This window comes from Olea europaea, chromosome 18, assembly GCF_002742605.1.
Source record: "Olea europaea var. sylvestris chromosome 18, O_europaea_v1, whole genome shotgun sequence".
Classification (NCBI taxonomy): domain Eukaryota; kingdom Viridiplantae; phylum Streptophyta; class Magnoliopsida; order Lamiales; family Oleaceae; genus Olea; species Olea europaea.
In genome coordinates this window covers 2,124,738-2,196,826 of record NC_036254.1, presented here as the reverse complement: position 1 = coordinate 2,196,826, position 72,089 = coordinate 2,124,738, and the positions used below count along the sequence as shown (strand labels likewise).

At 32.8% G+C, this 72,089-nt stretch overlaps 2 protein-coding genes, 1 long non-coding RNA gene and 1 pseudogene across 12 annotated transcripts; 2 read left to right on the top strand and 2 right to left on the bottom strand.

The window, feature by feature from the left end:
* Window positions 1-14,978: 14,978 nt before the first annotated feature.
* Window positions 14,979-32,922, bottom strand: LOC111367136. 6 transcript variants are annotated; one of them, XR_002697724.1, is made up of 6 exons: window positions 32,624-32,920; window positions 32,437-32,551; window positions 31,077-31,217; window positions 30,055-30,217; window positions 29,422-29,536; window positions 14,983-14,997 (listed from the first exon to the last, which is right to left on the bottom strand). It is a non-coding gene; the product is annotated as an uncharacterized LOC111367136 (long non-coding RNA). The 6 variants fall into 6 exon arrangements; XR_002697725.1 differs by lacking the exon at window positions 29,422-29,536 and having other exon boundaries at window positions 14,979-14,997; window positions 32,624-32,917; XR_002697723.1 differs by lacking the exon at window positions 14,983-14,997 and having other exon boundaries at window positions 29,253-29,536; window positions 32,624-32,916.
* Window positions 32,923-59,146: 26,224 nt separating this feature from the next.
* On the bottom strand, window positions 59,147-62,425 carry LOC111367135. 5 transcript variants are annotated; one of them, XM_022987863.1, is made up of 4 exons: window positions 62,360-62,425; window positions 60,025-60,404; window positions 59,710-59,941; window positions 59,147-59,616 (listed from the first exon to the last, which is right to left on the bottom strand). In XM_022987863.1, the coding sequence occupies exons 2-4, from the start codon at window positions 60,358-60,360 to the stop codon at window positions 59,375-59,377; spliced, it is 810 nt and encodes a 269-aa protein (XP_022843631.1). In that variant the 5' UTR covers window positions 60,361-60,404; window positions 62,360-62,425; the 3' UTR covers window positions 59,147-59,374. The 5 variants fall into 5 exon arrangements, with proteins under 5 accessions (XP_022843631.1, XP_022843630.1, XP_022843633.1 ...); XM_022987862.1 differs by lacking the exon at window positions 62,360-62,425 and adding an exon at window positions 60,519-62,254; XM_022987865.1 differs by lacking the exon at window positions 62,360-62,425 and having other exon boundaries at window positions 60,157-62,256.
* Window positions 62,426-66,471: 4,046 nt separating this feature from the next.
* Window positions 66,472-67,078, top strand: LOC111366440 (S-(hydroxymethyl)mycothiol dehydrogenase-like). The gene is made up of 2 exons (XM_022987198.1): window positions 66,472-66,726; window positions 66,868-67,078. The coding sequence occupies exons 1-2, from the start codon at window positions 66,487-66,489 to the stop codon at window positions 67,057-67,059; spliced, it is 432 nt and encodes a 143-aa protein (XP_022842966.1). The 5' UTR covers window positions 66,472-66,486; the 3' UTR covers window positions 67,060-67,078.
* A 4,550-nt stretch (window positions 67,079-71,628) lies between these two features.
* Window positions 71,629-72,089, top strand: part of LOC111366590 — a 15,496-nt pseudogene continuing 15,035 nt past the window's right edge.

Below are 72,089 nucleotides of genomic sequence, written 5' to 3'. Positions count from 1 at the left end.
AAAATATGAGAACAATTTCATCTGAGTTTTGTTAAATGGGAAGTTTTCAATCAAATTTAAGTAAAATTTCATCTGAATTTTATTCATTGGTGCACTTCCAATAAAACTTAACTAAAATTTCACTAGAGTTTTATTCATTAGCACGTTTTCAATCAAATTTGACTAAAATTTCACCTGAATTTTTTTCATTGGCGTGTTTCCAATCAAATTTGACTGAAATTTCACTTGAGTTTGGTTCGTTGGCGTGAATCCAATCAATTTGACTAAAATTTCATCTGAATTTTGTTCATTGGCACGCTTCAAATTAAATATGACAATAATTTTATCTGAGTTTTGTTAAAAGACGCATTTTCAATCAAATTTGAGTAAAGTTTCACCTGGATTTTTTTCATTGGTGCGTTTCCAATCAAATTTGACTAAAATTTCACATGGGTTTAGTTAATTGGACCGTTTCCAATCAAATTTGACTAAAATTTCAATTGTGCAAGGTTCATTGATGCCTTTCCAATCAAATTTAACAAAATTTCTGCTGAATTTTGTTCATTGTTACGTTTCCAATCAAATTTAACTAAAATTTCACCTGAGTCTAATTCATTGGCGCGTTTCCAATCAAATTTGATGAAAATTTCACTTGAATTTAGTTCATTTGCGCATTTTCAATCAAATTAGACTAAAATTTCATTTGAATTTTGTTCATTGTTGCGCCTCAAATAAAATATGAGAACAATTTTATCTGAGTTTTGTTAAATGGGGCGTTATCAATCAAATTTGAGTAAAATTTCACATGGGTTTAGTTCATTGGCGTGTTTCCAATCAAATTTGACTAAAATTTTACCAAGATTTTGTACATTGGCGTGTTTCCAATCAAATTTGACCAAAATTTCTCTTGAGTTTGGTTCATTGGCGCATTTCCAATCAAAATTGAATAAATTTCTTTTGAATTTTGTTCATTGTTGCGTTTTCAATCAAATTTGACTAAAATTCCAAATTGGTTTTGTTCGTTGTTGTTTTTCCAATCAAATTTCACTAAAATCTCACGTTGGTTTTGTTCATTGGCACGTTTCCAAACAAATTTGACTAAAATTTCGCCTATATTTTGTTCATTGTCGCGTTTCAAATCCAATGTGACCACAATTTCGTCTGAGTTTTTTTAAATGGTGCGTTTCCAGTCAAATTTACCTAAAATTTCACTTGAGTTTGATTCATTGGCGTCTTTCCAATCAAATTTGACTAAAATTTCACCTGGATTTTGATCATTACGTGTTTCCAATCAAATTTGACTAAAAATTCACTTGAGTTAAGTTCATTGGCGCGTTTTCAATCAAATTTGACTAAAATTTCATCTAAAATTTGTTCATTGTTGCACTTCAAATTAAATATGACTACAATTTCATCTGAGTTTTGTTAAATGGCACATTTTCAATCAAATTTGAGTAAATTTTCATCTGAATTTTGTTCACTGGTGCATTTAGAATCAAGTTTGACTAAAATTTCACTTGTGCATGGTTCATTGATGCACTTCCAATCAAATTTGACTTAAATTTCTTATGGATTTTGTTCATTGTTGCGTTTCCAATCAAATTTGATAAAAATTTCACATGGGTTTACTTCATTGGCACATGTCCAATCAAATTTGAGTAAAATTTCACTTGAATTTGATTCATTGGCAAGTTTCCAATCAAATTTGACGAAAATTTCACTTGAGTTTAGTTCATTTGCGCTTTTCCAATCAAATTTGACTAAAATTTCATTTGGATTTTGTTCATTATCGCGCTTCAAATAAAATATGAGAACAATTCCATCTGAGTTTTGTTAAATGGCGCGTTTTAATCAAGTTTGAGTAAAATTTTATCTGGATTTTTATCATTAGTGTTCTCCCAATCAAATTTGACTAAAATTTCATTTGAATTTAATCTATTGGCACGTTTCCAGTCAAATTTGACAAAAATTTCACCCGAATTTTATTGTTTGGCGTGTTTTCAATCAAATTTGACTAAAATTTCACTTATGTATGGTTCATTGATGCGCTTCCAATCAAATTTGACTAAAATTTCTTCTCGATTTTGTTGTTTGTTGCATTTCTAATCAAATTTGACTAAAGTTTTACCTAGACTTAGTTAATTGGCGTGTTTCCGATCAAATTTAACTAAAATTTCACTTGAGTTTGATTCATTGGCGCGTTTCCAATCAAACTTGAATAAAATCTCACTTAGGTTTTATTCATTGGCATGTTTCCAATCAAATCTGACTAAAATTTCACTTGAGTTTGGTTCATTGGCGTGTTTCCAATCAAATTTGACTAAAATTTCGTTTGGATTTTGTTCGTTGTCATGCTTCAAATCAAATACGACGACAATTTCATTTGAAATTTGTTAAATGGCGCATTTTCAATCAAATTTCAGCAAAATTTCATTTAGATTTTGATCGTTGGTGCTCTTCCAATCAAATTTGACTAAAATTTCACTTGGGTTTAGTTTTTTAGCGCGTTTCCAGTCAAATTTGACTAAAATTTCACCAGAGTTTTGTTATTTGGCGCGTTTTCAATCAAATTTGACTAAAATTTTGCTTCAGTATGGTTCATTGACGCGCTTCCAATAAAATTAGACTAAAATTTCTTCTGGATTAAGTTCACTGGCACGTTTCCAATCAAATTTGACTAAAATTTCACTTGAGTTTGATTTAGTATCGCGTTTCCAATCAAATTTGACAAGAATCTCACTTGGGTATCATTCGGTTGCGTGTTTCCAATCAAATTTGACAAAAATTTCACTTGAGTTTGGTTCATTGGCGTGTTTCCAATCAAATTTGACTAAAATTTCGTCTGAATTTTGTTCATTGTCACACTTCAAATCAAATATGATTACAGTTTCATCTGAGTTTTATTAAATGGCGTATTTTCAATTAAATTTTAGTAAAATTCCATCTGGAATATAAGCGGAATTTTGGTCAAATTTGGCTGGAAACCTGCTAATGAACAAAATCAAATTTAAATTTGAGTAAAATTTAATTGGAAACGCGCCAATGAACTAAACCAATATGAAATTATAGTCAAATTTGATTGGAAACCCGCCAATGAACCAAACACAGATAAAATTTTAGTCAGATTTGAATAAAAATGCATCAATGAACTAAACCTAAGTTGAATTTTAGTCAAATTTGATTGAAAACTCTCTAATGAACAAAATCAAAATTAAATTGCGCATTTTCAATCAATTTTGAGTAAAATTTCATCTGAATTTTGTTCATTGGTGCTCTTTCAATCAAATTTGACTAAAATTTCACATGTGTTTAGTTCATTGACGCGTTTCCAATCAAATTTCACTCAAATTTAAATTTGATTTTGTTTATTGGCAGGTTTCTAGTCAAATTTGACTAAAATTTCGTTTAGGTTTAGTTCATTGGTGTGTTTCCAATCAAATTTGACAAAAATTTCATCTGCATTTTGTTCATCGGTGGGTTTTCAATCAAATTTGATTAAAAAATAAAAAAAAAAACTCACCTAGGTTCAATTCATTAGCGCATTTCCAATCAAATTTGACTCAAAATTAAATTTGATTTTATTCGGTAGCGGGTTTTTTTGCCATATTTGACTAAAATTCCATTGGCGTGTTATCATTCAATTTTGACTAAAATTTCATCGATGTTTTGTTCATCGACGGGTTTTCAATCAAGTTTGACTAAAATTTCTCCGGGTTTAGTTCATAGGCATGTTTCCTATCTAAGTTGACTCAAATTTAAATTTGATCTTGTTCATTTACAGGTATCCAGTCAAATTTGACAAAAATTCCGTTTAGCTTTAGTTCTTTGACACATTTTCGTTCAAATTTGACTAAAATTTCATCTATGTTTTGTTCATCGATGGGTTTTCAATCAAATTTGACTAAAATTTCACCTAATTTAAGTTCATTGGCATGTATGTAATCAAATTTGACTAAATTTTCAATCAAGTTTCATCATTAGCACGTTTCTAACCGAGTTTTACTAAAATTTCGCATGGGTTTAGTTCTTCGGTGCACTTTCAATCAAATTTGATTAAAATTTCATCCGAATTTTGTTCATTGGCATGCTTCAAATCAAATATGACTACAATTTCGTCTGATTTTTGTTAAATGGCACCTTTTCAGTCAAATTTGAGTAAAAATTCATCAGGACTTTGTTCGCGAGTGCTCTTCCAATCAAATTTGACTAAAATTTCACATGGGTTTAGTTCATTGGCATATTTCCAATCAAATTTTACTCAAATTTAAATTTGATTTGGTTCGTTAGCGGGTTTTCAATCAAATTTGACTTAAATTCCGCTTAGGTTTAGTTCACTGGCACGTTTCGATTCAAATTTGACTAAGATTTCATCTGCGTTTTGTTCATCGGCAGGTTTCCAATAAAATTTGACTAAAATCTTACATGAGTTTAGTTCATTGTTGTGTTTGTAATCGAATTTTACTAAATTTTCAGTTGAGTTTTATCATTAGCGCGTTTCCAATAGAATTTTACTAAAATCTCACATGGGTTTAGTTCTTTGGCGCGTTTTCAATCAAATTTGACTAAGATTTTGTCTGAATCTTGTTCATTGGCCCGCTTCTAATCAAATATGACTACAATTTCATCAAAGTTTTGCTAAATGGAGCATTTTCAATCGAATATGAGTAAAATTTCATCTGAATTTTGTTCATTGGTGAGATTCCAATCAAATTTGACAAAAAATTCGCATAGGTTTAGTTCATTGGGTTTCCAATCCAGTTTGACTTAAGTTTGACCTAGGTTTTGTTTATTGGCGTGTTTCCAGTCAAATTTGACTAAAATTTCACTTCGATTTTGTTCATTGGCGCCTTCCCATTCAAATTTGACTAAAATTTCAAATGCATTTTGTTCTTTGGTGGGTTTCCAATCAAATTTGAGTAAAATTTCTCATGGCTTTAGTTCATTGGCGCGTTTTCAATAAAATTTGATTCAAATTTAAATTTGATTTTGTTCATTAACGATTTCTAGCCAAATTTGACTAAAGTTCCACTAAAGTTTTGCTCATTGGCACGTCTTCATTCATATTTGACTAAAATTTCATCTGCATTTTGTTCATCGACAAAATTCCAATCAAATTTGACTAAAATTTCACCTAGGCCTAGTTCGTTGTCACGTTTTCGTTGGTGCATTTTCATTCAAATTTGACTAAAGTTTCATCTGCGTTTTGTTTAACGACGGGTTTACAATCAAATTTGTCTAAAATTTCAACTAGATTTAGTTCATTGGCGTGTTTGTAATCAAATTTGACTAAATTTTTAGTTGAGTTTTATCATTAGCGTATTTCTAATTTAATTTTACAAAAATTTCACATGGGTTCAGTTCTTTGGTGCGTTTCCAATCATATTTGACTAAAATTTCGTAAGGATTTTGTTCATTGGCACACTTCAAATCAAATATGATTACAACTTTATCTGAGTTTTGTTAAATGGCGTGTTTTCAATCAAATTTGAGTAAAATTTTATCTAAATTTTGTTCATTGATGCTCTTCCAATCAAATTTGACTAAAATTTCACATGGGTTTAGCTCATTGGCGCATTTTGAATCAAATTTCACTCAAATTTAAATTTGATTTTGTTCATTAGCGGATTTTCAGTCAAATTTGATTGAAATTCCACTTAGGTTTAGTACATGGGAGCGTTTTTATTCAAATTTGACTATAATTTCATCTGCATTTTGTTCATCGATAGATTTCCAATCAAATTTGACTAAAATTTTACTTAGGTTTAGTTCATTGGCCTGTTTGTAATCAAATTTGACTAAATTTTCAGTTGAATTTTATCATCGGTACATTTCCAGTAGAATTTTACTAAAATCTCACATGGGTTTAGTTTTTTGGCGCGTTTCCAATCAAATTTGACTAAAATTTCGTCTGAATTTTGTTCATAGGCTCGCTTCAAATCAAATATGACTACAATTTCATTTGAGTTTTTTTAAATGACGCATTTTCAATAAAGTTTGAGTAAAATTTCATCTCGATTTTGTTTATTGGTGCGCTTCCAATCAAATTTGACAAAAATTTCACATGGGTTTAGTTCATTGGCGCATTTCCAATCAAATTTGACTAAAATTTCACCTGTGTTTTGTTCATTGGCATGCTTCCTGTCAAATTTAACTAAAATTCCGCTTAAGTTTAGTTCATTTTCATTCAAATATGACTAAAATTTCATTTGCATTTTGTTCATCGGTAGATTTTCAATCAAATTTGACTAAAATTTCTCATGTGATTAGTTCATTGGTGTCTTTCCAATCCAATTTAACTCAAATTTAAATTTCATTTTGTTCATTAGCAGGTTTTCAGTCAAATTTGACTAAAATTATGCTTAGGTTTAGTTCAATGGTGCATTTTTAGTCAAATTTGACTAAAATTTCATCTGTATTTTGCTCATCGATGGGTTTCCAATCAAATTTGACTAAAATTTCACCTGAGTTTAGTTCATTGGCACATTTCCAATCAAATTTGACTTAAATTTAAATTTGATATTGTTCAATAGCTGGTTTCCTTTCAAATTTGACTAGAACTCCACTTAGGTTTAGTTCATTGGCGCATTTTCATTCAAATCTGACTAAAATTTCATCTGAGTTTTAGTCATCGACGGGTTTCAAATCAAATTTCACTAAGATTTCACATGGATTTAATTTATTGGCATGTTTATAATCAAATTTAACTAAATTTTCAGTTGAGTTTTATCATTGGCGAGTTTTGAATAGAATTTTATTAAAATTTCACATGGGTTTAATTTTTCGACGCGTTTCTAATCAAATTTGACTAAAATTTCTTCAGGATTTTGATCACTAGTGCTCTTCAAATCAAATATGACTACAATTTCATTTAAGTTTCGTTAAATGGCCCATTTTCAATCAAATTTGATTAAAATTTTACATGAGTTTAATTCATTGGCGCATTTCCAATCAAATTTCACTCAAATTTAAATTTGACTTTGTTCATTAGCGGGTTACTAGTCAAATTTGACAAAAATTTCGCTTAAGTTTAGTTCATTGGTGCGTTTTCTTTCAAATTTGACTAAAATTTCATCTGCTCTTTGTTCATCGGCGGGTTTCCAATCAAATTTGACTAAATTTTCAGTTGAGTTTTACCATTGGCACATTTCCAATAGAATTTTACTAAAATTTCACATGGGTTTAGTTCTTCGATGCGTTTCCAATCAAATTTTGACTAAAATTTTGTCTGAATTTCGTTCATTGGGGCGCCTCAATACAAATATGGCAACAATTTCATCAGAGCTTTGTTAAATGGCGTGTTTTCAATCAAATTTGAGTAAAATTTCATTTGAATTTTGTTCATTGGTACTCTTCCAATCAAATTTGACTAAAATTTCACGTGGGTTAGTTCATTGGCGCGTTGCCAATCAAATTTTACTCAAATTTAAATTTGATTTTGTTCATTAGCAAATTTCTAGTCAAATTTGACTAAAATTCTACTTAGATTTAGTTCATTGGCGCGTTTTCATTCAAATTTGACTAAAATTTCATCTGCATTTTGTTTATCGTTGGGTTTTCAATCAAATTTGACTAAAATTTCACTTGAGTTTAGTTAATTGGCGTGTTTTGTAATCAAATTTGGCTAAATTTTCAGTTGAGTTTTATCATTGGGGTGTTTACAATAGAATTTTACTAAAATTTCACATGGATTTAGTTCTTTGGTACGTTTCCTATCAATTTTGACTAAAATTTCGTCTCGATTTTGTTCATTGGCCCGCTTCAAATCAATTATGACTATAATTTCATCTGAGTTTTGTTAAATGGTGCATTTTCAAACAAATTTAAGTAAAATTTTATCTGAATTTTTTTCATTGGTGCGCTTCCAATCAAATTTGACTGAAATTACACATGGGTTTAGATCATTGGCACATTTTCAATCAAATTTTGACTATATTTTTGTTCATTGGCCTGTTTCCAATCAAATTTGGCTAAAATTCCGCTTATAAAATTCCGCTTAAGTTTATTTCATTGGCACATTTTCAACAAACTTTGACTAAAATTTCATCTGCTTTTTGTTAATCGGTGGGCTTCCACTCTAATTTTACTAAAATTTCACTTGGACTTAGTTCATTGGCGTGTTTGTAATCGAATTTGACTAAATTTAAATTTGATTTTGTTCATTAGCGGATTTCCAGTCAAATTTACTAAAATTCCCCTTAGGTTTAGTTAATAGGCGCGTTTTCAATCAAATTTGGCAAAATTTTCATCTGCGTTTCGTTCATCAGCGTGTTTTCAATCCAATTAGATTAAAATTTCATCTGTATTTAGTTCACTAGCGTGTTTTTAATCATATTTGAATAAATTTTCAATTGAGTTTTATCATTGGCACATTTCCAATAGAATTTTACTAAAATTTCACATGGGTTTTGTTCTTTGGCACTTCAATCAAATTTGACTAAATTTTTGTCTGGATTTTGTTCATTGGCCCGCTTCAAATCAAATAAGACTTCAATTTCTTCTGAGTTTTGTTAAATGGCGTGATTTCAATCAAATTTGAGTAAAATTTCATTTGAATTTTGTTTAATGGTGCACTTCCCATCAAATTTGACTAAAATTTCACACGGGTTTAGTTCGTTGGTGTGTTTCCAATTAAATTTGACTAAAATTTCACTTGGACTTTGTTCATTAGCATGTTTCTAATCAAATTTGACAAATTTCGCCGGAGTTTGGTTCAATGGCACTTTTCCAATCAAATTTGACAAAAATTTCATATGCATTTTGTTCATCAGCTGGTTTCCAATCAAATTTGACTAAAATTTCTCATGAGTTTAGTTCATTGGTGCGTTTCCAATCAAATTTGACTCAAATTTAAATTTAATTTTGTTCATTAGCGGGTTTCCGGTCAAATTTGACTAAAATTTCATTTAGGTTTAGTTCATTGGCACGTTTTCAATCAAATTAGCCTAATTTTCATATGTACTTTGTTCATTATGCACTTTCAATCAAATTTGATTAGAATTTCATCTAGGTTTAGTTCATTGGAGCACTTCCAATAAAATTTGTCTACGATTTCTCTTGGGTTTTGTTCTTAAGCACATTTCCAATCAAATTTGACTGAAATTTTGTTTGGATTTTGTTCATTGGCCTACTTCACAGCAAAATGACTACAATTTTATCTGAGATTTGTTAAATGACGCGTTTTCAATCAAATTTGCCTAAAATTTCACATGGGTTTAGTTCATTGGTGCGTTTCCAATCAAATTTCACTCAAATTTCACCTCGGTTTTGTTCATTGGCATGTTTCTAATCAAATTTGATCACTTAAGTTTAGTTCATTGGCGCATTTTCATTCAAATTTGACTAAAATTTAATCTGCGTTTTATTCAACGACGGGTATCCAATCAAATTTGACTAAAATTTCACTTAGGTTTAGTTCATTGGCGTGTTTGTGATCAAATTTGACTAAATTTTCTGTTGAGTTTTATCATTGGCTCGTTTCCAATAGAATTTTACTAAAATTTCACATAGCTTTATCAAATTTGATTTTGTCCATTGACGTGTTTCTAATCAAATTTGACAAAAATTACACATGAGTTTGGTTAATTAGCGCATTTCCAATCAAATTTGACAAAAATTTCATCAGCATTTTGCTCATCGGCGGGTTTTCAATCAAATTTGAGTAAAATTACACCTAGGTTTAGTTCATAGCCGTGTTTGTAATCAAATTTGACTAAATTTTCAGTTGAGTTTTATTGATGGCGCGTTTCCAATAGAATCTTACTAAAATTTCACACGGGTTGAGTTCTTCGGCGTGTTTCCAATCAAATTTGACTAAAATTTCGTCTGGATTTTGTTCTTTAGCCGGCTTCAAATCAAATTTACTACAATTTCATCTGAGTTTTGTTAAATGGGGCGTTTTCAATCAAATTTGAGTAAAATGCCAACTAGTTTTTGTTTATTGGTGCCCTTCCAATCAAATTTGACTAAAATTTCGTATGGGTTTTAGTTCATTGGCGTTTTTCTAATCAAATTTGACTAAAATTTCACCTGAGTTTGGTTCGTTGGCACGTTTCCAATTAAGTTTGACAAAAATCTCAACTGCGTTTTATTTATCGACGGGTTTTCAATCAAATTTGACAAAAATTTCTCATGAATTTAGTTCATTAGCACATTTCCAAAGAAATTTGACTCAAATTTAAATTTGATTTTGTTCATTAGCAGATTTCCCATCAAATTTGACTAAAATTCCACTTAGGTTTAGTTCGCTGACGCGTTTCCATTCAAATTTTACTAAAATTTCATTTGCATTTTGTTCATCGGCGGGTTTCCAATCAAATTTGACTAAAATTTCTCATGGCTTTAGTTCACTGGTCCGTTTTCAATCAAATTTGACTAAAATTTAAATTTGATTTTGTTCATTAGCAGGTTTTCAGTCAAATTTGACTGAAATTCCGCTTAGGTTTAGTTCATTAGCGCGTTTTCATTTAAATTTTACTAAAATTTCAGCTGAGTTTTGTTCATCAGCGGGATTTCAATCAAATTTCACTAAAATTTCACCTGAGTTTAGTTCAATGGCGTGTTTGTTAACAAATTTGACTAACTTTTCAGTTGAGTTTTATCATTGGCACGTTTCCAATAGAATTCTACTAAAATTTCACAAGGGTTTAGTTCTTCAACGTGTTTCCAATCAAATTTGACTAAAATTTCATCCAGATTTTGTTCATTAGCATGATTCAAATTAAATATGACTATAATTTCATCTGAATTTTGTTAAATGGCGCGTTCTCAATCGAATTTGGGCAAAATTTCATCTGAATTTTTTTCATTGGTGTGCTTCCAATCAAATTTGACTAAAATTTCACATACGTTTAGTTCGTTAGCGCGTTTTCCATCAAATTTGACAGAAATTTCACCTGAATTTCGTTTATTGGGGAGTTTTTAATCAAATTTGACTAAAATTTTTACCGAGTTTGGTTTATTGGAGCATTTCCAATCAAATTTGACAAAATTTTCATCTTCGTTTCGTTCATCGACGGGTTTCCAATCAAATATGACTAAAATTTCTCATGAATTTTATTTACAGGTGCATTTCCAACCAAATTTGACTCAAATTTAAATTTGATTTTGTTAATTAGTGGATTTTCCGTCAAATTTGACTAAAATTCTTCTTAGGTTTAGTTCATTGGCGCGTTTTCATTCAAATTTAACTAAAATTTCATCTGTATTTGTTCATCGACAGGTTTCCATTCAAATTTGACTAAGGGGATGTTTGAGCCACATTATTTTGATAATAATGCATTCTTGAATAAATGGGAAATGTGTAGTTAAAAAAAAGGAAAGGTTTTGAAGAATGTGTGGTTGAAATGATATCAAATCACTATTTAAGAATGTATTTTTTTGGAATAATATGGCTCAAACAGGCCCTAAAATTTCTCCTGGGTTTAGTTCATTGGTGCGCTTCCAATCAAATTTGACTCAAATTTAAATTAGATTTTGTTCATTAGCGGATTTCCAGCCAAATTTGACTAAAATTCTGCTTAGATTTAGCTCATTAGCTCGTTTACATTTAAATTTGACTAAAATTTCATTTGCATTTTTTTCATCGGCGGGTTTCCAATCAAATTTGACTAAAATTTCACCTGGGTTGAGTTCATTGGCGTGTTTGTAATCAAATTTGACTAAAATTTCATTTGCATTTTGTTCATCGGTGGGTTTCTAATCAAATTTGACTAAAATTTCACCCGAGTTTAGTTCATTGGCCTATTTGTGATCAAAGTTGACTCAATTTTCAGTTGAGCTTTATCATTGACGCGTTTCAAACATAATTTTATTAAAATTTAAATGGGTTTAGTTCGTCGGCGCGTTTTCAATCAAATTTGACTAAAATTTTGTTCGAATTTTGTTCATTGACGCAGTTCAAATCAAATATGACTACGATTTCATCTGGCTTTTGTTAAATTTCACGTTTTCAATCAAATTTAAGTAAAATTTAATCTGGATTTTGTTAAAAGGCGCGCTTCCAATCAAATTTGAAGAAAATTTTGCATCTAAATTTTGTTTATTGGCACGTTTTCAATCAAATTTGACTAAAATTTCAGCCTGGTTTTGTTCATTAGCGTGTTTTCAATCAAATTTTACTAAAATTTTATCTGTGTTTTGTTCATGGGCGGGTTTCCAATTAAATTTGACTAAAGTTTCTCATGGATTTAGTTCATTGGCACATTTTCAATCAAATTTGACACAAATTTAAATATGATTTTGTTCATTAGCGGGTTTCCAGTCAAATTTTGACTAAAATTCTGCTTAAGTTCATTGGCACATTTTCATTCAAATTTGGCTAAAATTTTATCTGCATTTCCAATAGAACTTTACTAAAATTTAGAATAGTAGAATAGTGAAAACATGTGCCATCCTAGGAATCTCTAAATCAAAACTAACAAATAATGATAAAAATCCCACCTCACACATTTTCTTTTTGGAGAGAGGAAAAAATAAATTGATTTATAATCTATATAAAGTTATACTTATACCATTTTCTTTCAATTGGGTCTAACTTTATGTGTTCTTATCCAAAATAATTTTTTCTCGAGTCAAAAACTTCTAATTAATTATGAGCTATCCAACGAGTACAATATTGATATATTTATAATTGCTCTATCAAAATCTAATTTATTTGACCCAGATAAAATAGGAATTTATATAATATACAAAATAAATAAATTTTTATCTATAAAATTTTTGGGTTGCTACAATCTACCCTCCTTTAGAGAATTTCATCCTCGAAATTTACCTACATTAGGATCTTCCGTGACCTGTTCTTGGGCTAAAGTAAAAACTCTGGCATTTCCTTTCCATTCCTTTCTGGCTTGTCATTCTTCTTCGAAAGGTCCTCTTTGCAGTTTTTGGAAATATGCCCGATTTTACCGCATCTATAACACACATGCTTCCCATACAGACATTCACCCCTATGCATTTTCTTGCACTTTGGACAAGGTGGAACAACTTGTGCAAAACCTGGTTCGAAGTTAGCCTTCTTGTTCGGTCCTTCTCCTTTCTCTTCGTTGGACCCATTCCATTTCCTCTTTCCTGAATACTCGGCCCCTTGCTAGGGAGTTTGGTTAATTTCCAACCTATTTGAGATTGTTTGGGCAATTTGCAATACTCGTCTATAGGTGGTGAATTGGTGGGAGGCTAGTATTCCACCAATCTCAGGACGTAATCCCAGTTCGAACCTCCTTGCTTTCTTTGCTTCAGTATCCACTAGGTGTGGTGCATACCTTGATAGTTGTTCGAATTTTCTCTCATAATCCTCAAGCTTCATTTTTCCTTGTTTAAGTTGAAGGAATTCTGTCTCCTTTTGATCTCTCAGAGCTTAGGGAAAGTATTTTCCCATCATTTCATCCTTAAATTGTGTCCACGTCAGAGCACGTTGTTGTGCTTCTGTTCTAGTGTGAGATGCTGACTCCCACCAGTGGACTGCAGCGTCAACCAACATGAATTCTACGCATAACACCTTTTGAGCATCAGTGCAAGATAAATGCTTGAAGATTCGCTCCATTCCTCTTATCCATTCATCGGCTGCTAGTAGGTTTGCCTTGCCATCGAAAGTTGGGGATTTGTAGCGACAGAACTGTTCTACAATTGAACTGATGTTGTTAGCGTTTGCACCATGGGGACTAGCCTGTGCTTGTTGTCTACCCAAGTCTTGTACCGCCCTTAGCAAATCCTTGATGATCGTAGCTTGATTTTGTTGTTGTCTTGACATTTTCTTAACACAAATAAAATTTTAATTTAGGAATATTTAATAAAACAACATAATATTATTAATAATCTTTCTAATAATGAAGAATTTTAAAAATATAAATTTTCAAATCCTTACATATAGTAATGTGCTATTCAAAATCAACTAAACAATTAAACTTTTCCTAAGTAAATAAATAACACTTAATCATAATCCCCGTGAGTCCTAAAAATATTCTTTTAGGGCATCTCATCATCCGAAGTAATGCATGAATCTGACTCGGAATATGCAATACGAAATTTTGTGGTTGGATTTCCTGCTCAAGGCTTCCAACTTTGATTCAATATCTTCCTCTAGGTTCTCTTCCAGCTCCTTCTCTGACTCTGGCTCGGGTTTCAGTTCGGGTTCGGGCGCTGGTACTTGTTGTCTGTGATTCCATAAATTATGATATCCTCACAGTATCCTTTAAAATCAATCTTATCCCAATCTTCTTCCAAATATAACTCATAATCCATATCCCTCACGAAGTAAGCCATGTCTCTCCATTGAGGTCGCATCGTGCTTATAAGGTGGTATATCGAGAGGATTGTCCCCTCATTATATCCAAATGATCTTGCTCACTCCCACTTAGAAAGAAAATCTTCAACATGTTCAACAAAATTTCGCTCCCATCTTACTTCATAATTTATGTAGTTCTCAATGGCCATTTCAGCATGCTGGAGGTGGGTTGGGTAATTCCTAGTCATCCTAATCACGTGACAATTATGATTTCAATTATGTTTAATCTTGTATTATCAGTATTTTTTTATTTTATTTATTTATATTTTTGGGGTTTTTACTGTTACGTGAACAGTAACACTGTTCAAAAAAAATTTCAAAACTTTTTTTAAAAATTTTTTTTTACTGTTCACATGAACTGTTCAAATTTTTTTTTCTTTCCTAAAACAAGTCTACAGAAAAGTCAAACCGTGTTCTGATACCAAACTGTAATGCCCCAATTTTCTATAAACTCCAGAACGTTACGAAAAACTCATTTTTCTTTATTTTAAGTGCAGAACTATAAAAATAAAATTTTTTATTAAACAAATAACTGCAGCATTTATAAATCTAAATTTAAAATATGAAAATTTTATCTAAACATAACATAAACACTTAACTAAGTCAAATAACACGTTTAGAACAAAATTAAACTAATTGGTAAATTTAAAGACGGCAAACTCATTTATTTTTCTTTTCATTTGATCCACTTGGCAACCCACATCACCGTCCTTCCACAATTCCAATCGACCCTAGCTAACCTATAAAAATTTGTAAGAGTGAGTATTCGAAAACACTCAGTAAGATACGTGCAGTTTCCATATATATATATATATATATATATATATATATATAATAAAAATTACAATTCATACTATCTGATCTTATGGAGTATATCGGTGACCAAGCGACACACCCATCTTATGTCCTCTTATAATCCCGTAGGATTTCATGTCTCTTTAAAAAAAATCGAATGTCCACTGACAATTCATGCATTTTTTAATTGTATATAAAAGCATATAGAAACGAAAATAATTTGCACATATGTATCTTACCTTGTTAGAAAAATCTAAAGTACGTTCAAAATATTTTCTCCACTTTGAGAAATACGTGATTAAAATATTCAATGTATGCAAACATTATTTACAATGCTACATTCTCTCTGTCTTCCTTTCTCTCTCTCTTTCTTTCTTCTCTCTCTTCCTCTCTCTCTCTCTCGACCTACCGTGTGTGTGAATTGGTGTGAGTAAAACTTTTTATCATACCTATATATATATATAGGTGTAGGCTAGAGTAGATAAACCAAAATTTAATTTGATAGGGCCAAATCTTGCCACCAATGTCTACTCACAATGTACTTTATTATTTATCTTGTTCAACTACAAGATATCCACTATCTATATCCAACTGTATATGGATGTATAGTGAATTTTGTTGTAACTAGAATAATAGAATAGTGAAAACATGTGCTATCTTAGGAATCTCTAAATCAAAACTAACAAATAATGATAAAAATCCCACCTCAAACGTTTTCTTTTTGGAGAGAGAAAAAATAAATTGATTTATAATCTATATAAAGTTATATTTATACCATTTTCTTTCAATTGGGTCTAACTTAATGGATCCTTATCCAAAATAATTTTTTCTCAAGTCAAAAACTTCTAATTAATTATGAGCTATCCAACGAGTACAATATTGATATACTTATAATTGCTCTATCAAAATCTAATTTATTTGACCCAGATAAAATAGGAATTTATATAATATACAAAATAAATAAATTTTTATCTATAAAATTTTTGAGTTGCTGCAGTTTTCTTGAAATTAGAGTTAGGCTCTAATTTGGTATTTAATTCAAATTTGATTTTAATTAAATATATTCACCCTAAAATCTTGGAATTAGAGTTGGACTCTAATTTTACTATTTAATTAAAATTTGATTTTGATTAAATTCAATGCCCTTAAATTTTGAAATTAGAGTTAGACTCTAATTTGATATTTAATTAAAATTTGATTTTAGTTAAATAGTTCCGCCAAATAATTGTGGAATTAGAGTTGGACTCTAATTCGGTATTTAATTAAAATTTGATTTTAATTAAGTATGCCCACTAATTAAATTAATTGATTAATATGATTAATTAGTTAATTGTTCCGATCCATTTGTCTAAAAGAGTTTAGATGACCTTAGTTGCTAGATTCTTGAAACGTATTTGCATATAATATTAGATATCATATTAGCTAACATTTATGTGATGAATGTATTATTAGTGGACAGTTATGGACTCGACCAATTAAATGTTTAATTTTACTCTTGTCGTTCTCTGGGTATGTGAGCCTGTTATTGTTGTTATTATTTTGGGCTTGCGAGCTCGTTATTGTTGTCATTATTAAGGGCCTATGAGTTCTTATTCATTTTGGACATGCAAGTCCATTATTGTTATTATTGTTATTTTGGGCCTACGAGTCCAATTTCATCTAGGCGTGCGTGTCAACTAGTATAGGATACAGGTTGTAGCTAGACTAATTGAAGACACACGGAGAGGAGAAAACCATGAAGATTGTGCATTGATACTGATCAATGCGATAACCCTTGGAATTGACTAACTAGTCTTCCTCATGGCTCGAGAAGACTGGATAGTAAAAGTCCATAATTGTCCACACTATTATTTTATGTTATATATATGTTTATTTACATGGTAGATGTAAAATAAAATATATGTGAATGTTATGATGAGACTTTTGAACGTAAAACCCCTCAATAAAATATTAAGTCAAATTATTATTTGCCTTCCATCATAATAGTGAAAAATCAGAGTTCCAAATCGTCTCAACTTGTTGAGTACACTCAAGGTTGCTCTATTCGGGAGATGTTTGACAATATGAAATATTAGATTATTTTGAATGATGGGTTCAACTTAACTAAAATTTATCTTTTGTTGAGTACACTCAAGGAAATAAATTTTAGAGGCATGTTAAGCTAACACATAAGATGTGTGATGACAAAAATAGTATCTACCCAAATATTTTATTAAGGCGTGTTGAGTACACTCAAGGTCTTGATATAACAGATGGGATCCTAGCCTACTGGGAGTCAAGTATGGACTCCATAAATTTATGTGAGAGGGTCATAAAATTGAGTTAAACTGTGGGAGCATAATTAATTTAATAAAAGTCCATGTTAAATTAATTGGCGCATTTTATATATTATTCTTTTTCTTTTGTCATTTATACTTATTGAATAATGAGTAACCATGTGTATTTGAGTGGCATATTGGATGCCAACTATCAAACCAAACTAATTTTTTTGGATTGGCACTGCAATCTGAGAATTGTTCTCATGCATAAGAAAATTGGTTATGTCTTTGAGTAATCCTTTCTAGAGACATTCGTTGATGACTCAATTAAGGAAGAGGTGGCTACTATAATAACATGATGATGACAATAGCACTGCAACATGTGTGATATTTACATTACGTTACTTGAGTTACAAAAGCAACTTGAGAGAATAGATGCCAACACATAATTTTTCATTTCAAAGAGTTGTATGATAATAATCATGTGTAGAAGGATACGAGACTTCCAGACAACTATACCGATGCAAAATAACATAGCAATATTCAGCCAGTGTTCACGTACTGAAGATAATGGCATTGAGAAGTGTCTCAATTGAGTACAATCATGAACCAGGAACTGAGTATTGACTTAGTTTTGCAATCTCTACCAGAAATTTATTCATATTAATTACGAATTATGATATGAATAAGCTCGAACGCACACTCATTGAGTTGCTTAAAACGCTTAAGACTATTGAGCCTGATATCAAAGTTAGTAATGGGCAAACCATTTATTCCTCTAAGGGTGTTAAGGTGAAATCTAAAGGGGCTTTAGAAAGGCATCCAATATGGTTAAGACAGTCTAAGCGAAGGGCAATACCAAATCTAATGACCCTTGTTTTCATTATAGAATGAAAGGTCATTAGAAGAAGTATTGCAAGGCTTACATCTACTTCATGAGTTTCTTAGGTATTTGATACCAAATATAGATCTCATATTTATACAAATATGGAGAAATTAAATAGAAGTAGACCACTACGATAGGGAGAAGTTGACCTACACATTGAACATGAACAAAGGTTGCTGTATTGCATGTAGGAGCATACTTCTTATCGTTGCCATTTAGCTTAGTGATGGAATTGGAGAAATGTTGATTTGTACCCACCATAGCTGGAACATTTAAATGAATTTCGTGTTCAGACATAAACTACTTTAATATTAAGGACAATTGTTGTTCCTGCTTATCTTGATTAAGATCTTAATAGTTATAGTAAGCTAAAAAATTAACATTTATATTCTAAATATTAAGGATTCTATAATGAGTATAGAAATTATAAGGCATAAATGCGATAATTTAATTATTACCTAAATCTGGCATGATAGACTTTGCTATATAGATGAAATACAATGTTACATAAAGATGTGTATGTGGAGTCAATTGATTTTGAATTATTTGACAAGTGCATATCATGCCTATTAGGCACAATGACCTAATCTCCTTTTATCTGAAAGGGAGAAATGTCTACATAAATATTTTCATAATACATAGTGGTGTATATGGACCCATGTCAATTAATGTTAGATGAGATTTCTCTTATGTTGATGTGATCCAAGAATCAAGCTTGAAGATGGCGAGTTCAATTCAAGACCCGTTGATTATCGAAGGTGGACCGATGACACGATCGAGAGCAAAGCAAGTGAAACGAGTGATGGGATTACTTATTCAAGAAACCATTGATGGAATGATGTTCGGGACTCAAAATGGGACAAGTTTCGTGTTCGGGTCGAAAGCCAAATCAAAGTGGATCAACTCAATACAAGCGACGACGACAGAGATCAAAGTAACAACCATGTGATCGCATGGTTTTAAAGTGGTGCGGCCGCACAGACCCATGCAGGATTTTCTCGAGAGGTGAAAGTTCCTTCCATGCGACTGCATGGAAATGTACCATGCGGCCACATGGTTCAAAAATACGGCAAAATTTTCCTTCTTTCGCGAATTTCCTTATTTTGTTAGAATTTGATATCAATTAGACTTCTTACCATATTTTGATGATTTTGCACAATTTTTAGCTTTAGTATAAATACTCTCTCCATTACATTGTAAAAAGGCTTTTGGCAATTATTATTGAATTCAAGAGAGGCTTTTGCTTTCTTCCAATTTGTTCTTCTTTGAACAATAATTTAGAACTTATCATGGATAATTCCTTGTGGTGTTCAACACCGAATCGTGGGTTCTTCAATTTGTAAGCAAGGGGTCCATTGCATCACCGTTATCCTTGGGTTCTTTGTTTCATCTTGTTGGGTTAGAATCCAAACTGGTTATCAATTGGCGTTCTTGGGTTCCGCATCAATCTAGTTGTGAGTTTCATAGTCTAAGTTGCTATGGGGTTCGCATCAGTTGGTGTCAGAGCTTTGGTTCCAATTTAATCAGGTTCTATCTTTAATTTTCTTGTTTGGGTTGTAATTTTCTTGATTTCCAAGTTTCTTCCTTGTTCTTGAGTCATTCTTCAATTCATTCCTTCAGTCCGTATTTTTCATTGGTAGTATAATCTCTTGTATTAAAAAAAAGTTAATGTTCATCCGAATATTAAAAAAAAGTTACTATTCACGTCAAAAAAATTTATTAATTGCTTGATTTGCTACCAACAAGTTCACATTCAAATTCCTAAAGTCCAAAGTTCTTTTTTTTCTTCAATTCTTCAATTTCGACAATTGATCCGTTGAAATTTAGTGAGTCCATTCAAATTTTATTCCATTTGTTTCCAAATCCCTTGAAAATTATTCTCTTGACTTACGTTTCGGGTTGGATCCACAAGTTTTAATCCAGTGAGTTTGTTATTGTTTTTGGAAGCTCTTGGTGAAAGATTGAGTGAAAAAGGTAAAGTGGCGAGCTCATTACAGGGTAAAAGCCAATTGTGTGATTTTGAGTGAAATTTGGTGAGGCGAAAATTGAGAGAATATCTGAACAAGAAGGTTCCAACTTAAGCCAACACGACTATCACAACAATGCATTGGAGGATTTGATACAGTGGTTTGAACTTGCTTTTGGGGTTGTTAGAGATAGGCTGGATCATCAGGATGCTTGGAGGGCTACATCAGTGGCTAATCTTAGTAGGGAGCCGCGGGTGGAGGTATCTGATGCCAGGAGGGCGTGAAGGCGGGAGTATAGGATGGAATGGGAAGCATTTGATTTGAATAGTGAATGGGATGATGAGGAGTATGGAGAAGTGGGAATGGGGCGGATGAGGAATAGAGGAGGCAGGCCTAAACGATAGGGTAGGAATAATCACGAAGATGAGGCAGATGGGAATATGGGCAATATCAAAACGTCCATTCCTCAATTTAAGGGGAGGAGTGACCCAGAGGCGTACTTGGAATGGGAAAGAAAGATGGAATTAATTTTTGAGTGCTATAATTATTCGGAGGAGAAGGTGAAATTAGTGGCTCTAGGGTTCATTGATTATGCAAAAACCTGGTGAGATCAAGTGGTTACTACACAGCAACGGTGTGGGGGAAGATCAATTAGTACTTGGGAGAATTTGAAGGCGTTGACGAGAAAGCGGTTCATTCCTAACCACTACTATAAGGAGATCCATCAGAAGTTGCAGAGCCTATATCAAGGGTCGAGGAGCGTAGAGGACTATCACAAAGAAATGGAAATACTCATGATCAAAGTAAATGTGGTGGAGGATCGGTAAGTTACCATGGCACGGTTCTCCAACAATCTAAATCGGAAAATTGCTAATGTAGTGGAATTGCAGCATTACGTGGAGCTGGAGGACATGTTGCACGTAGCCATGAAGGTGGAGAAAAAACTGAAGAGGAAGGAGACTACGAGGCAGCCGGTGAATACTTCGTCTTCTAACCCAAATCATAGGTCGAAGTGGGATGGTAATAATAAGGGGAGTAAAGTGGTAACCAAGGGAAGAAATGAGTGGCAGAAGGAAGAAAGTGCTAGTAGGACAGTGCGAAAATCGAAGCCACAACCATCATGGAGTCGAGACATCAAGTGTTTCAGGTGTTTAGAGACAGGACACATTGCATCTCAGTGTCCTAACAAATGAACCATGGTGTTGCGGGACAATGGAGAGGTGGTAAGTGAGAGCGAAGGAGAGTATGATGACATGTCGGCGTTGGAGGATGTTGGTGATGAAGATGAGACGGAATTTGCCGTTGGGGAGCTGCTGGTCTCGAGGTGAGCACTTAACACTCAAATCAAGACAGATGATTCAGAGCAGTAGTGGGAGAATATATTCCACACTCGGTACCACGTCCACGATCAGGTATATAGCTTGATTATTGATGGTGGGAGTTGCACAAATGTGGCTAGCACAACTTTAGTTGAGAAATTGGGTTTAGCATTATTGAGACACCTTAGGCCTTATAAATTGTAGTGAATGAATGAGAGCGGGGAAGTTAGGGTAAATAAACGGGTGTTAATTAATTTCTCAATTGGGAGATATAATGACAAGGTTGTATGTGATGTGGTGCCTATGCAAGCGGGTCATATTCTATTGGAGAGACCCTGGCAATTTGATAGGAAGGTTACATACGATGGGTATAGAAATCGGTATAGCTTTGTTAAGGATGGGAGGTCCATTACTCTTGCGCCATTAACACCGGCTCAGGTGTATGAAGACCAAATAAAACTGAGAAATGAGGAAAAAAGGAGAGCGAGAGAATCTACAAAAAGGAGAGAAGATAGTGAGCCTATGAGTAAGAGAGAAAATAGCGAGGTGGCCGAGAAAGGGGGAAAGAGAGAGGGGCCACATGAGCAAAGAGAAAAAGAGTCAATTGAGTGAAGAGAAAAAGAGTCAGCTGAATGGAGAGAAAAGCCAAAAGTGAACTTCTTTGCGAGGGGGAGTGAATTAGAAAAGGCTTTGAGTGATAAGAGACAAGTGTTGTTGTTAGTTTATAAGGAATCTCTCCTCTCCCTTGAGGAGTCTAACACCTCCCTCCCGAGCGTGGTTAAGTCTTTGTTACAGGATTTCGAAGATGTGTTTCCGGAGGAGGTGCTAAGTGGATTGCCACCAACTTGAAGGATCGAGCACCAAATCGACTTCATACCTGAGGCAGTCATTCTAAACCGACCAACTTACCGGAGCAATCCCGAGAAGACGAAGGAGCTTCAAAGACAAGTGGAAGAGTTGATGAGCAAACATTACGTGAGGGAGAGCATGAGCCTATGTGCGTGCCTATTCTATTGGTGCCAAAGAAGGATGGGACTTGGCGATGTACGTGGACTGCAGAGCTATCAACAATATTACGGTAAAATATCGTCACCCAATCCTAGGCTAGATGATATGCTTGATGAATTGCATGGTGCTTGTGTTTTTAGTAAAATTGATCTTAAGAGCAGGTACCATCAAATTCGCATGCGAGAGGATGATGAATGGAAAACGGTATTTAAAATAAATATGGGTTATAAAAGTGGTTGGTTACGCCATTTGGTCTCACAAATGCACCGAGCACATTTATGCGTTTAATGAATCATGTTTTACGTGCTTTCATAGGAAAATTTGTTGTAGTTTACTTTGATGACATTTTCATCTATAGCAAAGACCTAGGTGAGCATTTAGAACATTTAAAGTACATGTTTGTTGTGTTGAGAAAGGAACAATTGTATGCTAATTTTAAGAAGTGCACGTTTTGCATGGATAGAGTTGTTTTCCTAGGATTTGTTGTTAGTGTTAATGGGGTAGAAGTGGATGAGGAGAAGATTAAAGCTATTAAAGAATGGCCAACACCTAAAAGTATAACTGAGGTTAGGAGCTTCCATGGTCTGTTAAGAAAAGCGTAGGTTTTCACTCGGGGAAAACACAAGAACATGCATTTAACACCATTAAGGATAAGTTGTGTAAAGCATCTATTTTGGCATTACCTAACTTTGATAAAACGTTCGAGATTGAGTGTGATCCATCGAGGATAGGTATTGGAGCAGTGTTAATGCAGGAAAGGAGACCTATTGCTTATTTTAGCGAGAAGTTGACTGGAGCTGCATTGAACTACCCAATGTATGACAAGGAGCTGTATTCCCTTGTTCGAGCATTGGAGACTTGGCAGCATTACTTGTGGCCTAGGGAGTTCGTGATACACACCAATCATGAATCCCTAAAGCACTTGCGGGGTCAAGGTAAGTTGAACAAGCGATGCGAGGCGAATACAGTTCATAAAGACATTTCCATACGTCATCAGGTATAAACAAGGTAATGAAAACATAGTTGTAGATGCCTTGTCATGAAGGTACGTGCTTTTTAACTTTTTAAGTGCAAAATTACTTGGTTTTGAGCATATTAAGAGCACGTATGAAAATGACATTGATTTCTCAAACATTTATAATTCATGTGCTAAAATGGCCGTTGATAAATTGTATAGATATGAAGGATATTTGTTTAGGGAGGATAAGTTGTGCATTCCAAATTGTTCAATACGTGAATTATTGGTAAGGGAAGCACACAATGGGGGTCTAATGGGTCATTTTGGGATTCAAAAGACTTTAGACATGTTAGGGGAACACTTTTATTGGCCTAAAATGCGTAGTGACGTAGAACGGATTTGTGAGAAGTGCATAACTTGTAAACAGACTAAATCAAAAGTTTTACCCCATGGCTTGTATACATCTTTACCTATACCTAGTAAACCTTGGGTGGATATTTCTATGGATTTCGTGTTGGGGTTACCTAGGACAAAGAAAGGTCGGGATTTCATCTTTGTAGGGTTGATAGGTTTAGTAAAATGGCACATTTCACACCATGTCACAAAACCAATGATGCCACTAACATTGCTAATTTATTCTTTAGGGAGATAGTACGTTTGCATGGAGTCCCTAAGAGTATTATGTCGGACCGAGATATAAAATTTTTGAGTCATTTCTGGTGTGTTTTGTGGAATAAGTTAGAAACTAAATTGTTATTTTCTACAACTTGTCACCCAAAAACGGATGGTCAAACTGAAGTAGAAAATAGGACCATGACTCAATTACTTTGAATAGTGATTAATAAGAACTTAAGGAATTGGGAAGATTGCTTGCCATTTATTGAGCTTGCTTATAATCGTGTTGTACATTTGACGACTTCTTATTCACCTTTTGAAATTGTGTATGGATTTAATCCACTAACTCGATTGGATTTATTTCTTTTGCCTGTGAATGAACGAGGTAGCATGGATGGTAAGAGGAAAGCTTAGATGGTGAAGACACTTCATGAGAAGGTCCGTATGCAAATTGAAGAAAAGAACAAGCTCAAATCGTCAAAGGCAAACAAAGGGCGGAAGCGTGTGACCTTTGAACCCGAAGATTGGGTGTGGGTGCATTCGAGGAAGGAACATTTTCCGGAGCAGCGAAAGTCCAAATTGCAACCGCGGGGAGATGGTCATTTCCAAATCACCGAGAAGATCAACGATAATGCCTACAAAGTGGACTTGCCAGGTGCGTATAATGTATCAGTAACATTTAAAGTTACTGATCTTTCCCTTTTTGATGCAGGTGTAGATTCGAGGTCGAATCCTCTTGAAGAGGGAGGGGATTATGTGATCCAAGAATCAAGCTTGAAGACGGCTAGTTCGATTCGAGACCCGTTGATTATCGAAGGCAGACCGATGACGCAATCGAGAGCAAAGCAAGTGAAACAAGTGATGTGTTAGCTCGTTCAAGAAACCATTGATGGGATGATGTTTGGAACTCAAAATGGGACAAGTTTTGTGTTCGGGTCAAAAGCCGAATCATAGTGGATCAACTCAATACAAGGGAACGAAGATAGAGGCCAAAGTAATAACCATGCAGCCGCATGGTTTTAAAGTGGTGCGGCCGCATAGACCCATGCAGGGTTTTCTTGAGAAGCGAAAGTTCCTTCCATGCGACCGTATGGAAATGTACCATGTGGCCGCATGGTACAAAAATCCGGCAAAATTTTCTTTTTTTCCCGAATTTCCTTATTTTGTTAGAATTTGATATCAATTAGACTTTTTTCCATATTTTGACTATTTTGCACAATTTTTAGCTTTAGAATAAATACTCTCTCCATTACATTGTAAAAAGACTTTTGGCAATTATTATTAAATTCAAGAGAGGCTTTTGCTTTCTTCCAATTTGTTCTTCTTTGAACAATAATTTAGAACTTATCAAGGATAACTCCTTGTGGCGTTCAACACCGGATCGTGGGTTCTTCAATTTGTAAGCAAGGGGTCCATTGTATCACCGTTACCCTTTGGTTCTTTGTTTCATCTTGTTGGGTTCAAATCCAAACTTGTTATCAATTGGCATTCTTGGGTTCCGCATCAATTTAGTTGTGGATTTCGTAGTCTAAGTTGCTACGGGGTTCACATCTTATGTCATCAATTATCATGTATATACTTGATGAAATTCAAGCATGAAGTTCTTAAAATGTTCAAAGGATTCAAGCTAAAAGTAGAGAAGCAAAAAGGTAAAGATCACATTAAGATTCGATCGAAATGAGAGTATCTTAAAGATAAAATTTAGATTATCTAAGAGAGAATGAGATTTTCTTGCAGTGAACTCCTCCATATACACTGTAGTATAGTGGTGTATCTAAAAGAAAGAATCGTAAACTATTAGATATAGTACAATTAATAACAAGCCATGCAAATCTGCCAAAATCACTTTGGGGTCATGCACTGATTGCAGTGTGTAACAAACTAAATTATGTCACATCTAAGTTGGTTAACAGAACTCCATATAGGTTATGAAAAGGCAATAGTCCCAATTTATCTCATATGAAAGTTTGGGGCCATGACGCTTATTTGAAGCGCCTTGAATTAGATAAGTTTGAGACTAAATCCAATAAATACATATTTGTGGGATATTCAAAACAAATATTTGAATATATATTTTATTATTGTGAAGAAAGTCTTCGTCTCATGACAGATCGTCTTCTTAGAGAAAATGTTTACTCTAGGGGAGGACAATGGGAGCAAAATAGAACTTGAAAGAGTTTAAGAGTCCACAGATATAGTTAACCAAGTAGATGAATCCGAGTTTGATCCCATATCTGATATGAGACATACTCTTAATCAAAAAGTAGAGACTCCTGAGGACATGACAGCTCCATTTAAATCTAGTAGGATCATTCGACCTTGAAGAAGGTGCGAATCCACGATTACTAATCAGGTATTATTGATCCAGGATGATGAACCTACTAATTGCACAAAAATAAAGTCAAGTTTTGACTTAAAAGAGATAGCAAGAGACCATGAAACTCGGGATGATCTCGACGTATGTGAACAAGGTTTGGACCTTGGTCGACCCTCCTGATGGGATAAAACCCATAGGTTGTACATGGTTTACAATAAAAGGTTGACATGGATGGGAATATCCATACATACAAAGCAAGGCTAGTAGCAAAAGATAACAAACAAAGATAATGTATTGATCTTGACGAAACCTTTCGCATGTAGCCATACTGAAGTTCATTCGAATTTTGGTTGTAATAGTTACATACCATGATTATGGGTTAAAGTAAACCTCTTGGAGTTGAAATCTTCGATTTGATAGAAAAAATCAAAATATTTGATTTTATCAAATATGAAGACGAATTGTGTGTTTGCAAGAAGATAGTGGGATCATTGTCACATTCCTAATATTATAGCAAACGACATCCCTATATTTCAATCGTTGAAATAATAGTTGTTAAAGGATTTATTCATAAACGATATAGAAAAGCAACTTGATCTATAGAGATAGATCTAGAAGATTGCTTAGCTCATCCCAATCTATATAGATAAAATTTTGAGAAGATTTTATATGGAGAAATTGGTTTACTCTTAAACGATGTGTTGGAAAAGTTCTGAACATTAAACAATAGTTGATTCAATAGCGAAAACATAATACATGATTTCTTCAGAAGTAGCAAAGAGTTGCAATGTGAATCAAGATGTTCATTAATGAACTTGGGGTAGTTCCTAATATTGTTGATCACATGCCATTGTATTGTGATAACAATGAAGCCATCGCGAAAGCGAAAGAACTAAGGCCCCATCAATGATCCAAACATGTATTAATGCGGTATAATATCATCAGAGAGATAATACATAGAAATGACGTAAAGAGAATAATGAATTCCCACATTTGACAATATTACAGATTCACTGGCAAAGAGTTGTCATAGCATAAACATGATCGTCATGTAGACTCTTATGATATTGGATACATAAGTTATTGGATCTAGTGCAAGTGGGAGTTTGTAAGTTTTATGTCCTAAGTCCAATCAACATTGGACATAAGTACTTTTAATATATAATTAATATAATTTAATGGTAGATCTATTATTTAATTAATAGACAATTAAATTAAATAATAGAGTCCGTAGATTCAAATTTTAGTAATTTGTTAATCACAAGGAGTTGTGGTTGTGAAATACAAATTACATATGATTGAATCTTAAATCGTCCGTGGTCATACGTAATAACGAGATACGAATATCGTTATTACGGATAGACCATTACGTGTGACATTTCTTACTTGTGAAGTAAGTAGCTGATCTCACAAACTAAAGTGTGTGACACTTAAATGAACATGTTGATATTTTATTATAGAACAAAACATTGGAGATCTACCGAGAGATTCCACATGGATAACTATTTGAGTGTCAATGGTTAATCTCTAACGTTCGGTAGTGGAATTGGTCCGGTCCTTTAATTTGAGGTCGTCATGGTACCTTATATGAAGACAGTCATACTTTGGCGGTGTTGGATTTTGCTCGGCCAAAGGTCGCTAATACGGCATCGTTCAGGCATGTCAAGAATCGTATGAAGGTTGAGAATGATCAATAGAGAAATCGTCACTCTTAGATAGTAAAAGATTATGATCTGCGTTTCATTTAATTAAGTCAATAACGAAATCCTTGGCTAAGGTATACTCATAAGTTGAAAAGGAGTTTTAGACTTATATTGACTTAATAGTGGAGTGAAAGATATGATCGATAATCGGGATTGACAAACTTCCATATCTCGTAATTGATAGGATCATATTGACGAAAGGATTATAATTTCACGGTAAACGAACGAGTTTGGTTTTGTCAAGCCACGTGACATTTCTCGTCACGTGTATTGTCTGACACATTGCTAGATGTTAATTTGAGACGGCGAGTGTGAATTTATGATAAATTAAACAGGTGTTTTAATTTATTAATTTTGATTAGACCAAAATAATATTTTACGTCGTTAGGCATTGTGATCAGGAACCTAATGGATCGCACATAGAAGAGAATTGGAAGATTGTAATTTGTTAATTAATTAATTTAACAATCGTTGGACAAATAAATTAATTGGTTGGTTATTTATAAGCCCGAATTAATTAATTCATGGACTGAATTTCATTAAATTGATTAATTAAATATTAGATCGGGTCAGGCCAATCCCATTTGGGCTTAGATAAATAACTTTTACAATTTTATAGTGAATTCATTATTCTTGCTAGTACAAGAAGAAAACTCTAATCCTACAATCTTGTTCTCTGTGTGGATCACTGTTGGAGGCTGAACAATTGGACAGCTAGAGGTAACAGATTGAAGTTGCTGGAACAAGAAGAAAAGCAAAAAGTTTGCAGAATTTTAAAAGGTACATCTTTATCACAATTTCTATCTAAACACAAAGATAATTCTTGATGGGAATAAAAAATTGTTTTAATTTTTCGCTGAGCATGTTAAGTAGATTTCCAACAATGTCTAATCTCGGATACTTGTTATTGCATACAGATCTTCATTAAAAGCTCAAAAAGTTTGAACATGACAGATGAAAGAATTTGAAAACCCTATGCAGATTTCTCTTTTGGCTACAGGTACGTGATTCTTTTCTTTTACATTTGTATCTTGTGATTACCATTTAGAGTGATGAGTTTCAATTATGTTGTAATATTTGAATATGGTAACTGGATTTCTTATTCGATCTTTTTTGCTTATCAAACATGACGTCCATTTTGACCTGGATAGAGTTGTAATCACAAGTCCTTAACGTAACTTCTAGGATTTCAATAATTTGAGGTTTAAACGTCTCACACTCCCAGGGTTTCTTTCCTCCACTTCCTAACCTAAACGCAATTCTTTTCCAATCTAGGGTCTCGGATTGTTCTCTAATTATAAATTTATGAGTGTAAGGCAATTTTGTACATAAAGATACCATGATGCACACGCTGTAGTCACAGACCAGTCACCAGATCGACGACATGGGCTACATTGCAAATTGTATAACTACGAGACGTGTGACAACTGCATGATCAAGATATAAAAGACACCTGTGAAGAAAGAGACAGAAAGAAATGTTCATAAAAACACAGCCTAAATTTTTTTTTATTGGTGACTTCAAAGTAACAGCCTGATGGTAAATGCTCCTACTTTAAGCCACTACATGGTAACATAACACAATATTCAAAGCCACAAATGGATAAACACGAGGAAATTAGTAATGCCGAGCAAAAAATGAGGATGGTAAGACCCAAGTCATAGAGGTGTCAGCAAGAGCGAGATATGAGATCTTTGAAATAACAATTCTATAATAACATCATATTAATTTTCATTCCGAAAAAAATTAGCAAGTTGTCGTAAAGCAGTTACACATTTTTTGTAATTCAGAATAATGACATGATTTTAATCCAAAAATTATGTGTAGAATAACTCCAGCGGTACTTCTATATTGAATCTGGCCCATGGCCAATGGAAATATGAAGGGTTGACTAAAGTTTCATGATCATGCATGATCTCATGTGTTAAATTAGTAATAAAACATCAACAAATAAACTTAAAGACGTTGTACCATCAGGATTCTTGACATGCTTCCAACGAATGATAATTTTGAAAGGGATTTGTCTTCTAGAGCCAGAACTATCTGTCGCAAACAAGTCCTGTACAACATACGTGCTTCGATCATATGGCCTCGGATCAATGGCCACTATGTTGGGGAGCCTTACTAGGTACATCTGCAACAGATGTACATAATATAATTACATCATAATCTTAAAGTACAAGAGGAATATGTACTCCTCTTGTGGATCCCATGATAATTTTTGTGGAGAAGTTGCACATGTTATTTTTTGGAGTTTCTTATCGCTACATAAACCAAATATGATGCAATTGAACCAAGTAGTAGAATTATAGGAGAATGATAAAAGGGGAAAGAAGAAGACAAAGGAGGGAGAAAAGAGAAGAAGAGGGGGAGATAGAAGGAGGGCAATAGAACCGGAAGAAGAATTATACAAATGAAAGCATGTCATTCTTGAAATAGTGTAAATTATGATACATATGCTCCTTCATTAGGGTTTCAAAGATCCTATTCGAAGCAGGAAATATCTAATAAAATTCATTAAATCAAATTCTAATTATGTTTCTTAAAATGAATTTTAAAATTCGAAACTAGATGAAATAATATCTATTCTAAGATTCCCATCAAGCTTTAGGGGAAAAAAATCCAATACCAATTCATGTAGGATGCTAAAAGAAAAAAATAGAGAAAGAAACGAGACAAGAATTTAAAGAGACAGACACTAAATAAAGCAGCATGAAATAAAGTAATGTTAATAGCAACTATCTTTCAACGAATGTGCATGAAAGAACTTACGCAACATGTGCAGTTTGTTCCAAAATTAATCACCCGTTGCCTCAGTTGTTACTGTAGGATGATTTGTGAAGTTTGAGTCCAAAATACCAGTTTGATTATATTATCAGATAGGCTTGTTTATAATTAGTTTTTCATAGCACGTATTATAAATCAAGATTTAAGGGGAAAAAAGAGATGTGCTGAAAAGTTATAGCTCAAGTAAAATAAGCGATGAGACAAACATTAGTTGGATCAGCAGGGGGAATGCGGCTTGAAACCATCAGTGACTGGACAACGGCCTTGTTCTCTGGTTTAGCCACAGAATCTTGTTTTCTAGGACTCAATTCTTTCTCATAATATTTCTCCTTGTCCGCGACGGGTCTCTATATTAGAAGTAAATTTGTAAATGTTGCTTGTGCATAAATATATAAATGTAACAATTGCATCAAATAAGTAAAAAAATGGAGTGATTCTATTTTTAATATCTTATACTGACAGTTCCCTCATCGTTAATCTGGTTCTGAACTGTATGCTTGGCCTGATTTTCATCTGCAGCTACACTTAAGTTCTGATGCTTGTGGTTCCAGTTCTCATTTTTTATCCTTCTCAATAAAACCAATGATTAAATATATACGAAAAAAATTGTTTATCAACCAACAAAATTTGCTCTCATGCAAAACAGTGGGAAATGATGAAGGCGTCTATATTGACATTCAAAGCACACAATACTAGCAAAATTGAAAATGCAAAAAATGAAAATTTCAATGTAAGTTTAGTAGTCAAAGAAGTCATATAAGAATATAATACTAGATAATCGTATAGTTTCATCATCAATCTTTAGACAATTTTGTTAGAATAATTAATTATTCCATATGTTGGCTTCACATTGGATTGCAAATTTTATGGGTTAGATATATGGCTCATAATGATATTTGTATTTGGTCCAAATTTATTAAGTGATCAATTGGACCTTTTACACCTTACGGGTTGTAATTAATTTGATGTGGTAATTTAAAGTATGTGGGCCGAAAATAAACCCTAATTAGAATTCTAGTCGTAATGGGACGCTCAATTATTTTCTATATATAAAGGCTAGGTCCCCTCTCCTCTCTATGTGTGTAGCTTGCCCCATTGATAGCTAATACTTTTGTGAGGAGCAAGGAAGGGAAGATCTTGTCTACTATGACAACTATAATTCATATCAACAATGGCTTCCGCAGGTATGAATTCGATTTATCAATTTATCATTTTGTGATTCTTGATTCTTAGCATGATTGACATTAAATATTAACAATTGATATCAGAGCAGCGTGTTAAGAACTAGAATCCATAATTAAAAACCAATTATTGTTTTTAAACTCTTTTGTCCTTACATCAAATAAAAAAAAAGGGGAAAAAGAAAGGTTTCTGTGCAGTGCAGTCGTGTATGTGTATATAATTGTCTGTATGACTTGAACTCAAATTTACAGAGAATCAATTCCCAGAAACACCATAATTATATACATAACTTGAACACAAAACTTGCATTAAAAGTTTTCTGTGCGTATAAATTCATGTATGCATATATGTATAATTATAAAAACATATGTAAAGAAACCAAACCTTGCGGAAGCTATTCCCACTGCCTCACACCTGAAGGTTCTTGGGATTAACGTATTCTTTTTCTGGGCCGTTAATGGTGGTGGCTTGAAACACTAATCCAAATTTCCCTTTCATTCTATACCAATACAGAAATAAATAAAAAAATAATAATAATAATAAATAATAAAATAAAATCCCACTCGCTCACCCTGTCCCAATCGCATGTTGGATGACCGTCGTCGATCCTCCGGGCTGTTGCAATTAATTCGGATCTTGCAGCAATGATAATCGATCTCCCGATTTGTTGCAAGTAGTTGGATTTTGCCTCAATAGAGTTCCAACTTCTAGTAAACTACGTTTTTACAAACTGATTGAAGTGAGAGTTAGGGATTGTTGGATTTATAATTGATTTTGTGTTGGATTTGCCCTAAATGCTTGGTTGTTAATTGTGATTGTTGTATATGAAACGAGCTGAATAAGGAAGACAGGGGTCATGTTGTAATTTGAGAAGTTAAAAGGCCCCAGCATGCAATTAACAATTGGGGTCAGATTGCGATTATTTAAAAAAGGCATATTTGTAATTTGAGAAGCTGGAGGACCCGGTTTTAATTTTAACTAGGATCAAGGTGCAATTTTCGAAAAGGGATTAAATTTGAATTTTGAAATTGGATTTAAAAGCTTTGTCCATAAAATTTCAATTTTGACTCAATTAAAATTTTAATTTTGACCTGTTTAAAATTATATCAAATAAATAAATAAATAAATAAATAATTGATTGACGACTTCTATATTTTTAATTAAAGTGTTTATAATGCCATTATTTATGCATTAAATTTCATTTTGAAATTTTTTTGCCAATTTCGTCTCTTAATGTTAATCACGTATAGATTTCTTGTCTTTCATCAATTAATGATTATGATTTGTTGGATAACTTCTGTGATTAAATTTTTCATGGGCATTGAGATGATTCTTATTTTCCCACTAAGAGAGAAACATTTTGAAATAAAAATGGATGATAACTGCCAAAGTGGCACACTCATTTTTATTTATTCGATTTTCTCTACAATAAAAATACATATATTTTTGCCCAACAATTTTTGATTTATTGCATATAATATCTTGCCCAAAGGTGTTATTATATGTAATATTTTTGGAAAATGGCATGAGAAAGTTAATGAGCTTATTTTGGTTTAGAAATTTCCTTCTGCCCAAAGGTGTTGGTATTTCGAAAACCAATGTGATTTTGCTAACTAGCTACATGATGTGTTTTAAGAGTACCTTATAGCATGTTGTATTGTCGACCCAAAGGTGACTTTATGATGATGCATCTAGGCTCTTACCGTAATAAAATTTATATGTCTCGATTTAAATTACGGATCATCTAATTAATAACCCATATTAATTAGTTGGATATTTCATCATCCATTTGATTGCATGCATTAAGTTTGGATGATATTAAGAGTGATATTTTATGCTTCCACAGTTTATAATGCCTCATCTCTTTCGAATCAATTGTCTGCTATTGAAACTTTGACTGTGAATAACTATGTGAGATGGAAACAAGACGTAGAAATAGCACTTGGTCTTTTAGGCTTGGATTTTGCAATGGAGAAAAAGCTTGAAAAACCCACGGATAAGAGTACCTTTGAATATGTAACCGAGCATGAAAAGTGGGAAAGGGCTAATAAACTCTGTTTAAAAATTATTAAGCGATCGATATCTGATTCCATTCTAGGTGCCATCCCTAATAATGAAAATGCCAAAAGTTTTATGGATGCCATCGGAGAAAAATTTATTGAGTCTGATAAAGCCGAAACTGGGGATCTTATGGATAAATTTATGAGCATGAAATATGACGGTACAAGTGGTGTTAGGGAGCATGTCATGAAAATAATAAATATATCATCTAAGCTAAAAGCTCTTGACATTCCCATTACGGAGCCTTTCCTGGTCTATCATGTTTTGAATAGCCTTCCTAGCAAGTTTAATCAGCTTAAGGTTGCTTACAATGCTCAGCGGGATAAGTGAAATTTGAATGACCTCATAGCAGTGTGTGCCCAAGAAGAGTATAGGATGCGCCGTGAAACTGTTGAAACTGTGCAATTAGCTTTTCAGCCATCACAGAATAAGGGGCCTTCTCATAATCATAAACCTAAGTTTCGTAAGGGTAATAAGTCCCACCGAAGTCAGCAGAATAAAAATCTTAGTGGTCCCAAAGCAGTTATAAAGAAAAATGATCAATGCAAGTTCTGTAAAAAGAAGGGTCACTGGCAGAAAGACTGTTTTAAGTTCAAGACTTGGTTGGAAAAGAAGAAGAGTTCTTCAGATATTCCCTTGGCCTTAGTTTGTTTTGAGTCTTCTTTAGTAGATGTACCTTTGAATTCTTAGTGGTTAGACTCAGGAGTTAGTATTCATATTGTGAATTCCTTGTAGAGGTTCATAAGCAAATGGAGGCCAAGTGAGAATGAAGTAAGTTTGAGCGTTGCAAATGGATTCCAAGTGAAGGTTGAATTCATAGGAGTAGTGAAGTTAACTTTAGAGTCTGGTTTTTATCTTGTTTTGGAAAATACAGTTTATGTACCGCAGATGAGACGGAATTTAATTTCTATACCAAAACTTGATGCTTGTGGTTTTACATTTAATTTTGGTAATGGAATGGTTAAGTTATTTAATGATTCTCGTTTGATTGGAAATGACATTTTATGTGATGGTTTATATAAATTATCTTTGGCTTCTTTTGGTGATGTCTCGTGTGTTACAAATGTATCAAAGAAAAGGGCTTTAATTCATGAATCATCCTCTATGTTGTGGCATAAGCGATTTGGTCATATTTCTAAGGATAGAATGGAAAGATTAGTAAAAGATGAGATACTTCCTTCCTTAGACTTCTCCGATTTTGACACCTGTATAGATTGTATAAGAGGAAAGTTAACTAAGTCTACGAGGAAGGGTTCGACTAGGAGTAATGGAATTTTTGACTTAATTCACACTGATATCAGTGGACCTTTGCTTTCCACTATATGTGGGAATAAATATTTCATAACTTTCATTGTTGATTTCTCACGATATGGATATGCTTATTTGATTAACGACAAATCACATGCACTTGAAAAATTCAAAATTTTCAAACTGGAAGTGGGGAAACAATGTGGGAAAAGTATCAAAGTTGTAAGATCTGACCGAGGTGGTGAGTACTATGGGAAATATGACGAGTCTGGTCAAAATATGGGTGATTTTGCAAAATTTTTACAAGAGTGTGGAATAGTGCCCCAATACACCATGCCAGGGACACCTGAGCAGAATGGTGTTTTTGAAAGACGTAATCGAACTCTAAAAGATATGGTTAGAAGTATGATGAGTAGAACAAATTTGCCTGAATATTTGTGGGGTGAAGCCTTGAAAACAGCTATGTATATTTTGAACAGAGTTTCAAGTAAAGCTGTTGCAAAGACACCTTTTGAATTATGGACAGGACATAAAATTATGGACAGGACGTAAGCCAAGTTTGGCTCATTTTAAAGTTTTGGGATGCCCAGCTGAGGTTAGGATTTATAATCCATTTGAAAAGAAATTAGACCCTAAATCAACTCCTGGCTAGTTTATTGGGTATCCGGATAGATCAAAGGGATGTAAGTTTTACTGTCCAAATCGCGGCACTAGAATTGTGGAGTCCATTACTGCTAAGTTTCTGGAGAACGATTTTGGAGACTGTGGGAGTTCCACGTTGAGAGAAATTCTTGTTGAACACAATCAAGTTGTTGTTCCAGTTCCCATCATACAGGAAAGAGCTGATTCCCAACCAATTGAAGTTGTTAATGAAGAACCGAGAAACTAGGAGGAATCTCCAATTCCTCAAACAACGATTGAATCGGTTCCTGAGCCACAAGTTAGGAGATCACAAAGGGAAAGAAGATCTGCATTGCCCAGTGATTATGTTACATATTTATTGGAGAGCGATTTTAATATTGGGCATATTGTTGATCCTGTAACTTATAATCAAGCATTGACAAGTCCTGAGACAGATAAATGGATAGCTGCCATGGAAGATGAAATGAATTCCATGGAAAGGAATAAAGTTTGGGATCTTGTTGAACTTCCTCAAGATGCTAAGGCTGTAGATAACAAGTGGATTTTCAAAAGTAAATTAGATTCAAAAGGAAACGTTGAATGAAAGAAAGCAAGATTGGTTGCAAAAGGTTTCACTCAACGAGAAGGCATTGATTATGTTGAAACCTTCTCCCCTGTTTCGTCGAAAGATCCTTTTCGAATTATCATGACTCTTATGGCACACTATAATTTGGAGCTTCATCAAATGGATGTTAAGACAGCATTTTTGAATGGAGATCTTTCTGAAATGGTTTATATGAAACAACCTGAAGGCTTTGTTGTAAAAGGAAAAGAAAACTTGGTGTGTAAGTTAAACAAATCCTTATATGGTCTCAAGCAAGCATCTCGACAGTGGTATTTAAAGTTTGATGAGGTTGTGACATATTTTGGTTTTGTCGAAAATACTATTGATCAATGCATTTATCTTAAAACCAGTGGGAGAAATTTTATTTTTCTTGTATTGTATGTTGATGACATTCTGCTTGCTAGCAGTAACTTAGGGCTGCTTCATGAGACAAAGAAAATGTTGTCTGCTAATTTTGAGATGAAAGATCTTGGAGAAGCTTCCTATGTACTTGGCATTGAAATACATCATGATAGAAATCGTGGTTTATTGGGACTTTCTCAAAAAGCTTATATACGACGTGTTCTAGAAAGGTTTAACATGCAGAATTGTGCACCTGGTGATGTACCTATCATAAAAGGAGATAAGTTTAACAAAACTCAATGTCCAAGGAATGAGCTGGAAAGGGAGTCTATGAAGATGATCTCATATGCTAGTGCTGTAGGGGGCTTGATGTATGCTCAAGTTTGCACTAAACCGGATATAGCCTACGCAGTAAGTGTCCTTAGCAGATTTCAGTCTAATCCAGGACAAGAACATTGGAAAGCAGCTAAGAAAGTTATGAGATATTTGAAGAAAACTGAAGGTTATATACTTACATTCCAGCGTACAAATCATCTTGAGGTGGTAGGATATTCAGATTCTGATTTTGCTGGATGTCAAGATGATTTGAAATCAACCTCAGGTTATATTTTTACATTAGCTGGTGTGTCATTTCTTGGAAAAGTGTTAAACAGACTTTAGTGGCATCTTCTAATATGCAAGCTGAATTCGTGGCATGTTATGGGGCTACAGTCCAAGCCGTTTGGTTAAGAAATTTCATCTCTGGTTTGAAAGCTGTTGATTCCATCTCAAGACCGATCACCATCTACTGTGATAACAGTGCAGCAGTATTCTTTTCAAAAAATAATAAAAGTTCTGGTGGATCAAAACATATTGACATCAAATATTTGGTTGTTAGAGACAGAGTCAAAGAAGGGCAGACGAAAATAGAGCATATCAATACAGAGGCGATGGTTGCAGATCCCTTGACTAAGGGACTCACTCCAAAAGTTTTTAGGACACATGTTACTAATATGGGTATTGTGGAAACATTTGATATTTTTGGTTAGTGGGAGTTATTTATGTAAAGAACTACGTTTTGAACTTGATCCCTTTACGGGGTACGTAGGCAACCCATATGTTTTCGGGTACAGCCCCTTCTAATAATAAAATATTTTTCCCATATCCATGAACTATTTTTTAAGCATGCATTTGACTTATGTCTTTTTATGTTATTGGCATATTGAAATATGACATATAAAGACATAAGATGAGTCTCCTTTAGAGACATGTGGCTTCATTTTGATTCGAAGCATTATGAGGACTGATATGAGTTAGCACAGTTTTTTATCACATTTGGTGCTAAGTTCATACCACATACTACCACATTGGTTGGAGGATGGGGATCCATGTCGATAAGGATGTTGACATTTGTAGCTGTGGAATGGTCTTATATCTCTTAAATTGGTGTAATGACTTCCATGTTCGGTGTTAATATTCTTGTTGGATCGGATCATGTTACGTAAGGTGTCATCATTGGAGCTATACTTTTGTGGCCACCTATGTAGTCTAACCCGGGTGTTAAAACTTTATTATGGCAATCAAATATTTGCCCAAGTGGGAGAATGTTGGAATAATTAATTATTCCATATGTGGGCTTCACATTGGATTGCAAATTTTACAGGTTAGATATATGACTCAAAATAATATTTGTGTTTGGGTCAAATTTATTAAGTGATCAATTGGGCCTTTTACACTTTACGAGTTGTAATTAATTTGATGTGGTAATTTAAAGTATGTGGGCCGAAAATAAACCTTAATTAGAATTCTAGTCGTAATGGGACGGCTCAATTATTTCCTATATATAAATGCTAGGTCCCCTCTCCTCTCTATGTGTGTTTTCATTAGCTTGCCCCATTGATAGCTAATACTTTTGTGAGGAGCAAGGAGGGGAAGATCTTGTCTACTATTACAACTATAATTCATATCAACAATGGATTTCGCAGGTATGAATTCGATTTATCAATTCATCATTTTGTGATTCTTGATTCTTAGCATGATTGAAATTAAATATTAACAAATTTAACCACGAAATCTCAATGCTAGAAATCAACAGAAATCAAGGCATTTAGTGTTTTCCGAAGTTTGATCATTTAGCACAAGTATCCAAGTACCTTCCTTCACTTTCTCTTTGATCACCAATACAAACTAATTGAGAAGATGGATTATTCAACTTGCTAGCTCCGTGAATACGATCAACTTCCTGCAGCTCACCCTCATTTCGGGGTTCTACCTTTCGTTGACCTTCACTTTGGCCATTGACTTCGCTTCAGGCTAGGGACCCCCATCTTCTACATTCTAAAAGAAAAATGATTGCACGAACAATTCCAAATCAGCATTGAGAATATACATGTTATTCAACTAGCAAGCCATGTCATATAAAATTAGGAAGGGGAAAACGATATGCTTTCTGAACTTTATAGATATTAGGGTCCGTTTGATTGCAAAGATTGAATTGAATTGCCTAAAAAATGAATTCTAGGGAATTGAATTGTCTAGAATTATTTTTCTAGAAATTATAAATTATTGTATATATATAAATCAAGAAATTTAGCCATCTTTGGGTGTTCGTTTGACTTTATTTTACATGAAAATTGTCGATTAAAGAGAAATATTTTTTTACAATAATTCTTAAAATTTGTTTTCATTACCCAAAAAAAAATTGTTACTGTCCATTAAAACATGGAAAACCACATTTTCCAAGACAATCAAGAATTAGAATTCCATGGAAATAATTGTGCTACCAAACAACAAAAAAATGGACAAGATGAAATTGGAATTCCATTTTCATGTAAATTACATGCTATCAAACACTGCCTTAGTAAATTAATAATTGTTGCACTGCAGCTAAATATTTCCTGCAAATATTCTACCTGGAGCAAGCAACTGCATATTCCAATGACTTGTCCACAATAATTTGAAAAACATAAACCTGACTCCCATTTCCACATTTCCCTAGCCCAGTACCACCAACCAACCTTTGAATAAAACTAGTAATTCAGGAAATTGCAAGACACTAATCAGAGGCGGAGCTGAATGAGGTCCAGTGCAGGCAGCTGTCCGCATTGAACCTTTGGGCCACCAATCATAGAGGCCCAGTTTTTTTTTTTTTTATTTGAACTCTTCAAATATCCTTGTCCAACAAGAAGTGAAGTCCATTAATTAATCCAATACATTAACCATTTGAAGTTTAACATTCATTCCATTCAATTTCATCCATTCCATATTTCCATCCACAAATCCACTCCTCCCCTACTTTTCTGTCCTTTTTTGCTATTTGTTTGAGCCATAGATGACCAGGCTAGACCGTAGACGGCACTTATGAGTTACAGCAACTGCAGAAGCAGACGCTGACGATTCTTCGGCGACAATAGCAGAAGAACTGACGAAGAAGAAGAAGGTGAAGCCGAACCCGACTTTAGATTTAATTTGATTATTGAGTGTCTGCGACTCTGCATCTTTATTCTTTAAAGCCTTGCCATTGTAATTTGTAGATTCTTTTTTCAATTAATGTTGGTTACTTCATTTTCTGTGTGACTCTAACTTTAAGTACATGTTCTTGCAGCCTGCAGGCATCTGTATTTGGCAAATTGTTAGTGACAGGAAGTTTTGATGCAACTACTGCTATTTGGGAGCATGGTGGTGATTATGAATGTGTTTCCACTCTAAAGGTATAGTGTCATTCTCAAATTCCATATCAAACGGTTAAGATTTGGATGAGTATATCATGTGAAATTGTGAATTGTGAAGTGACTAGTGAGAAAATAGAAATAGTGAAATTGCTTTGTGAAGTGTGAATTGTGAAGTGGGAATTCTAGAATCAGTGTTGCCTGTGGAATTGTGAAATTGTGAATTAAATTGAAAATAGTATTGCCCTATAAAAACTCGACGTATAGCGTCCATAAAATTTGTGCCCGCACTAAATTTTTATCCTGGCTCCACCCCTAACACTAATCATGAATAAATTATGTAAAAGATTCATTATTGGACAGGCTCCTATACACGATATCTCATCATATGCACAGAAGAAGTTAGATCTAATTAAGTTATTAATTAACATGATAACCTCAATAACTTAATTTTAGCATAGTTTATGAAGACGGAAAATATTAATCCTGTTGTGTTTATAAAGTCAAACTAGTACAGGCATAATAGAGCAGCTTTAACTTATCAACTTAAGAGACAATTTTGGAGTTACCAAAAACAAGGGCTAAGACGACAAACAGTAAACTCCCCAAAATATACAACCCAATATAACAGAATTCATAAAAATTCAACTAGAGTCATAAAATTTCGTAGTCAGCATCCCATTTTTATTTTATTTTTTTGGAATTCAACAAAATTTAAATGCATCAAAAGACTTGCACGGATTCCATAAAATTTAGGAATGAGGACCAAATTCAATCCTCAAGCACTAATATTTCTTATAATTGCAAGTTTAACAATAGTTTTTGAAATTTGAATTGAAGAAATAAAATAAAATAGGCGGTGTATAATTAATTATACGACTGGATTGCATACATGCTCAAATAGAATAGATCAGGGAAAATTTGGTTATTCGTAGGAATGGGAAAGAAATGATTTTTTTTATTATTATTTTATTTTTTTTTGGGGAAATTGGCATTTTAGAACTAGAATTAAGAAATCAGAATTGATTATGAAAAATGAAAAGGAAAAAATAGAGAAAAAACTGAGTAAAAAAGAGACATTTGTGGAGTTAGATGGGCAATTGGGCTCAAATTGCAATTTAACCTCATTTTCTTGTGATTGGTAACCAGATAAACCTTCCATGATCTCTTCAGTTTCTCTCCTTGCACATGTTTTCTTGATCTCAATTACTCTATGTTTTGTGCCTTTTGAAGCAAATTTGTGTAAGAGTCTGTGTGTCGATGAGTGTTGTATCTTGAATGTATTTGAGATGTTTCTTCGTGAATATCGATGTGAGTGGGACCATGCTTGCATGTTGACCATACAAAAAGAGGTGTGTTTATGAGGGTTACTATGTGTGTACACTTTATTGTCATCATAAACATAACTTTACCAATAGAGAATCTTGTTCAATTTAGAGATGAGTTTGTGAATGTGATTGGCTGATCCATCTCAAAACTAGAATCTTATTTATGAATAATAAAAGTGACCTCATTAATATAATATCCTTTGGATTGCTTTAGTTTAGTCTTGACAGAGTGTCCTAATTAGTGATTCTCATTTAGCTAATCAAATCCTTTTATCAGATAATCCTACGCCTGCCAATTACTGTTCCCTGCATGGTTCATTTTTATTGCTATTATCGCATTATTACACTATATTCGCCTTGGGCCTGGACAATTACTTTATTTGGCAAGACTGACTCACTATGTCAGATACAATGACTAGCCCAAACTTGGCAGATTACAATACTGATCGTCGGACCCCTTCAATGTATTCTCCTTTAAATGGACTTTCTAAACAACAAAAAAAAAAAAAAAAAAAAAAAGGTTGAACCCCAACTTTAAGAACATCCACCGTCCTGCCCCTAGAACTTTGTGAGGGAGGTAAATCGCGGGATGTGCCTCAGCAGGCCAGGGAATAAGAGTTACATGTACACTGCGCCTATAAGGAGTCGAATTCCATATCTCAGAAATTGAATCCCCACACTGCGACTGTCGGGAAAACATGAGATAACCTCACTCCTTTCCTTTGCACCACTAGGCTATGCCCTGAGGGACCCTTTCAATGGACTTTCTATGCATATGCATGTTAAATCCATGAACATTAATGTCAAACATGGTATCCATATATAAGTGAGGTGTTGTAATCGTGAAGATGATAATTCAAAAGATCACCAGGTTGAGTACAAAATTGGAGAAAATTTCATTAATATTCTTCAAAATTACAGTAGACCAATAAAAAAAACTTCGTGTTACCCTATCTTCTGGACATTGAAATGTAAAATTCTATTGTCTATATGGGCCCAACCAGGCATGGGTTGTGTTTTAGGCTAGACAACAAAAGTACCAAGAATGTCAAGCACACTAGCGTAAAACAAATTTGCACGTTGCCATTCAGCGATAGATTTGTTGCCACTTGGCCTCTCATTGAAGTGCTGCTTGGGGATAGACACCATCCAACACTTATTCGCAAAGGGTAGTATATCTGACCACAAATAGCATCATTTTGTTGACATATTTGAGATACCATATTAATTCGATGAGGGAGTGTATAGAAGATGGAGATTTTCAAGCCAGTTGGTACATTGTGGCCATATTGGCACTATCATTCCTATGTTGATCTTTTGATTTATTTGGATTGCAAGGAATGATTCAGAACAACACTACAACAGAGTTTGCTTTTTATGTGATGCAATGCATGTTGTAAAAAATAGTTTACGGTATATAGATGCATGCAGTATAAAGTCATGCCGTAAATACTCATATCTTTTTATGACATTTTATGCATGCCATACAAAATAAAAAGCACGCCATTAATGAACTAGTTGCTTAACCTTTTATGGCATGAGTTTGTATGCCGTAATAAAATAATTTTTTTTTAAGGCAAACATTTTTGCATGTCGAAAATGTTTGTCTCTCTTTTTTTTTTACGGCGTGCACAAGCATGCCATAAAAATTATGAGATTTTATATGACATTTTACTTTTTGTAAGCCATAAAGGTTCATTTTTTTAAAAATATTTATTTTCGATAACCATTAAACCTATAATAATTAAAGAACATAATTCTTGATATCAACACATGTATAATCACTTTTTCCATAATTTCAATAGATAAAACCAATACAATTGTTGAAATACAGAGTTAAGTTAGACAATTACTAAGAACACCATTAGCCTACTCAAATAGTTGATATCAATATCCAAAAGTATAGACTACAACACCAAAAATAAGTAGTTGAAATATTACAAAAGAGGAAATTACCAAAATAGTCAACTTTTGGATTTGCATTTAAAAAAAAAGTCACTTTTTTAAAGTCTTTGCAAGATTGACAATTTTGGACATTTTTGCCTCTTTTAAAAATTCAAATGCCCTACACATTTTTGAGTTGACAACATAAAATGTTGTACAAAAATTGGAGAAAATATGACAATCAATCACCTCACAAATCACAATTGTACTTCAAAGTCCTTATATATATACACATATACATACTAGCTTAGCCTGCATTAACCTAATAACACGATCTAATTGTAGCTTGGCCGCTTTTTGCTGTTGTTGTGTGTTAGAGGAGTGTTGCAGCTGCTTTTAGGCTGTTGGCGAACTTTGATGTGTAGAAAGGTCTATTGTATCTGAATAAATCTTTTGCAATTTATAAATAAGATTGGTGATTTTTTATTTGATATATACTATGACAAAAAATCTTCCTTTGTCCCCTTTTTTTTTTACATCAAAACTCTCATACATATATTTTCTCTCTTCAAGTTCTTCATTCTCAAGAGAAGGGAAGGTTGATCATAATGTCTCAACTTTACATTCATCCATCATATTTGTGAGCTTAAAAACAGACAGCTTCATTTGGTTTATCTCAGTTTGTTTAATCTTTGAAATGCTCATTTGGTTTTGGGAACTAATATGTGTATATATTTTTACTTGTCAAATAAAGTAACTAGGCATAAAAGGAAAATGATATATGTAATATCTCATATATGACAATCATAACTTTTAGTATTATTTCACTGGAAATTGAATTAGTGTTTGACTTGACTTTAGGTGTCTTAGGTTGTCATGGTTCATTATTGAGAGAACATCTTTCAAAATATTATGCATTCCTGATTTTTGGGACTTAATGAAACTTATAAAATCATTGTTTCTCTTCCTAACAAATTAGTGTTCTTATTCAGTATTCACTTGAATGCTTTATGTTTTCTTTGTTTCCTCCGGTATCTACACCTCGTCTTTTGTTTTTTGATGATTATCGATATCCCAAAAATAAACTAAAAAATGTTACTTTGGTGTGATATAGTAAAATGGCCCTCATCAACTATTGAATTTAGGTCTATAGTCCCATTTGACACACTCTTTTATCTTGAGTCTTTGAAGAAAATAAAAAATATGGAAGGCTTGGGCTGAGAAAAATTGGCAAGGATCCTATAGTAGAGACTAGCTTCCTACCAGGCAGGTGTAATAACTCTTCCTTTTATCTTTATACATGACACGTGTGTAACTGTGAATGTTTATCTGTTGATGCTTGCATGCTGCATTCCTATAGATGCTTGTGTGTTTTTATGCAATTTCATGTCTGCACTATTTATATTCTCTGCCATGCTTTTGGGAATTTTTACCTACATTCGACCTTTGGAGTTTAAACCATACTCTTACAGTGAGAGAGAGGCAGAGGAACAAGCTAAGTGTGAAAGGCTTCGGTTGTCACAAGATCATACAGATATAGCTGATAATGAAAGCGTGGATGAGTGCTAAGGCTTTTAAGTTGCATGATCTGTATATAAGAATCAATTTTTTGTCTTTTATATTTTGCTCACTGTTCGTCTGTTAACTTATTTGTCAGTTACAAACATGTCTATTTTAACACAAATTTGTCCAAAAGTTTTAGCTATCATTTAGCAACTCAAAATTATGTCTTTAATATTCATAAAATGATGACAAATTTATTACTCATTTTTATTGCAGCATTAGTTTAATTAAAACATTAATCATTACATTGACACTGAAAAAGTGGGGAAAAAAGGGCAAATAAAACTCAATTCAACAATAGAGAGAAATGAATACCAGTGACTTTAACAACTTCTTGAAGAAGTACAAGACCCACCATGAGAGCATTAAATGATAGGTACTATTAAATGAATCACATAATTTGACCTTTAATTGAGTATATGTCACATTACAATTTGTAGATTAATGCTCTAACACCATTGGTGTTAGATAGCATTGTTTTAAAAAAAAAATTAATGACGGTAGACTTTGAAAAGAAAAAAGTGACTTTTTCTTTCTTGTTAATACAAAGAAAAATGATGTTTGGGAAGATAAAGGGTCAAATTAATTATATATAGAGAAAGTAATGGCAGCGATATATTTATATGCTACATAATTGTACGTGATAAGTTTTATGACACTTATATGTTTTTTTAGAAAGGTTGTACTAGTTTCTTGTGTTTACATATGATAATTCTAATTTAAAGAATTTTGTAATTATAATTTTCGTTTTTCTTCAATGAATCAAGTAACCTTACATAATTTGGAGTCCTCGTTAAAATATGACCTTCATTAAAGCAAGGCCTATAGTCAGGGCCGGCCCTGAATTGGTGCATGTTTGGTTAGGTGATTAAATTTAAAATTATGAATTATGAATTCTGTTAGATGTTTGAATAATAAGTGAATGGTAGTTGGGATCATATTAGGCCTGTCTGGGCGCACTTAAAATTGCAATTTCGACAGTTGATAACTAAAATTTGGATCGTTGCTTTTCACCAAGATAATATGGCTGCTACAGAATTTCAGACATTGCAATTGCAATTTTGGACTATTTTATGTCAAAATGACCTTTTTGTCCTTAACATTAAATTCATTTTGCATGCAAGACGGGCATTTTCGATATTTCATTTATAACATCAAATTTCGCTGCCAATCTGGAACCCATTTTGCGGTGATTAACGGTCAATTAATTGTTCAAATTGGGAGAAAAGCTCTCCCAAACAAGTCCTAACTATAATTGCCTACCAACTTTGAGATTTTTAAAGTTTAAAGAGAATTTGTTTAAAATATACTTAAAGGAAATTCTAATGCTACTTTGAGATTAAGGATGTTAGTAATTTACCAACATAGATGATATATTTGTCAACGTAATCTATCAATTCAAATGTCAAAATTTTATACTTATTCTTGATTCATAAACAATTTAAGTCTCTTTCAATGTCGATTAATGAATCATTAATTTGCTCGCTACTTCGGTTGGATTCATTGCTAGATCTATTAAAACATTTAGAGCATTAACATATCGTGTTAATTTTTATCCACTGTCTCATTTCCACCGTGTTCTATTCAAAGTGTGTCACTCTTACGTACAAGAGCCTCTTTCAATCTATATGAAAAATATGTACCAAACATCTTTATTCGTTTTTCACGTGCAATCTAAATTTACTTTTTATCAGAAGCATGTTACATGCACAAAAAAAATGGTGGAAAGAAGTTTCTAGGAAATTCCTCGTATGCTTGGGATTGTGATAGTGTGTTGTTCTGACAGCTTATAAAAAATATGTACCGGACATCCTAATCCATCTTTTATGAGCAGATTGAATTTTTTTTTTTTCATAAAAACATGTTACATAAACAATACTATTATTAATAGTTAGCGACTATCGACTACAGTAATCATTCTATGGTACATAAAAAATATGTACCAAACATCTTTATTACATGTACAAAAAAAAAAAAAAAAATAGTGGAAAGAAGTTTCTAGGAAATTCCTCGTATGCTTGGGATTGTGATAGTGTGTTGTTATGACAGCTTATAAAAAATATGTACCAGACATCCTAATCCATCTTTTATGAGCAGATTGAATTTATTTTTTTCATAAAAACATGTTACATAAACAATACTATTATTAATAGTTAGCGACTATCGACTACAATAATTATTCTATGTGGCGACTTGTTATTTGAAACATTAGCTCATTATTTGAGACAGCAGAATTATAAAAAACAATATCTCAATAACAAGGTATCATATAAAATAACTATTACAGTCACTTACCATGAATAACATTATAAATCACAATCACATAATGAAATTCCCAGGAAATTTCCATTACGCTAAAAGATCACCTGAAAAGACAATAATACAAAATTTGACAGCTCATTATTGTCCCACATTGCTCTATATAAGCATTAGTGCTAGTGATATCAACGAAAGAAAAGAAAATGAAAACAATATTGTTGACTTAGAAATTATTGGAGTCCTCTAATATAAAATGGCCAACAGTCGAGTTTAATTGTGTCAATAGGTTATAATTTATTGATGTCATATATTTTATTTTATTATTTAGTGCCTGTTTTGGAGAAATTACAATGAAGAGAAGTAATGTTCCACGAGTACGCAGATAATAACTATAAATTGTAATTGTGAATATGTGATTAAATTAATTTGACTTTGACTTTAAATTACAATAAAACAATAATTTTTCCTGAACATAGCTTAAATTTTGTAAATTTTTAGGGTCCAAGTTTCGATAGACAGCAGCTTTTGTCATTTGTTTTCAAAATCTTCATATATTTTATTTTGTTTTGATGTTTGTGAATGATAAAATTAAAAAAGAAAACTGTCCTGAAGACGACTCCTATTGTGTTTATAAAGTCAAACTAGCACAAGCATAATAGAGCAGCTTCAACTTGATAAACTTAGGAGCCGATTTGGAGTTACCAAAAACAAGGCCTAAGACAACAAACAATATACTCCCCGATATATACAACACAACATAACAGAATTTATAAAAATTTAAATGCATCAAAAAGATTTCTCGTTATAATTGCATGTCATGCAATGGTTTTTGAAATTTGAATTGAAGCAAAAATAAATAAATAATAAGGTAGCAGGCTATATTTAATTATACGACTGGATTCTTCGAATAGATTTAGATTCAACTTCTAAAATAAAAGCACAGTAGATTATATTTTTTCCTTAAATACCTACATCATGCAATAAATCTACTTGAGTTTAGACTTATGTTGTGCATTCATGCTCAAATAGAATAGATCAGGGTGGAACTGGCTATTCTTAGGAAAGAGAAAGAACTCAAAATTTCGGAATTTTGGAAATTGGCATTTTAGAACTGAATTAAGAAATCAAAATTGATTATGCAAAACAAAAAAATAGATTAAATTGAGTTAAAAAAGAAGACATTTGTAGATTTAGATAGAAAATTGGGCTCAAATTGCGATTTAACCTCTTCTTCTGATGATTGGCAACCAAATAAATCTCGCATGATCTGCTTTAATTTCTCTCCTTGAACGATTTTTTCTTGTTCTCAATTACCCTGTATTTTGTGTCTTTTGAAGCTAATTTGTGCGAGAATGTGTTCGTCTAAAAGGGTTGTATCTTAATTTTATTTGAGACGTGTCTCGTGAATATTGATGTGAGTGGGGCAACGCTTGTACGTTGACCATCGAAAAAGAGAAGTGTGTTGATGAGGGTTAATACATGTGTGCTCACTTTATTGTTATAGTAAATATAACTTTACCATAAGAAAATCTTATTCAAATTTAAAGAGCAGTTTGTAAATGTGAATGGCAGCTGTACTGATCCTTTCAAAACTAGAAATTTATTTAGGAATAAATGTGACCTGATTAACATAATGTCCTTTGGATTGCAGTGACTACCCCAAACTCGACAGACTATAATAATCATCCTTTGACCCCTTCACTCTATTTGCAACTGCATATTCCAATGACTTAACCCTAATAATTTAGAAGAGCATAAAAACAGTCTTCCATTTCCACATTTCCATAGCCCAGTACTACTAACTAACTTTTGAATAAAATTAGTAATTCAGGAAATTACAAGACACTAGTCATGCATAAACTACGTTAAAGATTCATTATCAGACAAGCTCTTATACGTGATATCTCATCATATACACAGAAGAAGTTAGATCTAATTAAGTTACAAATTAACCTGATAACCACGATAACTTTATTCTAGGATAGTTTCTGAAGAGAGAAAATATCTCTCCTACGGTGTTATTAAAGTCAAACTAGCAGAAGAATAATAGAGCAGCTTTAACTTGATAAACATAAGAGCCAATTCAGAGTTACTAAAAACAAGGGCTAAGATGATAAACAATATAGTCCCCAATATATACAACACAATATAACAGAATTTGTAAAAATTTAGCCCAGAGTCATAAAATCACGAAGTCACCAATCCATTTTTATTTTTTTTAAATTCTATGAAATTTTAAATGCATTAAAAAGATTTGCATGGATTCCATAAATTTTAGGAATGAGGACCAAATTCAATCTTCAAGCCAAAATATTTCTTATAGTTTCATGTCTTACAATGGTTTTGAAATTAAAATTGAAGAAAAAAGATAGGTGGGGCATAATTAATTATATGACTGGATTCTTTGTATAGATTTAGATTCAACTGCTAAAACAAAAACACAAATAGATTATATTTTTTCCTTACACATCGTTCAATAAATCTACTTGAGTTTAGATTCATGTGTGTGCATTCATGCTCAAATAGAATAGATCAGGGTGAAACTGGCAATTCTTAGGAAAGGTAAAGAACTAAAAAAATTGGAATTTTGGAAATTAGCATTTTAGAACTAGAACTATGAAATCAAAATTGATTATGCAAAACAAAAGAAAAAGAAGAAGATAAAAACCGATTGAAAATGAAAAAGACATTAGTAGAGTTAGAGGGGTAATTGGGCTCAAATTGCGATTTAACCTCTTCTTCTGATTTGTTGCCAAATAAATCTTGCATGATCTGCTTCAATTTCTCTCCTCGCACCGTTTTTTCTTGTTCTCAATTGCTCAGTGTTTCGTGTTTTTAAAGATAATTTGTGCGAAGACTGTGTGTCTACAAGGGTTGTATCTTGAATGTATTTGAGATGTGTCTATGTGAATATCTATGTGAGTGGGGCCATGCATGTATGTTGACCTTCCAAAAAGAGAAGTGTGTTTATGTGTGTTCACTTTATTGTCATCATAAATGCAACTTTACCGAAGAGAATTTAGAGATGAGTTTGTATATGTGAATGGATGTATTCATCTATTCAAAACTACAATCTTATTTAGGAGAAATATTTGTGACCTCGTGAATATAATATCCTTTGAATCACTATGCGTCATATATTAACTACCCGAAACTTGGCAGATTATAATAATCATTCTTTGACCCCCTCACTCTATTTGCTCCTATAGATGGCCTTCTATGTATATGCATGTTAAATACATGAACATTAATTTCAGAAAGGGTATCCAAGTACGAGGGAGGTGTTGTAATCATGAAGATGATACTTCAAAAGTTCATCATGAAGATTTAGGAGTGTCAAATTGGAGAGTAAGTTTCAAAAATCTTCTGCTGGACTAATTCTTTTTTTTTTTTTTTTTTTACTGAAGCTTTCTCACTGTCAATCAAAAAACAAAATTCATGTTACCCGATCTTCTGGACATTAATTTAATTTTTGCTTGTCTATATGGGCCCAACCAGGCACGAGCTGTGCTGTCGGTGTAATGCTCGGAAAATTTTATTTTATTTATGATTAATCATTATTGTCTTGGCTTTGGGGAGGGGATTACGTGTCTTAGTTCAAGAATAAGGTTTGGGGGATTTAATTATCTTGACGTCCACCTCATTTGATAGATCATGCACGTGTATTTTAAGGGAGCAAAACTTGCCTTAGTGCTAGAATTTCATTCAACCTCCCATAATAAATATTACAGTTAATCAATAATTATAGAAAATTTTGGGGATCATTACCTAGAAATATCAATTTAATTTGCATATGCATGTGACTTGTAATATTTTTACATTTACGACTGGGTAGTTTGTAATTAACAATGCCCTTAAATATCTTCTTTCATATTAAGTAAATTTCTCACAAATTGCTAGACAAATGGTAAGACACGATTTGGGCCTCTGACAAATATTCTACATCCCCATCAAAGTTAATTATTTTGGGTATATAGTCCAATTAAGCTTGTAATACATTATATAATTATTTATTTCATTTTTATATGATGTTATGTTATTATATGATAATCTGTCATTTTATGTAAATTGATGCAAACTTGATTATTCTTATATTAAATAGATTCTAATTAATTTAACTTGATTGATATCCAAACAAGGAGTTTTGTAATTGGACTGATTAATGGAACTAATTGACGAGATTCTGTTGGTTAGGTTGCATCTGTTATTTATTTGATATAATTATTTTACCGTGAATAATTATATTTTTACAGTTAAACGTATCGTGGACGAACGATCGATGTGCCTATTAATTTAATTACGATATGTTTATAACTTTATTATAGTAGTTATATTTATATGTTATTACGTGCTCACGAATCGTCCTGCTTTAGGGTTCAACTTAGAAGTCATATTAAAATATTGTCTCTTCTCAATACGTGTATTTTGTATCATTTAATGTAAAAATAGCATGTGGAGAACATTATAATCTTGTAATTGGTAAATACTAATTTAAAGTGTTAATCAAGTAAGTGAGGTAAATTTGGATGTTAAAAATCAATTAGCATAAATTGTGCCTAATTATCTATAATCATTAGGTCGAAAATGAAGACTTCTTACCTAGATTGACCACTGCCTTTTAAATGATTTAATAGTATAAAACGGGGCCTTGCTAAGTGATTAGCATCAATTATACTTATGAGACGTCATCAGTTTAAAATAATGTTTTCCTATGCATATTTACTTTTGCATTGGATTTCACTCACTTTGATCAGCTACACGTTCACATCCTCACAGTATCCGAAATCTTGATTTTTTGCTTTGCAATCATCAATCAACTCATGATTTATCATAAAATATATTTTCGATAATTTTCTCGGCATATAGACTCGGCAACGGCGAAAGGTTTTGGGAATGTGAATTTCCTACTTCCAACAATTTTATTGTCAAAAGAGGTAGGATACTTTTATGTACAAGTGATATGTCCTTTCAATATTATGATTTTCATGCGTGATTTATTTCATGAAATGCTTATTGACCAGCGGGTCCAATGAAATGAAATGAAATGTTTGACCTACGGGTCTCAAAGAAATGAAATGAAATGTGAGATCGCTTTCGGGTCTCCTCAAATGTACTAGAGCTTTCGACTGATCACCGATTGCTCTTGATGAAATGATGGTATGAAATGTTATGAATTTACGTTTTAAAAGTTATCATATTGTTTGGACGCATGTATCCTACTGAATGTAATTACTTACTCCTTCAATTTCAACATTTCAGATCAGTAGGGTCGACGTGGAGGTGGCTGAGCGATGCGCGGGTTGCCAAGTAAAGAAATTGTTTTTCAAGAAATCATTCAAAAACAATTTCGTTAGGCTATTTTGTGTCTCTCTTCAACAGCCTTTAAATTTACTAGTTGGTTGTGTATAAAAACATGTTATTTGATTTGTTTGTTGATTGCGTATATTTCCATGATTTAAATTTAATTTATGAATGTTCTAGTATCTTGTTTATTTAATAATTTTATTCTTACCGTTTGGTATTTAAAATAAATAAAAGTAAGTTTTGGTAACGGCCCATACCTATTTTATAATAAAATTTGGGGCGTTACAGTCGGCCAAACAGCAAAAATATTTGAGCTTTCAGGCCGAGAATGTCAAGCACACCAGCATCAAACAAACTTGCGCGTTGCCGAAGTTATAGCTGTGGCGGGAATGCCATTCAGCAACAAGTTAATCGCCACTGGGCCTCTACTAGTTACAAACAATTAAGAGCTTGTTCGGGAATGATTTTAAAAATTGATTTTTTGACCGTCAGAAGAAAAGTAAGGTCCACTTGTGAGAGAAGAAGTCAAATATGACGGCTAGAATAGTGAAATAACAGTTAAAAAATCAATTTTTTGGACCAAAAAATCACTCCCAAACCGGCTGTAAATCGTAGCAGCTACGTTCCAAACCTTTCAATCAGCGGCAAGAGTTATGGAAGAGACCAAACCAACATAGATGCATCACAAGGAAATACAATTGGAGTAGCAGTACAAATCCTATAGAAAGAAAGAGAAAGCCTAAGGCAGATAATCAATGTATACTAGAAGAACCTCTGGTGGTTTTCTTCCAAATATCCATCAATTCACCAAAAGTTATACAATATACCTTAATTTGACAAATTTTAAAAAGAACATAATGGTTTTTTAAACATTTAATTAATAAAAATAAGTAAATTACAATATCGTACCAAACATTTCAAAAATATACTACGTCATCCCCAAACCTTTAAACGAAGCAGCTACGTCCCAAACCATTCAATATATATGCGCCAGAAATACTTCTGATGATTTTCACCAAAATTTTGTTAGTTGATCAAAAATCAAACATCTTATCTTAATTTTACCCAAATTTAAAAAGGAAAAATAGACTTTTATCATTTAATTAAATAAAAAACTAAAGAAATAGAAACAAAAAATAATAAGAAATAGAAATAGAAAAAGAAAAATATTGGATTATTGGTTTGTGATGATTTGAGATCATGATTCAGATGGAGGCTAGATAAGTCCAATGACATATTACTTTGAAAATGTTCACAAGTATGTTATTGGGTAGCTCATTTGGCAGTGGTGTTTCAATTTGTTTGGTGGTTTCTGGTAATGGTGGGTGGTTTTGGATCCTTCAAAGAAAATTAAATTTTCAGTTTTGACCAACTGGCATAATTTGGAATAGAAAGCCATAGAAGTCCTACCAATGCACATTTATTAATTTCGAACGTATCTACTATAATTTAAATGTTTAGGACCGATTGACTTTATTAAAGTTTTAAGACCTCCAATGCAAAAACTCCTTGTTTTATTTATATGTCATTTTGTCATTTTAAAAATTAGTCAAAACAAGGACAAATGTTTGACGCTTGTTTAAATCATAGATTTTTAGATCGAACCCTTAGAAGTCCTATTGGCACACGATATAGTTGCTACACTTTAATAGTTGTGGACCGCACTACACATTTTTAAAAATTTGGAACGGTGCTAATTTCCCTTTATAATTTTGAATCTGGGTTTTCGCTAAATATTTGAATTTTATGCTGGACTTTGAATTGCTGAAGATTGTTTTAAGTTTCATGTTTTGTATATCATATGTGTAACAATTCGATCTCTGCCCCCAAGCCATTAACTTACATGCTACCACTCTAAGATAGCTTGATCACATTTTATCCCTCAAGAATTTCTATGGATTCCTCAAAACTCAAACCCAAGTCCTTTGCCTAATGAAAGACTTAAGTTGAATCATGTACCAAGTTTACATCTCTCCTATGTAGAGGTCTTGAATTCAAAGTTTGGAGGACGCGATAGAAAATTTTAATGAGGTAAGAAGGCAAATGTCCTTCTAAAGTGAACAATACGTAAGAGAATGTCTAGACATAAAGTTTGGATCGTTATTAAAAAAAAAAAAAAAAAAAAGGTGCATTTTTGGTAACGATCTTATTTTTATGTCCAAATCGTTAATTTATGTACGGTATGTTCTGGGATAGCTTTAACCCCATTAGCACTAGGATTCAACTTAAATCTCTTATGAGGTAGAGGTCTCGGATTCAAATCTTGGAGACACAATAGAAATCCGTGAAGGATAAGATGAATTCAAGCTCTCTAAATGAAGAAAGTACATAAAAGAATGATCGGGCATGAGGCTCGGGTCGTTTTATGTAACAACTCAAGTCTCATATATAGTTGGTCTCTTACGTCCTATCCGTTTTGAAAGAGTTATCTTACCCCTTCATGAATTTCTATTACATGACAGTACGTAAGAGAATAGTCAGACGCGAGACTCGAGTTATTACATTATGCTTTGCCAAGGTATTTTTTTTTTTTTTTAGTAATCAATTCATCTCTTTGTTGTGGCAAAACCAACTGCAAGTCGTAGCAGGGTGACAAGATGGATGGTCGGAGGTTTGTATAGATTTAAGTTAAATGTTTCAATAGTCACTAAACTTATAATTTTGTTACGCTCTATTCATTGAACATAAAATGGCTTTTGACTGATTATCGAACTTTAACATGTACTCCATCACTCAATTATCATGTTTCATTAGTTACTGAATTAAAAATATATATATATATATATATATTCGAGTGGTCACTAAAATTTAATATATTACACTCCATCACTCACTCATCATATCATCAGTCACTTAACTTATATATTTGTCATGCTTTATTCTCTGAACTTTAAAATATTTTTTAGTGTTTAGTGAACATACTCACTAAATCCATCTGTACAGAAATTGAAAATTTTGAAATATAAAATACATACACGAAGACGGATCCCTTTTCCTCTTGAATTATCTTGTGACAACTTTAAAAATTATACTTTGTTAGTCTTGATTAATAATATTAACTCTAAATCAAAAATTTCACTGCCTATTTGAGATATAATTTTTTATTTTCTTGATTTGGGTCTACTATTTAAATCGAAATAAATGAATAATTTCTCTATTTTATTTTCTCGATGTAAAGAAAAATTATGATTTGGATTAGGATTTATGTCAATTTGAAACTAGCATTCTTTTTTTGTCCTTGAACATAGCTTTTGACAACTAGAGAAATTATTTCTTTTTGGCCAATATCAATATTTTCATCCTAGATTGAGAATCTCATTATCTAGTCAATAGTTATATTTTCTTGGTTTAAGTCGAATTTCATAGAAAATCAACTTTAATAAAAAAATATTATGAAAATCAATGACCACTCAAAAGCATTTTAAAATTCAACAAGTAAAACATGACGGTGGTATAACTTAGGAGACTAGTGAAACATGGTGAGCGAGTGACGGAGTGCAAAGTGTTAAAGTTTAATGATCACTTGAAAATATTTTAAAGTTTATTGACTTATCCAACATGGTTAGTAGGTGATGGAGTGCAACTGTTTAAGTTTAGTGATTGCTCGAAAGCATTTTAGTGAGTAAAGTATGATGAAAGTATAAGTTTAATGACTATTTAACTCTATAGATTTTCATTTGGCGTTCAATTTTCATGAGCTAGAGCAAGACGAGAGAAAGCTACTTGTTGAATTGCTTGCCTTCAATATTTTATCATGTTTGACCACATCCGAGTAGCGAAGAAAAATTTCATAACATTTGACAAAAGTTGTTATCGTTTCTTGGCTAGGTTTGTATTCATCTAACGAAGAAGATGAGGACATTTTGGTCTTTTTCAAATGAATTTTCATTTTGTTTTTCTTTTTTATTTAACTATTAATTATTTTAGAGAGAGAGATTTGACTTTTTGAAAATCTTCTCTATAATATGAGGGATTACTTTTAATCTCTTAAAGATTGGGACAAAATAAAATAGAAAAATGGTTAGGAACAAGATCACTACTTTAGCAAAAGAATGAGCTACATAGGCAATTTACTCTTAGAATAAAAAGCCCATTTTGGGATAGCTTCTGGTTATGCTTTTACCTAGTAGAAGAAGAGAAGCAGAAATCCAAGCTTTCGAGTTAGTGTTTGGCAACTAATTTTAAAAGAGCTTTTTCTTCCAAAAGAGCTTTTACTTGTGTTTGGTATGTGTTCACTAAAAGTGCATGCCGCAAGCGCACGGATCGCATTTAAGTAATAAAATGGACTTTTTGAGTTCGGATTGTCGATCCCTCGAGTAATGTTTACTTTAAATTACACAACTTTAATTAATTTAATTTTAACAATAAAAGAAACAAACACACAATAAATATTTAGATTTTGGAAAAACAACTAAAATCTAGAAAATATAAAAATCTTGAAAATTTTGGAGGTAAATGTGGTTGGGATTCAAGGTTTCACTTAACTGTCACCTAATTAATTTCTCGACAAGCCAATTAACGAATTACTCATTTACGATATTAGACTCGATCATCCAATTTTAATTAATTACCTCTCTTGAGTGAAATTAACCATAACTGACTAGTTTAACCTACTATATCTCTATGTCGATTAGAACCAAACAATCACATTCAATATTTATGAAAATAGATTAATGGGTTGCCTAGGGTTAGGGATATATCTCTATCCCCTACACAAACCTAGGATTTCTACTATTTGATTTAAAATACACAATCTTCTCTCGAACGATGTACAAATCACTAAACACATTCATTTATTGACCACATAAATGAAAATGCATGAAATACAATAGTAGGAACACATGAAAATAAGCAACTTAATATTAAAGAGCAAATATTAAAAATTAATCAATGCTAGGTTAATCTACAACCATAAATCCCAACACCAATAATTTAGCTCATTTTATATATATGATAGCAAAGGAGAATATTCATATAATATATTGCAAATATGGCAAAATAATCAAGAAAATACAATATTTAGAGATAAAACCCTTTTCGAAGCTTGAACTTGATTTTCCTATATATTTCTCTTCTCCTTTATTAAATCTCATTTGTGCTCTAGATTTTGTTCCAAATACACCAAGAAATTACGAAGGAAAAAGAAAAGAAAAATGAAGAAGAGAAGAAGAAGAAAAATAGGGTTTTCTTCAAGGTGAGGAATAATAGTGGAAGAGTAAAAAAAAAATGTTTAAAAAGGCAAAAACCGTTCCAACCAAATTGCAAGAAAAGCCCCTAAAAAATTAAAATGTGCTCACAAGTCTTGATTTTTAACCTAAGGCGCGCGCACCTTAACCCTTTGGTTGCTCTCAGTTGTCCAAAATTGAGGCTAAGGCGTGAGCCTTAGCTGCAGGCTTAGGTGCGTGCCTTAGCCTTTTTTTTCCTTCTTTTCACATTGGTCCCCAAATGATTGCATGTCAGGTCCTTCAACTTTGATTTTATCCAATTTGGTCCTTGAATTTTGACTCTTCTTTCAATTACACCCTCCAGAAATTGCAAGCCCAAGTCCTTGAAGTTTAGGTACTTATGCATTTTGGTCCCCAACTTTACAATTTTGTACACTTTTGGTCCCTTTTCACTTCCTTTTAACTTGTTCTCTTTTCTTAGATGATTTTTACCTACAAAAACAATAATTATATAATTGTGAATAGAAATTCGCTCATTTTATCAATACTTAAGCTTATTTAAGTATTAAATAAGTGGGCAAAACACACTTATCAGTATGATCATGCCAAAAGCTATTATGGTATTAAAAATGTCATTTTTACCCTTAATGGTGATAATGTATTAGTTTAATTATCATATTAAAATTTTATTAGTAAAGCATAGATATAAATTATATAGTCAGATTAAATAAAAACAACAATTTAAATTGAAGTCAGTAACTTAACAATTAATTTTTATCACATATTTTATGTAATCCATAATTGTTATCAATTTTTTAATTACATATTTATCATTTTCTATTAAAATCTACTAAAAATTAATTTTATTTACACCAAAAAGGAGTAGACTGTGAAAGGAAGCTAGAAATGCATTTGTCAACTACTAATGAATTTGTATGAAGAGATTATTATTTTGACAATTCAATAATGCACCAATTAATCAAGAAAACAACATAAAAAAAATTAAAACAATAATAATTAATTACATAAAATATAAATTTAAATGCAACAATTTTAGATTGGAAACAATAAAAAACAATGTTCATCTAAGCATAAGCTCTCTAGCAATTCTATCACGAATAAATCTCATTTCACCCTCATCAACAATTGAATTTATATTTGAGTCTTCATCATCGATCAAATAATCTTCTTTCTCATTGTATTTTTGAAATTTCAAATCAGCTATAGCCTTCCTTCTTATAAAGTTATGCAGTGCCATTGAAGCCGTAACAATAGTTACTTGCTTATCAAAATCAAAATTTGGCATATGGAGTAATATTCTCCATCGCAATTTCCATACCCAAAAGCAACGTTCAATAACACTTCGTAGTGAGTAATGTGCATGATTAAAAACTTCTCGAGAGCCTCTAGGTTGACTACCACACGTCTAAAATCAGGAAGATGGTATCTTTCTCCCTTATATAGAGCTAAATAACATTTCATATTTGGATAGCCCGCATCAACCAAGTAGTATTTATCTGCAAAATTATCAATTCAAATATCAATAGGAGTGAAGACCTTATGATGTTACCAAAATATATAAAAATTTATTATAAATAAAAGTCACAAACCATCCAATGGTTTAGGAAATTTTAGATCAATGCTTTGTAGAGCCTCCAAAAATATACGTGTATCATGCGCTGTTCCTTCCCACCCTGGCCACACAAAGGTGAATAGCATGTCAAAAGTACACACGACCATAATGTTTTGGGTAGGATATCCCTTTCTACCAATGTAGGGGATTTGCTCATTCGTTGGAAGTGATGCGCGAACATGTGTTCCATCAATTGCTCCAATACAATCCTATCAAAAGAAATAAAACAAAAATAATTAGAATAATGTTTTCAAATGAAATATGATATTTCAACATTTAATATGTAGATTACCTTAAAATAAGGCCAATACTTAGAATTTGATCTAATATAGAGCGGAACTTCATCATAATTATCAAGTGGTCTAATTTCTTGTAAAGCGAGATCAATCATTTTTTCTAGTACAATCCCAAATTGTCTACTCACTATTTCACCTGAACGTTGAAACCTTTCTTGAATCATCCTATTACCAACACCATATCCCAATGTCATCAAAAAAATACATACTGCCTCTTCTAATTGTACTCCTTTACTTGAACATAAACCCATAACTTCTTTATCTGTCACATAATTTGCAAAATACATGTTTTTCCATTCGAAACATCTCTTGACATCGCTTATCATTTCCATTAAGAATCTCCATAACAAACTTCATTCCTGTATGAGAGGAATCCCTACATTGTTTTTTTACCAAAAAAGTGTTATGATGTTGCACAATTGTAACTACAATAGTAAGAATTTATATGATTAAATTATATGTAATAGGAAAAAAAATAAAAGAAAAATACCTGGAATGCAAGTGGATAACCATGCAACGAATATTTACAGTCTGTTTGGTCATTTTGTTGTATTCTTCGTACTCTTTCGAGCTACGATTCTTGCAATGAATTTAATAAAACAAAGTATGCCTTACGTCCCCATGGATACGTAAAGAACTCATCAAGTTGATCAATCATTCCAAGAGTTTTGAAATCGATGTGCCTTCCATTTGGTTTTAAAACGCATTCTACAAACATAACTAATCCCAACTTAAATTTGTCTTCTCGATCTTGACACATGTGGAATACTTCAGAAAGTCTTACCATAGTAATTCTTTTTGTATCATTGAAGTATTCATCCCTAAGTCGAGTATTACTAAAATCAAGATTCACAGTAACTTCATGACGTGATAATCCAATGATTAAACAAAATTCTTGCATACCAAAACGGGCCACATAATCGTCCACTTGTACCCAAATTTCATTATTTTCGCCGCAGTTGATAAGTCTCATTATAAACTCATGTATTAATTTGCTACTAAATTTTTTATTTTGTTCTTTATACAAACTTCCATAAATAAATTCATGGAACGGACTGCACAATAAAGAAGCTTAATCGTTTGCATCTATAAGTTCTACAAACTCTTTAAGATATTCATGATTTGCAAATTGAGTAATTGTAGTAGAGAACCATTGATTTGGAGATAATATATATTCTAACGATATCTGCAAAAATTATTTAAAAAAACTATTCATTAATCAAAAAATTTATTTATATACAAATCTAACATAATTTTTATATATAAACTTAAAAATTGAAGCTGGTAAAAACTTTTTATTACGATGAATGATCTCTTACATACTACAACTTTATTATTAAAAATAAATTTAAGATTATATTTATACCACTTGAAGCATTATTTTTCGTCCTTCATCTGAAACTACACATGTATTGTGGTGGAAATGATAGCTAGCTACAATTTTATAAAACTTTATCACAGTTCCATATTTGAAACTATTAATAGTACAATATATAGATGGAAAAGACACAATTTGCACTATAATTATCTACAGTTTAAATAAATAAAATTTGTGAACTTTAATAATTATGCAATATATTTGAAGAAAATGTTATAGAAGAATTTATGAAATTGGAATAAGTCAATAATGATGAGTAATTATAGTTATCAACGATAGAAATGCATAAAATACAGAAAAATGAAATTTTTGATTGAGTTCATTATTTTCATTTTTATACAAAATGGTCATTAATCAATATATACAATGTTGACGAATTAAAATTATGATATCTACCTTTGTCAAAAGCTTTCCAATAATTGAGTTAATTATGCTGACAAAGAAAATGGCGCAATTTGGCTGAGGATCATGTTAAGTAAAAAATTAGTTACTTAAATAAGAAGATTTTCTAATATTGATAGACAAATAAAATTTTTCACATTAGGCCTATTAGTTGATCTCAGAAGATGCATCATGTTAATTTTGGTGAATTTTTATTCTTTTGAATTGTTATAATATTCATAAATTGGAAAAATCTAGACTTTATATCCAAAAGGGATTGAAATAAATTTTTTAGAACAAATGTTAAATCTTGCTTAAATCTTATCTACTCGAATCGTAATCAGTATTTAGGTATTTGAGATCCTACCTAAAATATAGTTCGACAATCTTTTCTAAAGGGCAAGTTCAGTCCTATAGTGTGAAGTTCAAATATTTCATAAAAAGATATGAGTTTTATTATTTTGACAAGTAGTCCAGCTGGGTAAAAATTTTATTTACTTTACTTGAATATTTATTTTTCTACAAGTAAAATATGTAAAACATAGCTAAGAAGTTGAAGTTAGGACAATTACTGGATAGAAGTTTTCTGCCACAGGTTGAGTAATAATGAGGTTTCAGTCGGACCTATAATCTCGAATTTAAAAACAAAACAGGATAATAAAGTCAATTTAATAAAAAAAAGAAGAAGAATGGAGATTAATATACAAAAAGAAAATCAAATAGTAAGTAATTGAGCAACGAGGTGTCTGTCACATAATAATTAGTAGATCTATTTACTAATACATACTTATGAAACTACAAAAGTTAATTTTCCATACATCATAGTTTAGGTATTAATGCTATTAAAGCAAAATTAGCTATATAATGAAAAAGACGCTTAGAGACGTGAAACAAATAAAAGAATTTTTTTTTAAAGCAACGTTAACGTGTTGAGTGCCCAGGAGAAAAATCTTACCATTTTCTAAAGGTCTAATTTTACCAAATATGGCAAATATAAGAATCATTTCATGGCATTATTCTTGACTTGTGCTAATTTCCCCGATTTCATACATTTATCATAAAGCATTCGACGGAAACAAACAATTTATGTGGAAGATCGGATAAAAAATATTTAGAAGAATTTTTCATATTTTAAATCCTTTAAAAAAAAAAAAGAGAAAAAGTGTGCACACAGAAACGCAACAAAATGAAAACATAGTACGAGAAATTAGATTAAGAATTGGAAACTGGGTCTCTTTCCTTCTTCAATATCTTCTCAAGATTCCATTGATTACCACAAAGAAAGCAGAAAATTAAACTGGGCATAACCCAAATCTATTATAAGAGCAAGTTTTAAAATGTGTGTGGTGTTTCAAGGGCAGAGAGTGGATGGTAAAAGGAACCCAAAATGGAGACCATTTTACCAGTACAAAATAATTATCGATTAAATAGAGATTGTATAAATAATAGTAAATACTAAAAGCAAGAAACATAAATTACAGAAATAAATTGAGCGATTTGCTAAAATTAAAATTTTGAATTTTGATTGAGAATAGAAAAAAGTTGTAGAATAGAAGTACCTGCAACCCACCAGCTGAAGAAGAATGAGAAACTGATTTTGAGGTTGTGATTTTGTTTTTGGAAATTAATCAAAATAGAGAAGATGACAAAGGGAAAGTGAAGATGTGCGAAGAAGATGGAGCACCAGATTGAAAACAAGGGTGCACAAATGAACAGTAAACTCATCATAGCAGCAAAATGATTCATAGTGTCCCGGCTCTTCAATCAATTGAATGAGAAGTTGGAAAATAGCATATGGTGTACAGGGCAATAAACAAAATTTCAAGAGTGGCAGAGATTATGCATTCAGAAAGCTATATACCTTAAGATTGATGATCAAGATATCATCTGCACTAGGACTGGGCAAATCTCCCGAATCGAATCGATCGAATCGAACCGAAATCGAATCGAACCGAACCCGACGGTTTTTGTCAAATTAAATACCCGAACGGGTATCTGAATTGAGAACCGACGGGTACGGTTCGATTCTCGGTTCTAAACCAAGAACCGAATAAGAACCGAATCTTTCTAATTTTTTTTTATATTGAGTAAATCAAATTATTTTAATTTTAATTTTTACTAAATAAATTAACAATTTCTAAATCCAAATTTTTGACCCAATAATTTATTTCATTTCTAATTTTTTAATTTTTGACCCAATTACCCATGTTATTGTTTCATTTCTTAGCCCAACAAGATCCAATCTACTAAATAACCCTAAACACTTACACTAAAGTGCATAACGTTGTCTCGACTCTCGTACTCACTCTCGCAGCCTCGCTAATATTCCAAAATCAATATAATCGTCGGTCGACACTGTGACCTCCGATCGAAGTTGTGACCTCCGTCGACCGAAACTTTGACCGTAGCGATCATTTGAACAAGATAGTTTACTAGTATCTAACATTCCAAAATCATTGAATGTATCATTAGTTGTATTTATATAATGTTGTTATAAATATTAAAAAAATTAATTATAGTACAGAATCGAACGGAACCAAACCCGAACAGTTCCATAATTATATTTGGACCCGACGGTTCCATTTACTAGATACCCGAAAATTTTGGTTCGGTTCGATTCTAAAGAGAACCAAACCGAACCGACCCACGCCCACCCCTATCTGCCACAATCTGCACTTGAGCTCCAATTTGACCAGTTAAGCTGTGAGTGTCCAAATTCACTATGCTAATATTAACTCCACGAAATAAGAATTCTGTAAAGGCCAAGCAAACACAACATAAGCCCAGTATGATAATGAATAGTTTTCTAGGAAAATGCATGTGTGAAAGAACAAATTTCTATAGTTCCCTGTGAACATTGAAACTGAAGGAAAGAGAGACTATATTACCTTTCTAGGATCATTCGTTAGTGTATTTAGTATATCCTCTTATCCATCCCTACCAGCAACAACGTGAAGAAGTGTTGAATTTCCCGGCCCTATAACATTAGGTCTCAATTAAAAATCCCATCATATTGAACAAGGATGCACATCCATTCTAAAACATACGAAGAAACCATGATTGTCTACAAAACTTTAAATTTTACTAAAATAGTTTATCTTCCAATGAGAAAATTAATCATAAAAGGAACAAATCAATTTAAATATGATTAATCAAGGGCATTAATATACTCAAGAAATGTTTGCTAACTGTAATAGGAACAAAACAAATCGAAGATGATCAATCGAGAGTGTTAATATACTCCAACAGTGGCTAAGGAACCTTCTTTTGAAGAAGGTGACTTTACTTGCTAATGTTGCTCTCGAACTACTTTATTTGAACCTATGAGAGCCCCAGAGCAACTAAAAACAATTCTAGCTTGAAGACATAGGCGCTAGTCAAAGATGTACCACTATTGTCGTCATCCTCATCACTATCACTATTTTGGTGAGAGTGATAAATAACATCTACTATGGTTCAATGATTGAATTTAGCACCTCTATCCAGTTTATGGATTGAGTTTCTCTCGTGTCCTGTCATACTTCTAGGAGGTCGAACATTTGCTGCCGAACCAAATGCTTGTAAAAAGAGAGATTAATCAAATTGTGAATAATTCCCGATTTAAAGCAATTTGAAAATTGTATTAAGATAGATTGGACATTTATGTAGAAAATTAATAAAAGTATGGGCACATTTACTTAAATACATTTCATTTCATAGGAACCATTAATCAAATGACCAAAGTGCTTGCAAAACGTACGAATGTCAGTTGCCTGTAGTATTTTTTAAAAATTACAATATATTGTGGTGGAAGCAAATATCTGTTGAAGGGACAGACTATGGAGTGGATCATGTTAATGCCAGAAATTTGGAATCCTATTGGTTCTCTCCAGAGTGAAAGAAAAGTAGCTCAAAGATAAATTCCTCCTCGAAAAATATTCTAACAGTAGATAACAGCATTAATTACTCAAAAAAATAAGAATATCCTGTGAATGAAATTAGTTCCTATAGTTTTTACGAAGAGGACCACATCATATGTTGGTCTTTATCAGAAAGGATTGATGTAACAAATATATCCAAGTTACAATGTCTATCAATAAATAGTGCCAGTAAAATTAAAAAAATAATAATAAAAAAAAAAACTTTTATTAAAAACTATTCGTGCAGATATTGCATCTACATTTTATTGTTTCATTCAATTGTCTCTCCATCATACCTTTTTTCTGTGTTTTAGTATAATGAAAAATTGAAAGACAATTAAAGCAGTACACTGCAAGTGACATTCCATTCATAATACCACAACATTTTTGGTTACACAGATTGGTCTGAGACTCTACAAAATAGTGAAATCCCAGAATATATAACATGGAGGGCATATTAATACAACCAGCAGAGTTGTCGTAACAATTATCCTCCAAATATTTACGAGAGAAGCCAGAAAATGAGGGAATGAAATTACGGTAAATATAAACTCAGATAAGCAGTCTCTATCAGAGGCTGAAAGGATTGCGCAGACTGGAAATCTAAGTGATGCACGGGATCTACTGAGAACAAGGAGTCCCCTTCAAATTTCTTGATTGTGAATCCCGATCTGATTTCGGTGTTGAGAAATCAAGTCTTGTAGCCTCGCAATAGATAGATTTTGAGTTAGAAGGAATATTCTGGTGTAATCTGCTGGAATATTGACCTACTTAAATAGATTTTGAGCCAACTTGGAGCCATGCGTGGCAAATCTAGAACAGTAAAATGTGCTTTTCAAAATTTCTCCCTGACTCTTGTATTTAACCACGGCATAACTGGGGGAAGGGGTGTAGACATTGCTGTTGAAGCCCTTGGAAGAGTGCAGACTTTTTCACAGTGTGTAAATAGTGTCCGAGATGGAGGAAAAGCTGTAATGATTGGCCTTACACTCTCTGGTGCTAAAAGAGAGGTAGATATAAACCATTTGGTTCGTAGACAGATATGTATTGTCCTTCTTCCATTTAATTTACTGTCTTTCTTGCTAAATATTGAATAGGGGTGTACTGTGGTCCAAATGATCTTCAACATAAAGCAGCTGACTTTCTTTCACCCCTGAATTCTTTTGATACTGATGGTGCAGATTAAAGTGATTGGCTCTTATGGAGGAAGGGCAAGACAAGACCTTCCAAAGTTAATCAAATTGGCAGAAAGTGGCATTTTTAATCTTGATGTAGCTGTTTCAGAAAAACGAAAATTCGAGGAGGCAGGACAAGTATACAAGGACCTTGATCGTGGACGTATTGTTGGTCGTGCTGTAGTTGAGATCATGTAATTTGTATGTTGGAGATAATTTGTCCTTTCAAACCTCCGGTGATCTAGTGTTCGATTTTCTTAGAACATTTGGTGAGAATGTGTCTAAAATAATCTCACTTGACTGAAAAGAACATTTTCTTATACCAAAATGAAGACTCTCTAAATTGTGTTTAAACATTATTTCGTGTTAATTTCTCTGTTCTTCGTTTTTGCAATTTTAAAAGCGACTAAAGGGTGCAATCGCACAAGTCAGTTGGAAACTCGAGCATTGGCCCATCCCAACCCATTTCCCTCGTGTACGTTAGTTTTTCTCTTTGCAACATACGGAGCAATGCTAAAAAATATGATAAATGATCTTTTTCCAAAACCTGAACTAATTAATGAATGTCATTTACAAGGATCGAGAGTATTGCATATTGTGCCATCAGGTGGGCCTCAATATGAAAAATCCCATGCAATGATGACCTTTTGCATCCAAAATTTCAGTCACATCAAAAATGGGTAAACCCTTCATCAGAGGATAATAAGAATTCGCTACTCCTGAACCCACTTAACGAAGCGATCATCTCAACTGTAAAGAAACCATCTATTAACCTGCTCTCTCCTTTCAGCCGGTAAATAGTTCTCTGTGTACTACGCCCATTAAATCTAGCTGGGAAGATGACATTTAGAGTTCTTTCCACTTGTTTACATACTTAAGGTAGGCAAATGCAGGATTTTCCCTATGTGGGGCACGAAAGCGAGTTGACCTCCTAAGCACAGCATCTTCTTCCATTGCAATCCTGTGAGCAGCCTCCTTTGATCTTTTCTGAAGTTCCAAGCTGCAGAAATGAATTTAAGATGCATTCCAAGTTGTATCAGAATCAATTTCCCAAGCAAAGTCATTAGAAGCATCAAGCAAAGCACAGCAGTTGCATATAAAAATCATTGCTCGAGGAGTTTTGGATATTATTGGCTAATTAGAAGTTAATAAAGAAACACAATTCCAGCTCATTCTTCCAAGGTAGGAAAAAGGGACATTCTCCAGGATTGAAGTATAGACCTGTTCTTCAGTAAAAATAGAGCTTCTATGGCTAAAGTTTATAAAGTTCATTTACAAGCAAATAGGTTTAAAGTAAATAATATTTTATCGGTTAAGCTGGAAATAAGCAAGTTAGTGACTTTAATAGCAAGGCAATGGTTTCAAAATAAAACTTGTGCTTAAATTAAAACCATCGAAATATCATCTGCATTGTGCAATGATAATTCCCAATTGAGGGTGTAAATAACTTCTGATGGCAGAGAGAAAGACATTTATTTACAAAATTCCACCCAATTACATGACAGAAAAATTCAACAGGAGATAAGTTTCAACAGAACATATCAATCAATAACCAAAATTCAGAGCAAAAGGCAACAATATTCTTCTTGTTTTACAATATCATACCACGTTTAAAATTAAAGATCTACAGCCAACCAAGCGTATGGAAAACATAATTGCTTACTCTTCGCCAGGGCCAGGACACAAGTTTAGTATTTCGTTTAGCGATCAATAAGGCTCATTTTGCTAGCCTGGCGTTTTAGGGTCATGAGTAGATAGACTAGCTACTCTGGTCTGTAAGGAGACTTTCCTACGACTTTCCTACTGATATGGCATGGAATGTTGTTAGGGAATTCCATCCAAACGAGCTAGACTACTTAGATCTCATTTTCTTTTGAGAAATAGTTGCACATGTAGGCAAAACCTGCATTTTAAGTTCGTTAGAGTGACTATTGATCAACATAAAATTTTTATAAGCTCCTGTCACGGGGCACTGAGAGGAGCTATATCAATGGTCCTATTAATATTGTCCATTCTTTCCTTTCCCTTCTTGTCCTAAGCGAAAGAGACAAGTGATTATAAGTCATTACAACTATCTTGTCCATCATTTGCATAATAAAGACTACTATCCCAATGCTAAGAAATAATTTGTGCAAGGTGACGTAAAAAATGTAGGTTAAGCATATATATGGACGTGAAAGAATTGAAGTTGTTCCCTACCCACCTGAATATGATTATGATGATCCAATTTCCCCACCTTTTCCTACGACAATGATTATCACGAAAAGGAGCTATGGTGTTTTTATATACATGATTGAAATGTACTATTTATATTTTGATTTTGATTCCACATTAACATGACCTCTTTATTGGATATCTACTAAGATATCTATCATTTACTTTCTAGTTTCTTCACAATGGTACTTAATCTTGAGGGGGGCTTAAGATTTTCGATTTTTTTCGAATGTAAATTCCCATTCTCATTTGTGAGACTAAAAAGGTATCGACAAAATGTTGAATGTAGCAATGTACCACATTTTACTAACGAATATCCTTCAAAAAATTGAGGATACCAATTAACCTGTCTAACAGTACCATTTGCATCGAGTTTGTGGGGTTGGCACTTCAACAATTGGTGTCTTAAGTTCAGAGATTAAGATAGACTTTACTAAGTTAATGAACTATAAATCTTATCGAGACTTCAGTTGTGTCAAAATATTCTGTTAGTTTTGAACTACTCCATTTGTTAAGTATACAATGCCATTGACTTTTTGAGTGACTAGCTCCATAGCATTGCTAATTTAAATTTGTGGTTTTGGTCAAAATCCACTCATCTCAAGAGACTGATGAAGTTTTTATGTTACTTGGTACTTCGAATGTTTGATTTGTTTTTCCTACATCCAAACTAGTGTGAAATGCTATTAAGCGTGTAATATGACAATAATCAAATTTTCGTAATTAAATTTCTCTTAATGAAGAGGACATTACAATAATATTTCAACGATTTTATCGGATACTCACTCCAAGGATATATTGCCTGCCACAAATTCGGAGATTAGATTTAGCTAAGCAAAAAAACTAAACAAACATTATGAATCTCAGTATTCGGAATCCATAATGATGCAATCTTATTTGTAAACGAAGCTCCAACTGCCTGATTTTGTTAAGGAAATGGGAGACGTCTTCAAAATAAGATGCACATTTATAAATCCCGGTCTTTTTTCAATTTCTGTTCATGGAGAGCAATATAATGTTCTAAGAACATCATGTAGTGTAATAGTGAACTCTTGCCACAATTTTGACCTGTGGTGTTATACATGATCAGTGAAAGTGCATGACGAAGAAAACTAAGATTGAGTGGTGAGTGCATTTTGTTGCACGTAGAGAATGGATATTATTTGCAATTGCAGATTAAGTTTTGAAGTGTACTAACATCTTTTATAGAAATTAAGTTACGTATGAGCAATGAACTACGTGTACCCATCACTATAGTACCTAAAATCTTTATGGTGACAAGTGCACGATAGTAACCTACCTCCATCTTGAATAATATTTGGGCCACACACCCAAGAAAATGGAGATTTCTATGAGAAGGACAATTTAGACTTTTCGAATGCCATTTCACATTTTTTATTAAATTATGAATCGTGTTTTTCTTTTTTGCACCGGCAAAAGGATTTTCCATCAACTTATTCATATTTTGAAAAATTAGAATGCAACATGAATTTCGATGTATCCTTTGGTTTAGTATAGCACTTCTCTCCCACTCAAGCTAACATTATGTCCTTGCGATATTTAAAATCCATTTGTTCTCAAACTCATTTCCAATTACATTCTCAATAAAATAATTTTACGTATGGAATCATGATTTTTTTCTACTTTTTAACTATACATTCACCAAAAAGTTACTTTTCATAAAAACCATTTTTAAAAAATTCACACCAAATTGGCTTTACTATGGTTTCACACATATTAATGTATTTGCAAGGTGTACATATGAAACAAATAAAAGAATATATATTTGCTCGAGCTTTAGATTAAATGTAGTGGTAATAATGTGGGTGTGAAATGACGTAGTGGTTGGTAAAAAATGCCAGAAAAGGTTAAAGTTGATCTCATTATTAGATTTAATTCAATATACTGGCCGCGTGTGACCTATTAGTTGGTAACAAACATTAAGAGAGGGATAAGGTTGGTGGATGCAGGCAAGGCGACAAACGTAGATTTAGTCATTTCACGTAATTAGTAGGTATATAGGATAGCACAAGATCTCACTTTATCAGATATGGTTGTAATTGTTATAGGCAACAAGAATGCCTAAATCCATATTTTAAACATGGAATTCTCTGAAGCACTTATGTTCTCATTTAATAAACTAAATCTATATTAAATCTATATAAATGAATGGACAAAAAATTGACTCAAAATCCCTATTTTGTATATTTAATGTTCATTTGTCATGATTATCAATCAAAATTAATTCTTTGTTTGATTTTGATTATTTGATAACCACTTCTTTCCCTCGCTCATTAAAAAAAAAAAAAAATTATTTTTCATAATTTTACTCTTTAACAACACAAAAATAATGATAATAATAATAGTAATAATAAATAAATAAATAAATAAAATTAAAGAATCTCCTCTCAAAAATTTTTATCCAACAAACACAAACTAATTAATCACCTAGTAATCAATTCCATAATCAAGGATTATTTAGTCAATTCACACAACTCATTAATTTCCCCACTGATAGATCAAAATTTAATTAATTAATAATTAAAGAAGTTGAATTCCATTGACAAAACCAAAATTCCTATAAAACCCTCGCTCCCAAACATCTTCAGCCGTTCTGGAATGAAAAACGGGAAACCATTCGAAGTTGAATTCCATTGACAAAACCAAAATTCCTGTTCAAAGCCCTCGCTCCCAAACATCTTCAGCCGTTCTTCTATGTGGAATGAAAGACCGGAAACCATTCGTCTGGAGAATCTGGACTCTACAGTCGGTGCCGTCCCTTGCTGATTTCATCCCTTCTTCAACAGTTTAACTTGCCGGCAATTGAAATTTGGAAAGGAATTTCTTCTGGCTGACTAATTTCCCTTCCCTGACCCGGTAATCCACCTCTTCAGTCTTGATATTGGCCGGCGATTGGAGCGGCTCAGCGGCGGTGAAGTGCTGCCATTTAGTTTCAGCCGCCATCTGCCTCCCTCCATTGGACCATTTCCACTACTGTCTACCAATTTATCTTG

Coding starts and splice junctions, on each gene's coding strand:
- LOC111367135 (XM_022987863.1), bottom strand. CDS start 60,360: ATGGAAATGATAAGCGATGTCAAGAGATGTTTCGAATGGAAAAACATG. Junction 59,942..60,024: donor AGTATTGGCCTTATTTTAAG/GTAATCTACATA, acceptor TTCTTTTGATAG/GATTGTATTGGAGCAATTGA. Junction 59,617..59,709: donor ATTTCCTAAACCATTGGATG/GTTTGTGACTTT, acceptor ATAATTTTGCAG/ATAAATACTACTTGGTTGAT.
- LOC111366440 (XM_022987198.1), top strand. CDS start 66,487: ATGCGTGGCAAATCTAGAACAGTAAAATGTGCTTTTCAAAATTTCTCC. Junction 66,727..66,867: donor ACCATTTGGTTCGTAGACAG/ATATGTATTGTC, acceptor CTGATGGTGCAG/ATTAAAGTGATTGGCTCTTA.